We start from the raw sequence: 72,089 nt of genomic DNA on the forward strand, positions 1-72,089 counted from the left end.
AGGCTGGTTTTGAACTCCTGACCTTGAGCAATCCGCCCGCCTCGGCCTCCCAAGAGCTAGGATTACAGGCGTGAGCCACCGCGCCCGGCCTGTTGCAGAGGATTCTAAGGCTGTGTTGGTGAGTAGTGAAAAGTACTGTTTTTATCCATTAGCTCTGCCTGCCTCAGCTGTAGGAATGGGGGCGGGGTGCGCGTGCTTACCTTCTGTTTGTCATTCCTGGCTTAAACTAAGACATTAATTGGCACACCCAAATTGGAGTCCAAAATCTGTCACTTTCAGCTGTGACCCGTTAGGCAAGTCACTTTATCTCCTTAAGTCTCAGTTTCCTAGGTTGTAAAATAGGGATAATAGAAGGATTTAATCTTATGGGGTCTTTTTTTTAAAGGATTAATGGCTTAATGTTTGATGATCTTTAAAGCAGGGGTCTGGGACAGGGTAAGCGTCCTATAAATAAAAGCTACTACTACTATTAATATTATCCATGAATGTTTTAAAATCGTCAGTGGTTTAAAAAAGTTTTATTTTTTATTTTAAAGCACTGAACCCTGAAAGCATAACAAATAAGATAAAAGTGAAGCTGTTGTCGTTGAGGTTTGGCTGAAGGCCCGGGGCCCCCCTACTCTGCTCCAGCTAACCCCACACCCCACACCCCCACAGCCCAGAGAGGAATCTTCAAAGAACCCCTAGGATCCCAAGCACAATTTGAAAATCCCTGAAGAAGGTTATTTAGAAGTGAAAACAATGCTCTTCTTTTGAGGTCTGCTTTGCATTTGTTAGCCAGTTAGGCTTAAATAAGAGAGGTCAGAGTCCGGGCAAAATGGCCAAATTTAAGGCAGAGAAAAAACATACTATAAAAAACCTTTTCCTGGAAGTAAGGTATTCAAAAGCAGACAGTAAATTCACATGGTTAACAGTAGAGTTATTAAAAAATAAAGATGATTTTTGACAAATAAAACAGGATTAAAATTCATTTTAGATTAGCTGGAGGATACAGCAGGTCCTTAGCTTTTGTCTTTATATCTAAAACGTGGCTACATTGAGTTAGAAGAATTTAGCCAGAAAAATAACTCCCAAGAGGTAGCCAAAGATCAGAGGAAGGTAAGCAAGGGGCTAAAGTAGGATGATGAAGGCAAAGAATGTATGTAGTACTCATCAAGCACAAATGTAAAAAGGGAAAGTAAAATGTTCAAACAATGCGTTCGCTTTGAAAACTTATGTTATAAATAGCTAGATTATTTAGATCACAGTTTACTAAAGAAAAAACAAGGAGTTTCTAACAGAGCTAAAGAAATATATTTGATCTGAATGATAACAATAGTGATCTAATATGCCAAATGCTCTGGACACATTAAAGAAAAATGTTCTTTAATTATTCACCAAATTTACCTGCTCAAACAAGTACGGCCAGTTCATACGAAACTCTGTAGTTTATTCTGAAACCTTTCTAAATCACATCTACAAATCATGCAAACTTCTGCTCCAGGAGTCTTTTTCGCTCTATTGTGTTTCCTGTGACTTTCCTACGTTCCCTCTCCAGGGTCCATGAATGAGAGAGCCTCATTCAGGAACTGTAACTTGTAATTCTCAGCTGCCTTCAAAAACTTTCATCTCTGAAACTGAAATATAAAGGCCTTACATATATGCCGTATTCTAATTATTAATCCTACAATGAAAATACTTTAAACATACTTAAATTCTTTTGATGCAACTCAATTACATAGTACATTAATCTTTAGTTTCAGTTGCTTAAGATTTTTCTTTAATGGTATACATAAGTTTTGTTTTCCTGGAGTGCATGTGTTTAAAAAATAAAACCACCAGTCTCTTTTTTTTAGGATATATAAAATGCCAGATTCTGCCTTTGCCTTGTATTAATCATCTCCAAAAAACAATTATGTTAATAAAGGTGGCAATATTTTAAAAACAGATGCTATTAAAAAGCAGGACATTCATTACAGTATGACATGCTGTAATTATATTCACTCTCACTCTCAAATCTGATTTTTCAAGTTACTCCCATCATATATCCAGAAAATGAACTTTTACTGTGGCAAACCAGCTAATACATATTTATTCATTTTCTTCTTGCAAAAGATATGGCCTGTCTGCGTCATTTGCACTTGGTTTCCCAACAAGGGCCATCCTGAAGTCTAGATTAGTCATACTGATACAATTCTATAAAGAAACTGTTTACATTAAACATAAAAACTTATAACAAATTGGCATGATGCCAGTGAGTAATAAATGCTTAAGTAATAAAAAACATTCCCTCTTTTTCACTCATATCCATAAATTGCTATAGCGGCAATGATATTCATCATCTACACAGGCAAAATGTCCTGGGATTCTCAGCTCTCTCATATTCTTGGATTTTGTGCCAGGAAAACAATGTAGTCTGTGGTGGTAGCTTTCAAATAAAACAAAATAAACCTTATAAAATGCGTTTTGGGTGACTACTATTATAGAATTTCCTGACTCATATTTTTTTTAAGTTCAAACATTAAGAAAAACTATGCTAATGAGCATTCAATAATTTTTAGGATGTAAAGTGGCTATTCAGTTAGGACAATATTCCCCTTCTTACAAATTACTGACATAGTAATGTTTTTCGAAATAAGTACTGCATAAAAATAACAAAAGCAGCCATAATTATAAATCTAACCTGCTGCTTGAGAAGAGGAATGACTTGGGCCTGAGGGACTTTAAGTTTTACAAGAATTTAATCATAAAAATGAAAATACTTCTCATTTCCTTCGGCTATAGTGTTTGCTAGAATAAGAAAAAGAAAAAATACTTCTCATTTCTTCTAGAATATGATCTAAAATGCAGTTACAGAAAAAAATAACTATCAGCTTCTCTGTATTACACTTTCTAAAAGAAACTGAATCGTTAAATTTATAAATGTTAAAATTACATCACATTAAATCAATTGACTATGAAATTCTTGAAAGGCTGGGATTACGCAACAGTGACATTTTGATATCAAGCTGCAAACTTAACATAAGATTAAACTTGCTTCCCCAAGGTATCATACCAGTGCCAGCAAATTAATATTCTGGTTTATAAGAAATAATTCTAGATGCTTTTCTCTAAAATATTTTTGGGCATCAGTTTTTCATATTGAATTCTTAGCCTTAAAATGAAGAATAAAAACATTAAACCAAAAAAAGGTAAATAGCATGGGTTTCTCGTATTATTCTTACAGAACTGAAAACATAAAGTACTGTTTTCTAGGAAAGGAAAAAAAAATTTTTTTTTTTTTGAGACAGAGTCTCACTTTGTTGCCCAGGCTAGAGTGAGTGCCATGGCGTCAGCCTAGCTCACAGCAACCTCAAACTCCAGGGCTCAAGCGATCCTTCTGCCTCAGCCTCCCGAGTAGCTGGGACTACAGGCATGCACCACCATGCCCGGCTGATTTTTTCTATATATTAGTTGGCCAATTACTTTCTTTCTATTTATAGTAGAGATGGGGTCTCGCTCTTGCTCAGGCTGGTTTCGAACTCCTGACCTTGAGCAATCCGCCCGCCCACTTAGTGAGGCCCTAAGCACTCTGCAAATATGATGTGCCTTTCTCCATTCCAATTTTCACCATCATGTAAACCATTATGTAGAAGGCTCACACTTAAAGCTGTGTGGCTTCAGGAGATGGAATAAGGATTATTGAGTGGAAGTTATAAGAGGGCAGATCTCCACCTGACACGGCATAAGGAAGAACGAATAGGGCGCCAAGCTAATATGACCTGCTATAGGAAGTAATGAGTGGGAGGTAAACATCTGTAGAGTGAGTGCAAGCAGAGGCTGGATAAACACGAGTGAAGTAGTTGTTTCTAACACTCCTTTAGCACTTTTTATACTCCCAAGATTCTGTTAGTCTGGTATAGTTAGCAGAGACACATACGTGTTGATGTGACATGGTGAAGTCAGCTAGACACCATGTCATCGAGTAAAGTGTTAACATGAATGGCATGCATTAAATAGCTTCAGAAAAATCAAGGTTGTAATTTTTCTAAAGGTAACTTTGCTATGCTTCATCAGCCCATGGCAAGACTTCATACTGTAAAATGTAAACCTAAAGACCTTGAGGACATCCAACAAATTAGGATTGTGATTGAAAAATCCTTCATGCATCAAACTGCAATGCATGGTGTGACTTAAACAAACATTTATAAAATTCACCAGCGTTTAAGCCATTGTGATCACTGGAACTGAATAACACCAGGGGAAAGGACACTAGAAAAGGGCACCCAGTACAACCACAAGTAAGATGTGCAACATTTGGGGGGATGGACACGCTTGAAGCTCTTACTCAAGGAGGGAGGGAGGGCATGGGCAATATATGTAACCTTAACACTTGTACCCCCATAATACACTAAAATAATTAAAAAAAGAAAAGGGCACCCGGCAAAGAACTGAAGGAATATCAGTGCTTGCTGAGCCAAGTACAAGGAGTGTTACCTAAAGGAAATTAGTCATTAACAATGCCAAATACTGCAGAGTGGGGGGTGGATTTGGCAATTTGTCATTAGTGGCTTTTTCAAGAGTGGTTTCGGTCAACTACCAAAGACAGAATCTAGACTGTAGTGGGTTGGGCAGTGCATGGGGTCCCACACAGCAACCACATAATCTTAAATTTCCCTCAGACTGTGTCTTCCTCGGAGTTCCATTATATGTCCTTTCTGATTATATTTGACGCTCCTAATGGGATCATATCTCATTAGACAGGAAGAGCAACAAAACTTTGTCTAAATTCCCTGAGAATCAAACTATCGGTCCTGATTAATTTTAACTTGAATATTAATGGGCAAACTCTTGGAACAATTTTAGAGCAATGCCAAAATTGTGTTTTAAATAGAAAATTTCTGACTATAGTGAACTGTGCTCAGCACTGAATCTGAACATGGGACATGTACTGAGAGCCTACTATTGCAACAGACTGGGCATCACCAAGACTGCAAGAACACCCTCCACAGGGTTTACGATGGGAATCTGTGTGTCTGAAACAACGACAGAAAGATTTCTGGTTCTGTTTGATAGCCTTTAGCCTTGGGAATTGATTTCTTCATCAAAGAGCTTGATGGTAAGTGTTTTTCAAGTCCGATATTTTGGTTCACAGGTTTAGCATTTTCAAGCTATGCCCAAGATGACTGGCAAGTCTAGTTTACTGACACCTTTCATGAATGTAGATTTTAATGAAAGACTCCCAAATATTAATAGTTTACATTCTAAAGACTATGAAAAGTCAGTGTTATAGTACTCAAGAAGCCTGATCTAAAATAAAAGTATCTTTTAACCTAAGATTATGTGGCAACAAAAGGGTCTAAATTATAAAAGTATATATTTTTATTAGCAAGTCTCCTCTAATGTATTTCTGAATGGGATGCATTCTTTTTTTTTTTTTTTTTTTTTTTATTTATTTATTTTTTTCTGAACACGGTGGTGGAGAAGGGATGCATTCTTTATTTCTTTCTAGAAACCAGGGTGTCAGAGGGGAGAAACACTTTGGGTATCGGGATACAGTATAACTAAATTACTGTTAAGGTCTTATTTAGTCTGGGCCCTGTGGCTCCCGTCTGTAATCCTAGCACTCTGGGAGGCCAAGGCAGGAAGATCGCTCAAGATCAGGAGTTTGAAACCAGCCTGAGCAAGAGTGAGACCCCATCTCTACTAAAAATAGAAAGAAATTAATTGGCCAACTAAAAATATACAGAAAAAATTAGCCGGGCATGGTGGCGTGTGCCTATAGTCCCAGCTACCCGGGAGTCTGAGGCAGGAGGACTGCTTGAGCCCAGGCGTTTGAGGTTGCTGTGAGCTAGGCTGACACCACGGCATGCTAGCCCAGGCAACAGAGTAAGACTCTGTCTCAAAAAAAAAAACAACAAAAAAAGATCTTATTGTTTAATTAGAGCTGAGATGGTAAGGTTTTTATCCTTCTCAGCTAAAATGGTGCCACCAAAAGTGTAAGTCTCATTGCTACTCCAGATTTGCAACTCTGGAAAGGAAATAGAGACGTTAAGAAGGCATATTATTCAATGTATGTATTACAGGAACAAAGGGGGGTGAGGGGGAACTGCAGATTAGGGGTCAGCAAACTGTGGCCCACTGCCTAATTTTATAAATAAACAGCATAACACAGCCTCAATATTCACTTCCATATTGTCTGTGGCAGTTTTCATCCTACAATAGCAGAATTGAGCACTTCTGATGAAGACATTATGGTCTGCAAAGCCAAAAAGATTTGCCTAGCTCTTTACAGGTTTGATGATTCCTACATAGATCAGAAGCCTGACTATAAAAAGCAAAGCGAGTGTGCACACACGCAAGTGCACACACCCTAGGTAATAGGAATATATCCAAGCGATATATTCTAATCCAATGAGACAATTGGAATTCTGAACACTGATTAAATATTTGATATTAAGAGATTAATTGTGGGAGGTGTAAATATGCTGTTTTTTGGCCGGGCGTTGTAGCTAACACCTGTAATCCTAGCACTCTGGTAGGTCGAGGAGGGAGGATAGCTCGAGGTCAGGAGTTCAAGACCAGAGACCATGAGCCAAGAGGAGACCCCGTCTCTACTAAAAATAGAAAGAAATTAGCCAGACAACTAAAAATAGAAAAAATTAGCCACGTGTGGTGGCGCATGCCTGTAGTCCCAGCTACTCAGGAGGCTAAGGCAGGAGGAGGATCCATTGAGCCCAGGAGTTTGAGGTTGTTGTGAGCTAGGCTGATGCCACGGCACTCTAGCCCAGGCAACAGAGAGAGACTGTCTCCAAAAAAAAAAATGTTATTTTTTTTTAAAGCACATCAAAATTGGACAAAGATACTTAAGCTACCACTTTCCTTTCAAATAACTTAGGGAAAAGAAAACTACAGACAGAAGCTTGTGATTTCATCCTTTGAGAAAAGGTAATTTTTTTCCCCTACCAAAATAAAAAATGTGTGGAATGAACATTAATCCCAAGTACCTGCAATTTTACTGAACTGCTTTATTGCATAGGAAAACTCCTGTACATCAAACTCCATCATCTAGGCCCCTAAAACAGTAAGTAGACTTTATTAAGATGTCAGTCTCCCTGGGTACAAACAGACTCCTAAGAAGATTTTTCTAGTCCTACAGACTTGTCCAACACAGCTGATAAAGAAATAGGAAGCACCCAGAAAACATACTATCCCCAGAAAAAGATAAAACTAATATAAACATCTTTTAGTGCTTGTCAGTTAATATAAAAATATCAGGCCCACAAATAACAAATCTTTTTCCAAAAAGGCTGTAAGACATATTTTAAAGGTGAAAGTATTCTTTCCCCTTTTATTATGTTGAAGAGGGGAAATGTCAATTGCTGTCTGTACGCATTCCCTTAATGCGCACTATTTTATATTTATGCTGTCACCCCCCCCCACTCCTGCTTTTAACAGCCAAAATGAAGGGCTTTTTTGTTGAAGGAACTGCTGAGCTAAACCCAGGCCTGACTGGGCATTTTGATAAAGTTCCTTGTTTTGTCTAATTTTGCATCTGTTTCTACCCCAAATGGCTTTTATTACAATAACTGAGAACGGTATATAACCTACTCATTACCTGTTATCCATCAAAAGGCCTAACCATTTCCTCACAAATGGGTATTCAATATGCATATATCTGTTGAATACACATACGACCAGAGGAAAAGTCTGCAGACTGAAATAGGGGATCACATTTGAGTGTGGTATAAGCCACCGGCAGCAATGAAGGACCAGCAAATATAGATTAGGATGCCGAAGAGTCAGCTATCTTCAAAAGACAAGAATAGGATAAAAGTTTAGAATGATTACTGGTTCCAAAAAATTGCTTTCAGTCTAATGGAATATTTTAATAGAAAACATATTTAAGCCTATGACATAATAAAATAAATAGGGGACAAATTTGGGACTACCAATTAAAGAAAAATCATACCTCCATATATAAAATTCTAGACTTTAGGTAAAGTCCTAAAATAATTTCTTCACATTTTCTTTGCTATAAATAATAGGGCCCTAGACATGGCCCTAGACTAGTAAGTACTCTTGGGGGCTGATCAAATTTCTGCATTCTCTGCTCTTTAGCATCCCAGTTCAGGAATCCAGAGGTGCTACAAAAAATCCAAGGTGATAGCTCAACTAGGAGACAGGTAGACAGAGGTACTGAGCTCCACATAATCTTTCACATGAATATACATATCTTTTATATGGAAAAATACAGATGCCAATCTGCTTGTTCACAAATACAAAAATCATATTGGCAACTAAACATCAGATCTTAAATATATTTATTGCTGCACTGTTGCACTCTAGACTACATCACAACTCAAACAGGGCTTTTCTCCTTGTTTTTTTCTGCACAGACAGAATGTTAGGCATTTAGATGTTAGTGGTAGCTATGCCAGTCATTAATTTAAAACAAATACTCTGTAGTAAATGGTTGATACTTCTAAGTATCTTGAGTTATGGAGATGGTTTAAAGTAAAAAATGAAAGGTCACGAAAGGCTACTTTTGCATTGACATCTCTACAGCAATATTTGCTATAGAGGTTGGATTTGGTCATTAAGTCATCTTGCGGTACAGTCGCCTGTTAGGGTATGTTATCAGGGGAAAGGGTCCCAAAGGCTCAGTGTGGCTCCATATATCGGAGTGGTCAGCAACACAGAATACCCGTAAATGACAATTGGCTCGACAGCTACATGCCATATGACAGCAACAGACAAAATCCTTAAAGCTGCTAATGCCTTTACTTATTGAGCAAATATTTTTGAGCTCAAACTATATGCCAAACAATGCATTTGAGTGCACTTCTAATTAAAGTTTTCCCTAACCTCAAACACTGGTAACCAGTTTGATACAGGGAAATTAATACTGAAATGGCAGTTCAGAAGTCCACGGTCCTAAAATTGACTGTAATCATTGTAGTAGCCTCTCTGGGTATGCTTCATTAGTCTCTTAAGGGCTCTTTCAACCTAAGTAATTCTACAATTATCTTGAAACCATTTAATGTATTAATTACTCTCACCAAGTATTGGGATATGTGCCAAGAAGATTGTCTTGTGCTTAGCTTTCACTAAGATTCTGACACATACCTTACTACATTTGGAAGATTAGCATTTTCTTATTGCCAAACGTAAGATTGGTCATGGTGGGAAAAAATAAAATCTGGTTGACAACAGGGCAGTATTGATAGCAGGTATGGTAGATTTCCTGCAGTTTATTTCCTTAATTCAAATTTCAGAAAGTTATAGTACAGACTAAGTTCTGAAGTAGCTTTATTTTTCTTGTTTAATCATACATCCAATAATTCAATTTCCTACACCAACTCACAAACACTGGTCTGTGATGATTTGCAGTAAAAAAGAAAAAAGGCTCAAATAGCAATTTTTTCCATTAAGCTAAGCTTGATGTCTTTTCTAAATTTTGTCTTTTTAGTGTGAAAATATCCTTCAAGTATTTATTCATAATCTTATCGATTATCTTCTGTTTACCAAGCAAAAGAAGTTGATAACTATGATCCCAACATTTGGGGAAAAAAACCAACTCTGAAATAGGGAAGTTTGGTCAATATTCCCTCAGCCACAATGATTGTCAGATAATCTTCACTTTACGCAGAATATCTCCAGTGGTAGGAGATTCAGATTTTTTCCTGAAGCAACCCCATTTCATCTTTGGGTATTTTAAAACTGCTTTTTAATCTTGAGCCAAGTGGTCCCAATCATTACCTGTTAGAACTGCATAGAATGTCTTAATTCTTCTGCCACAGGACAGTTCTTTACATGTTTAGAGATAATGCTATGTGGGTACCCTCTTTACTTTGCCTTTCTTTAAAACCTCCCATTTCTTAATAAAACCTGAGTATGTGGCCATTTTATAATTTCCTTTGTTCTAAGTTTTTAAAAAAACCTAAAAAACTAGTTAACTATATTATCTATATTAATATAAAGGTTCAAAGAATATATTAGGTATTTACTTGTGATCAATAAATCCACAAATATACCGTAAACATGGGATGAAGCGGTTTACCTTTACTTTTCAACCCATTTCCCCAAGATTATGCACGAGGGTAAATTATATGGGAATTCAGAGGAATTGTTTTTTATAATGTTTCCTAAAACCTATAGGGAATCATAAAATTAAAGAAAGATGAAAGATACTTAGATTACAAATTATTATTTATTTTTTTTGTAAAGAGATACAATCTCGGTCTGCCACCCAGGTTGGAGTGCAGTGGTGCAACCATAACTCACTGCAGCCTTCAACTCCTGGGCTCAAGGGATCCTCCTGCTTCAGCCTCAGGAGTGACTGGGATTTCAGGCTGGAGCTACCTCGCCTGGCAACTGCTATTAATTAATCAAAGCAGGGTTACTAGGAGGTAGTTCATCATTTATGTACTTTCAAATAAAAACATACAAAAAAACCCTCATAATATTCTATTATTCAAGCTTGTAAACCTTAAGTACAAAGGTATCTGGATTTTACATAAGTTTACAAAGGTGTTCCCCCTACCCCAATTAGTCTTAATAAATTAGTGCAGTTGGCAAAGAAATCTGAATTGAATGTCAAGAGTCAATAAAATTCACAAAGCCAGAAGCAGTTTAGTGCTCACAAGTTTATATTTTTAGGTTTGATATTCTTGTGTATTTTCTAAATACACAGACAAAACAGTTTCGGAAGTTTACATACATGTCTTAGGACACTTATATTAGGTAGGTAATTTACATTAAAAAAAATTGGTCTTCGTAAAAGATCTTCCCAAAGAGCTTTTACAAACAGCAGGCAGAAGAAAGTGTTCTTTTATGTTTACAGTGTTTAAAATGCTGATTCTCCCATTTCATAATGGCCTCAACCATCCCTCTCTACAACCCAAAATATTGTTCTCAATAGCTAGTGTACTCCAAATTTAAGTACCCACTGTCATAAAATTCAGGGCTAGAAATGTCTTTTAAAGTGTGCTTATCCCTAACACATTTTAAACTACCTAGAATTAATTTCACTTGAAAGCAGGGATACAGCAGGAAAAAAACTTTCCATTTTAAATCCTAATGTGACTAAGAAAACACCTGTTTGTTAGTTCTAACGAGTATATCATGTACCATAGTTAAGTTTAAGGATCTGGGTGACTGAACGGCACAAAAACTGGGGTTTGTTTCTCAGATAAAAACCATCCTTTTAAAAATCAAAATGCCACAGCTGATTAATAATAGCATGTGCTACACTGAGGTTGTGTCTTCTTAAAGTCAAAGTGACAAGAGGAAAAGGTAGTAAGGACATTTGTTAGGGGAGGAAGGACCAAAATTCCTAACATAGCTGCTTTATAGGAAAAATATAAATCTCCACAGACAGACTCCTTTAAAGAGCTGAAATTCTACAAAAGAGTTGTTTAATGAGGCAGCAACGGAGCCTTCAAGAAAGAGCATGGGTTTCAGAATCAGACCTGGTCAAATCCCAGCTCTATCATGGCTGCATTAAATTAGCCAAGTTTCTGAATTTCACAGCCTTTCTTCATCTATAAAATGGAGATAATTAGCACCTACCTTATAGAGGATTAGATAAAATAATGTATATAGCACAGCGGCAAGTGTGGGCACACAAATAAAATTGGTAGCTTTTGGAATCATTCAGAAAAATGGATCTAAATCTGTCATGCTATGTTCAGAAAATCCTAGAAATATAAAACTTAAGTTTTAAAAATTTAAGATTTTTTAAAACCTATTTTCCCTCACACTTTTCCTCACATTATACTACTCCAGTAATCTCCAGGCTGTTTACACTATATTGTGTTAACACAAATTTCCAAGTCCTAATCCTTTTATTTCCTATTTTTCCCTCTTTTCCTCCTTTTCTCATTTCTTCTTGTCCTCTTGGTTCTTATCTATTATTAAACAATTAAGATGTATTATGCACCTATTATGTACCAGTGTTCTAAGCACTTTACATGAATTAACCCATTTAAGCTCACTCTTCTCCATCAGGATGGCTCTACCTAAACTAGCTAGTGTTTTTCCCCGGAATTTCAAAGCTACTCATTACTGTTCAGTTTCCCCTTCCTGAAATGTTTCTTTTTTTAAGCTCTCAATTGCGAGGGTGCTAAAATTTAGCAAAACATCTAGTAAATAAGAAAAGTGAGAGCCAAGAACTATGACAAAGAGGGGACCACATGGAAGTAGCTGTCTGAGAATTCTAAGAAATAATACATGATCTTGATTTGAGAGGGTCTGTTACTACAGAGTGAATAAGAAACAGTTTATACTCTTCCCCTTCATTAAAATTAGAAGCTCTAAAATATTTTTTCATTTAAAATATAAATTACAAGAGAAAACTTCACCAAATGTGTAACATAATTCTGCCAGAGTCCTACAGATAAAATCATGAGTAATTCCACTTTTACCTCTGAGACCAATCATTAAAAGTTCTTAGTATCTATCAACTTCCTGAAATTGTAAGTCAGAAAAAGAATACACTTAAAAAAATAGAAATGTCCAGTAGTATACCTTAGTACTAAAACTATTTTTTAAAAAGATCTACATGGGAAAAGGAAGTCCCTTGAGATCATGAAACAAAATAAGTTAGGCAGTCAGCAAGTAGAAAAATCTGTCAATTCTGTTTCTGGTAAAATGTTTACTTCAAAGAAATTTTTATATAGGCTGAGGCTAACATATTCAAGAGTATAAACATTTTTCCTTTGGATTACCTAAAAACAAACTTTCAAATTATTATATTTCAGTTGACTAAAAATATAGCCAAATCTGTCACAACACAACATAGAAGGTAATGGACAATTATAGAATATTTTAAATTAACAGTAACAAGCCATCTACATCATACCTTGTTTCCAACTAAAACCAAAACAAAAGCACAACATCCCGTAGTGTACCAAGTGTGTATTTCAATTTACTGTATGCAATCTAACAAAAATTTGGTCATAATTTACCAGATATACATAAATGATTTTAAGTAGTAAAAGAAAATTCAGTTTCAAGAGAATAAATTCATATCTTGAGGAAAAGGAAAAGTACATTAAGAATGTAAAGCCAAGTCCAGTTTCTATGCAATAAGTGAACTGTAGTCTAATAAAGCAGATTTAGGTGATTTTTTAGATATATATCTTTGCTCTTTAATATATATTTATATATAGACAGATCTACCAATTGTAAACTAGTTTTTATTTTAAAGGAAGGGAATAAATGGGATGAAAGAAATCTTTATACTATACTTACATATTCACAAAGAACATTTTACGATTAAAATACTTTTTCATTCATAGTATTTTTGCCCAACTAATTTCTACCTTGGACCTCACCAGAAATACATTTTTTTACTCATTTGTCTAGAACATTAAGATATACTCTTCAGTTTTAAACAAAAATCAAACCAAAACTATTCATCTTTGAGGTTTACAGTTATGTAGAAACTACAATAAAGTATAGGTGACAAAAGATGTATCTAACCATGTAACTGTAATTTATCTTTGATTTATCCAAGCAGAAACATCATTGTCTAACATTAAACCATTATTCTACTGAAATCAGAGACAATGATAACGCTTGCTCTGAAAAAAACATATCAACTTTTTAACTTTGATCAGATATACCAAAAGGAGTACATCTGTCAAAGCACCTTTGCAATTTTTTCCCACACAACTATAGCATAATTTAGTTACCTGACATAAAATAGGAAAATATACTCAATTTTTATTTAAAAGAAAGCTGAAAATATGTTCCTCAACCTCATAGAATATACAATATGCTCCTGATAAAATTCGATACATGTTTATAATATGTGAAATGTTGCTGAGTTCCACAATCAGCTAATTCATTTGTCACCAGGCTAAATAAATCTGACATTTCAACTTAAGGATCGCCATTTGTACCCTGAAGAATTTAGTTAATGGAATAAAGCCTCTCAATATTTTATTTGTAAGATTTTTGGAGACTGTTTAATCATGGTGACTACTAGAAAGACTGTACATAGGTGTAGTGACTTTAAAGAATGAAAAAATAAATTATCAATCATAATTTTTAAATTCAACATCCCAGTAAGTATGAAACAAAAGAGAATGCATATTTTGTGTTAATTTTAATGATAAAAAGGGCACAGGGATAAAAACCTGATATTTCACTTCTATTGCATAACACAAACTAACCAAACTGGACATGGGGGATAAATTATAAAACAAATCATTTTACTTATTATTTCTATGACTTTTCTTTCGATTAGGTCTTTCAAAATAGGACTGAGGTATAGTACACTGGCAAAAATAAAGAGGCAAACAAGAATAATGCCAAAGTAACAGATACCCAAAACCAAATACCATGTCAGAAAACATTATATATAACCATTTATCAGATTAGAGCAGCAAGAGAAAGTTACTTCTAAATCATAATCATTTTAGTGGTTTTTGTCAACTTTTCACCACGGTAACTCTGCAACATCATTCTTCATTTGTGTAGTAAAATTCATGTCAAAAAGGAAAGGGGAGATGGGGGAAGTCAGTTAGTTCATTCCAATAAATTATCTCTCCAGTTCTTATAAACATGCCCATCAGCACAAAATTGAGAAATAATACCTAAGACTAGAAGAGACTTGGTTTAAGTTACGAAGCAAATTAAAATGGAAAAATACAAGAAAATAGAACCAATGGGGTTGAAAAAGCCCCTCACTGAAAATCTGTATTAAAAAAAATAAAATTAATAAAAATAAAAATAGAAACAAAACTCTACTAGTACAAACTAGCCTGAGTGGTTTGATGGACAGAGTTATTGGGTCAACTGTCACTGTACTTGGATTTTCTTCATTCATGTTGAAGTAGCACATGAATGTAAGCTCTATAAGGACAGGCAATATATTTTCATAGGACCCAAATAGTTACTGTATATCCTATAAATAAAAAATATTTTACTTTGATAACTGACTGAATATGTGGGGACTCCATGTAATCCAACCACATGGTTGTTTGCTGTACAGTCCTGTGCAAATATAAAAAAAATTTTTGCTATAAGGCTTTGACCCTACAGTTTTCACAGCAACATAACTACCATCCAGCATGTACCATATTTTGCAAGCCTTCAAGTTCAACAATCCAAATTGTCGATTCATATTAAGTCCAAATGCAGCATTCTTGAGGAGTATAGTAGGTCAGTTAATCATCTAGAGACATACAAACATCTCCTGATTCATCCCATCGAGATGCTTCATTCTGATCTTCTCCATCATCAACCAGCTCTTCATCAGCTTCTCCTACTTCATTCTCCTCATATTCTTCATCCCGAGGGAATTCTGTATCCTGTCCCTGATCTACACCTTCTTGCCCTCCTGGCTGTGATTTATCTGCACAGTCTACACAAACACCATAGCGTCGAGATCCATGTCTGATTCCAACACTGGCTGCTAACATGAAGATCTTCTTACACACCATACATTTGTATTTTTTATCCTTTTTATGCACCTGATTGAAAGGGGGAAAAATTCAATAAGGATAGTATAGAAAACAGAATGCATTTGAACCACTCAAATTGAACCATTTTTTAATAGTGAGTGGATATACCATAGCTTTTCTGTATGAAATTCAGTTGAATTCACATTCTTTGCTTAAAGCAATTTACTTAATAATCAACCTTCCTTAAATTTGTAATTAACTGTTAAAATCCCATTAATCTTCACTGGCATACATATAGTTTAACTCAAAGATCAACTGTATTTAAAGTTACTTACCAGGGAATGTCTTTTTACATGTTCTCTTCGAGTAAACAGCTTTCCACAAATATCACAGCTAAATGATCTCACTCCTGTATGAATGAGCAAGTGCCTTTTTAGTGTTCGTCTGTATTTGGCTACATAGCTACAATGAGGGCATTTTAACTTGTTCATGATTAGAGATGATTCACCTGTGAGAATTAAAAAAAAAAAGGCAGCAAGTACTTACTATACGTTAAACACAAAGCTTGCTATCAAAACAACTTCCACCTGGATCCCTAGAAACAGCAATTGACATACGGCTGCTACTACATGATTTTTTAAAACTCAGAACATGGAAACTTTTAATTGTTAAAAAGTATTTGGTATTTCTGTATTTTTTTAGTTGATTAATACTTGCCATTTTCCCAAGTTTCTTGTTTTGGCCAAGATTCTGGCATTAATCCATACTTGAAATCGTTTGAAGCACCCGTTATCAATCCATACTTGAAGTCATTTGAAGTACTTGGTATCAACCCATACTTGAAATCACTTGAAGGGCCAGGCATCAAACCATACTTGAAATCATGTGAAGTACCTAACAAAAAGTGATTTGAAGGAATGGTAATAAAGATCGCTCTCTTATTAGTGTCAGAAAATAGAAAATATATTTATATCTTATGAGCATAACGGGACATCTTAAAGCTAGTCAACTCTACATTTTAGTTTAAAGTTGTCTCCATACTTTATTATCATAATTTTAAAAACTCAAATTTAAAATAAAATCAATATAGGAAAAATCAAATTTAAAAAAATCCATGAATATTATCTAATTGTGGAATGGCCACAAGAAATCACCCTTTTAAGGGTTTCAAACATATTCAAAACAGAATTCTTCGTGGTTGCTATTCCTAACTATTCTATCACTTGAGATAACTATATCACTTTGAAGCACAGCTGTCAACTGGGATATTCTCCTTATTGTATCCAAAACAATCACATAATCTTATTAAGTACAGAAAAATGGACCAAATCAGGTGGTTAAGGCAAGAGGATTGCTTGAGCCCAGGCGTTTGAGGCTACAGTGAGCTATCATCGTGTCAATGTGCTCTAATCTGGGCAGAGTGAGACTCTGTTGCTAAGAAAAAAATAGACTAAAGTTCTTTTGTTATTAGACTTGTTTTAGACATATTAGGGTAAGAGTAACCAAATACTCTTAAGGTTCATTGAAACTTCTCTTTCTAACTCCACTCTTACACAAAACAAAGTCCAGAAGGTAGAATTCAAAATAGAATAACAGATGTGCTTGAGGATCTTCAGATTAGCAAGGGCAGGAATTATCTCCTCTGGATTTAATTCCATTTGGACTTTGTAAGTAATTCCCTAGACCAGGAATCTTCTAGCAATAATATATCCAGAATCCTCCACAGCTATTGTCACCTTGATCCAATCAACTATCAACTCTAGTCCTTGGATAGTTTTCGGTAGCCACTAACTTGTCGCCCAGTTTCTGCTGCTGCCTTCTTAGAGTCTGTTCTTAGTATAGCAATCACAGATTCTTTTAAAAAGACTAACTCAGAGACAGGTCATCACTTTGATCATAAGGCTGCAGAGGCCACCTATCTCACTCACAGTAAAAGACAAAGACGTGCAATATCCTACACAAAGCCATACCTGGTGGAGCCTTGTTTCTGGTACAGACTGACCTCTGTGATAAGTAGGCTCCCAGTTCAAGGCATCTATGCTTTCCTGTGCCTGAATCATTTCTTTTAGGATATATGCATGGTTTATTCGTGTAGCAAATAATTTATTTTACTCCCATGGACACCATGGTTTTAATAAAAGAATGCTTATCAAAATGGATTTTCTAAGAATTAATTTTCCCAGATTTACCAGACATGTTGTCCCTCTTAAAAATTAAGAGAACTTAAAATTTCCTCTTTGGTGAAAGTATTAATACCCAATGAAGTTTAAAGGTCTCTAAAGTGTTTTAAAACTGCACATCCTTACTCCTAATGTAAACTGTTCTGTACTTTAATATAAAACCATTTTTTGGTATCAAGAAAGCCCTCTGAACCTATAACTATATATAATTTAACTATGATATATTACTGTTTGGGGCAAAGTTTTCAGAATCCTAAGTGAGACAAAATTTCTATCTGTATGAGATGGTGACTACGATGGGGGTGGTGGCCTGTGGAGGTGAATCTACTTTTAGTTTCACTTTTTTTTTTAAGACAAGGTCACACTCTGTTTCCTGGGTTAGAATATATTTTTGTCATCATAGCTCACAGCAACCTCAAACTCCTGGGCTCCAGTTATCCTCCTGCTTCAGCCTCCCGAATAGCTGGGACTACAGGTGTGTGGCACCATGCCCAGCTAATTTTTCAATTTTTTGTAGAGCAATCTTGCTCTTGCTCAGGCTGGTCTAGAACTCCTGACTTCAATTCTTCTAGTTCGGCCTTCCAACTGCTAGGATTACAGGCATGAGCCACTGAACCCGGTATTTGTAATGTCTAAAATATACACCCTCCAATTATTTGCTCAATAAATGTATCTAGCAAATGCTAATGTATCTGATAGTTGACTTGCTCAAAATACTTGAAAAATTAATGTCATAAAACATGTTAGATGTGGTAATATAGTCAGTTAAATATTATTCATTATAAATAAAAATGAGGAGATACAAAAATTTCCTTAAAACAGTTTATGAACAGATGATCCAAGATTCAGAATTAGAGATTTTCTTTGTATCTGATATTCTATGTTCCTCTAGATAGTTTACTATCTAGATATAATAAAATGCATCCACAGTGGCAGGCAAGAAACACTATCTGGAATACAAAACAATTCAAATTAAGAAAGCCTTCCATGGATTAACACAAATTAACATTAGTGTCATTGAAGTTGGTATACAACTCCCCCACTGCTAAATTTGGCAAATAAAGCCAGCAAGCAAGCTTTCCTCTGAATTTCTTACATCTCCATCTCTCCTAATTCTTAGAATTAGCAGAGATTACTTATACGAATTGTAACAGTGGTCTCAATAAAGTTATTGTCATTGTAATTCAATACACTTAAGTATCATTAAGGATCTACTTCAAAATTGTGCTTACTGTTCAATAATATGCTTCTGGGTACACTGTTCCACAACAGCAAACTAAGGAAAAACTTTAAGTTTTTGACGTCAAAGTCATGTGACAAAGGCTGATCTCAGCTCTAGAAATACTAATGGATCAAAATGTACCGTTTGAAGGAAATGACTCTAAATCAAAGGCTTACTCTTCTGAGAATGAAATGAATGATATGGATCATTCTCCACTGAAAGTGTGTATGTGCCTAAATTTAACATTTTATATATAAATTCACACAGCCCTACTAAACAGATTCTTGCACCAGATTTGTAAACAAAGAAAGTGCAAAATTCTCTTGCACTATTAGTGATTTTCTATAAAAGCAAAATATCTTCAAAATTCAACACATCTGACCGGCAAACTATTAATCTCAAACTTTTTTAGTAAATTCTTGTCAATAGTCAGGGGAAACCACCTTAAGGCAGATTCAGAACTGTGGCTTAATTGTGGTCAGTGCATACTATATTGACAAGCCCTGGCTGCTTTGTGTAAGGAGTGCCTCTAGTGGACCCCCAATCCATCAACTTTTGAAAAGAATTCCAAAGCTAAATTTAAAATTGGTTGAATAACTGCAAACTGGATGGTGTCACAGCGACAAGAAGAATAAAGAAAAATAAGTAAAAATTTAATTAATTTAAAAAACATTGGTTGGATAACACAAATGACATATTCAAATTTCCAGTAATTCCCAAAATGCCCTGTTGAATAATTTTTTTTAACCTAATAACATCCATGCTTGGCCGGGCGTGGTGGCTCACGCCTGTAATCCTAGCTCTTGGGAGGCCGAGGCGGGCGGATTGCTCAAGGTCAGGAGTTCAAAACCAGCCTGAGCAAGAGCGAGACCCCGTCTCTACTATAAATAGAAAGAAATTAATTGGCCAACTGATATATATATAAAAAAAATTAGCCGGGCATGGTGGCGCATGCCTGTAGTCCCAGCTACTCGGGAGGCTGAGGCAGAAGGATCGCTTGAGCCCAGGAGTTTGAGGTTGCTGTGAGCTAGGCTGACGCCACGGCACTCACTCTAGCCTGGACAACAAAGCGAGACTCTGTCTCAAAAAAAAAAAAAAAAAAATCCATGCTACATTTCAGTTTATCTCCTTAGGCCTTTCAATCTAATGGTTCCCCCACTTGTCTTTAATGATATTAACATTTTAGAGTTTGGAGCACCGGTCATGTAACTGGATTTATGTAGATCTCATTTTTCCTCCATGATTAGAATCATTCTAAGTATTTTTAGGAATGCTACATAGGTAATGTGTGCTGGCAAGAGTGGATCACATCAGCTGGTACTTAATTTCAGTTTGTTCTATTATTGATGATATTAAGTTTAATTACTTGGTTATGATAATGTTCCTCATAGCTCCAAGATACCATTTCCCCCTTGTTAATGGGAAATAATCTGTGGGATGATACTGAGTCCATGTGGATATGCTATTCCTTTTACCCAATCATAGTGGGACAAGTCCATTAACACTGGCTTAATATCCACTGATGATCTTATTTCCTGTGGGGGATTAAAAATACGTATTTTTCCAATTCTTTCATTCTTCTACTACTCTGGCATTCTTCTGTAAAGAAGCGGTTTTCCCTTTTACTCATACTCATTGGATTCTTATGTATCAAGCTTCTCCCAAAATACAGCTAATATTACATAGAACTGGTCAACATTTTCTATAGCCATCAACAACCACACCATTATTTTGCAAAGCTAATTAAAATACACTTGTCAACCATTCTGATAATTACCATTCCCCATTCCATATCTATTTACCAGCAGGATGCCATAAGCTCTATTAATTACCTTTGATATTTAAAAGTTTTAAAACTCTAAGTAAATGACTCCTTCAAACATACAAAACCAAAAACATCTATCAATTCACATTTACCAAGTTTCCAAAATCATCATAAACATAGCTACCATAGATTCAAAGTATTTACAGACAATATTTCCCCCTAAGGGAGAGAAGCTATAGTAGGCTGCAGTAAACACATAACACATCAACAGTTAAATCCTCTTAGATGCCTGTACTCTTACTAAAAATCATACTGTACCTACCAGCATCACCTCCGTCTTGATTAGAGCCAGCTTCAGCTGGTAAATTTGCATTCACATTCCTATCACCATCAGGCCCTGAGAGTAGAGCACCATCCAAATCTGAAAAAGAGACAGAATGATTTATTTACAAACCATACCACAGCTACCACCCAAAACACTAATCTTCCTGGGATTGCTTCTTATACAGAATAAAAGGATTATCTGTAAATACTGAATTATCCATGTGCTCAACACCACAAGGCACAAGACACGGTTTTCAACTGTAAGAATAGGTACGCATGGAAAACACAAAGTACAATATACTGATCTGGAATGGGTTGTGGAGCAAGGGTGACTTAAATGCCAATCCTAGTACTGTTACTGGCTATGTAACCATGTGCCTTAGCTTCCTCATTTATATCCATCTACATCATAGATTTGATGTAGTAATCTAATTAGATAATGTAAAAACCAAGTGTTATAATGATGGTGCCTGACACCCAAACAATAACCTGCTACTTCCAACTCATAAGTACAAGATGTATAAAAAAGACTGATGCTTTTGTAGAGAAGACCAAGTAAAGCTATAACAGTAAGGGAAGACCTTGGAAAAGAGGCAATTCTTAAGAGCTAATCTTAAAATATGGAACAGATATGGAGAGGCTAATCAGATGAGTACTTTGGGTTTCAACCTGTTAGTTTCCTATAAATCTGTTCGATCCCAGTGCCTTAATTCAGATACTTATCACTATTCTCCTGGATTAGTGAACTAGTGAAATGGCTTCCTGGTCTCCTGGTTTCTAAAATAGTGTTCACAGCTCTTACTCATTTCCCACAATGTTGTCAGAAAGATCTTCCTAAAACAAAAATCTTTGTTTAAAATTTTCAATACTTCACCACAACTTTCAGGATAAACTTTGAACTCTCTTTAGGACTCATTCTGCTTAGTATCTCACTGGTAATGTCACAACCCTCTTGTACTCTCAAATGGCTTATGTTCTGGAAGATTACCTACCTATTTATTTATTTGAGATAGAGTCTCACTCTGTTGCACCGGCTAGAGTGCTATGGTGTCAGCCTAGCTCACAGCAACCTCAAACTTCTGGGCTCAAACAATCCTCCTGCCTCAGAGGAGAAAGAAACTGGGACTACAGGTGCACGCCACCATGCCTGGCTAACTTTTTCTATTTTTAGTAGAGATGGAGTCTCACTCTCACTCAGCCTGGTCTCCAATTCCTGATCTCAAGTGTCCTCAAGCCTGGGCTTCCCAGAATGCTTCGGAAGACAATTTTAAAATGCCATTGATGAACTATCTTCCCTCTATCTCCCATTCAAGACTTATCATTGGTATTACCATCCTTCACTGCTATGGCACCTCAAAACCCAAGATTAAAAACAAAAACCTTTTAGCACATAAGTTAATTCAAAAATATTTACAATGGGCAAATAAACTGTGGTATATTCATACAATGGAATAGTAAATATCAATGGTTCTAGTGTGCAGTTATAAAATCCAAAATCAATAAAGCTGGTACTGAAATACTGACAGGCCAGTGGGACTGCACAATTATATGATGATTGAAATAATAATATGACAGTCAAGTAAGCATATAGGTCATACAGACCCCATAGTCCATGGTAAGAATTTTGGCCTTCATTTTAAAGGGGACAGAAGGATTTTAAATACAGATTTCATTTGACTTATAAAAATTATCCCTGCTATTGTACAAATGAATTAAAGAACAGCAAGAAGAGGTACAGGCAGTGGTCCTCAATTTTTGGCATGAGGGACTGGTTTCATGGAAGACAGTTTTTCCACAGACTCAAGGTAGGGTGCTGGGGTGCCATGGGTTGCAGGGAAGTGGTGTAGAGCTCAGGTGGTGATACTCAGCTCATTTCCTAATAGGTTACAGACCAATACTGGGCCTTGGCCCGGGAGTTAGGGACCGCAGATGTACAGAGACCAGTTAGGAAGCTATTTTAGTAATCCAGGCAAGGGCTGAGGAAGCCTTGATTTGGTTGATGGCAGTGGCAAAGGGAGAAAAGTGGATAAATTTCAGAAAGTTTGTGGGGGTAGAAAAAGTGATAGGACTTAGTAGCACACTGAATATTGGTGGGGAGGGGGATATTAGTATAGGGCAGGAGCAAGGGAAGTTTCTACCCTATACTAATGACAGCTAGGGAACCCTACAGGAGGAGGGGTGGGGCAATAGGAAGGTTAGTAATAAACAATGACATACCCAGGAGAGAAGTATGATATGTTTGTGGTGAGGGTGGTGGTAAGCTCAGGTCTGCCTGGGATCAAATCCCAGCTCTGCCACTTTCCAGCTGTGAAGCAGGTTATTTTGCTTTTCTAATGTGATGGTTCTCAAAGTGTAATCCCGATGTACTAGGTATCATCAGGGATAGAAATAAAAATTCTAAAAATGAAAATTCTCAGGCCTTAACCCAGGCCCAACAATCTGAACTTTCAAATAGCTCTCTAGGTGATTCTAATACTCAATGTTGAGGACTGTTTTACTGTAAAAATGGTGGGGGTGGGCTTAAAAATCAAATGAGAAATGTGAAATGCTTAGCTCTTTGCCTAGTACATAGAAAGTACGCAAAAGTTTACCTAACCATGATTTTTAATTTAAGCTTCCAAGTGGAGAAATTTAGTACCAAGGTATTTGAGCTGGAAATAAAAATGTTGAGTTGTCAGAATATAGATGGTAAATAAAACCATAAAGACAAAACCATAAGGAAAAACTCTGAACAAGTATATTAAAGAATCCCAGCATTTAATGAGTTAGAAAATGATATAAAAATTTAAGGAAAAGGCAGTATGCTTTTTCCATTCTGACTAAGATTCAAGATAAAGACCGAAAACGTACATCACTTTCATTTTATTCCATAGGCACCTACAAAATCACTAGTAGTCTTACTGAGAGTGATATTGGTAAGCTGTGGTCGGGCAAGTAGAAAAGAGTAAAAGTGGCCTGTGTTGTGAATAGAAGATGATTAAGAAAAAATATAGACAATGTTTTGGGAAATGCAGCTCTACAACTGCTTCTTTTTAGAAGGTAAAATGACAGGAAGGAGTCATTAAGAATGGAAGAAGTTAAAGATACTGAAGATATACCAGCAAAGAGAAGGAATTATCATTTGTGTAGGATTCCTAGGCAGTCTGGAATCTGGGAGCACAGGTTGGGTATTTAAGAGACAGCACAATCTGTGTATATAAGGAGAAGATTAAAGCCAGAAACTTAAGGACATTCTAGGTTGTTAGCTTTTACTTCTCTGTAAAGCAGAATTAGAAGAATGTGAGATTATTACCTAGAACAAACCTGTTCTGAGTCAGGAGAATAACCAAGTAGTTTATGTGAAAGGAACAGTATATAGACTCCTTTGTACATTCTCTGAAAGCAGGGATACTGTTTCTTTTCTCAATGTTTATCACACTGCATGGTAAACAAAGGCTTTAAAAATATTAAATGTTGACAGAAATACTATGCCCTTTGCAACCTGTATTACTAAATAAGGTTTAGTTTTAATTAAAAGTTATTTGAATAATTTGTGTTTTATTCTACAATTAAACTAAAACATATAAATTAAAAATATTTAACTGAAATTTAGTGGCTTGTTTTCCTTAGAAAAGTTAAATGTATTTCAATAATCAAAAAATGACATTTAAATTATTCAATTTTACTAATTTTCTTTAAAAAATCCATTACTCTGAAGTGTAGTCTGTTCAAAAGATATTTCTTACGACAATTCTGCCAAATGAATTTCTAAAATACAGGTTTCTTTTTATGTAAAATTCTATAGTGATTTGAAGAAAGCACTTTCCTCAGCTACTTCTTAATAGAGGTATTTCCTACCTTCTACTCTTTCTTTTGCAAAGCACCAACTGCTTGGTTCTTGATATAAAAAACCTCAGCATAGGTTTGCTCTCCCAGGTTGACAATAAGCTTTCATCAATAGTGTGCTTAACTTAGGAACTGACAGATCAAATAACTGCTGTATCTTATCCAAAGTCAGCCAAACCATCTAGCAATTTATTATTAGTTATGTAGATGTGAATGAGACAGAAACCCGGCAATCAACCAGGCATTCACTTCAGGAATGCATTTTGCTTCATTAGGAAGCTTAATAACAACTCTTGGTCATCTTTTTCTCTAAACTATAGGATTACAAAACAAACTTTAATATACTTGCTATTGTAATTATTCAAGACCTTCCTATGGAAATCTTTCACTTCACTTAAACATAGCAAAAAGGGGCTAAGATTTCTTTGTAAACAGCAAGAGATCTTTTTGAAGACCTATTAAAACATTAGTTTCACAAGATGATAGTTATTTTTCTGATTGGTAAGCAGGTACATATCTGGTATGGAATATTCAAATAACCAGAGGTAAAGAATAAGCCACATAATGATTTCTTCTATTTTTACAAATGCCCTTCCCCAGTGAATAGCAGTCTCCCAAAATGAAACCAGATTTTATGCATCTAGCAGTAAGTCCTATCACATATTATCTCATTTAAGTTTCACTACATCCCTATGTAGTAGTAAGATATTCTTATCCTTAACTTTATCAATGAAGGCTGGGCAAGGTTAAATAAAACAAGCTAGGGGCAGAGGTCTGTACTGTTTAACTGTATTACACTGCCTCCTGATAATGTATTTAGAGCACCAAGCCTCAGGGCCTAGCACATATCAGGCAATCAAAAAACAGCACAATCTGGGAATGAGTGGAGAAGCATACTCAAACTTATTTTGCAAGTGATAACTGATATGCTTCTTTTGAAAATGAACAAAAATGAACCATAACTCCACTCTGTGCTAAATGAGCATTCATTTCATTATCCTCCCTTTATTTAATTAATACAACTACCTCCAAAATCTTAAGAGTACCAAGGTATTTTTATTAGCTATGATTGTTCTTCACGGCAATACATTTTTGTCTATCTTCAAGCAACTCCTCTTTAGAATTCATTTTATATTTCTCTGATTAACCATGTATTATAATTTGAAAAATATCTTATCCATGGATTGAAAAATCTGATTAACAAGAATGAAAAGAGAATGAGATTAAAAGACTTCTTCATATGGAGAATAGTAGCAATACTTAGCCACTTCAAAGTTGCAGCAACACTTAGCCACTTCGAAGTTGCAGCGACAAGTGATATAAGTAAATGAAAATAACTGAGTAAATTAGAGTACAATATAATATAAAACGACGTATCATTATTAAGTGAGGTTAATTTTGGTCACTTGAAACACAGGGGGATAGCAACCCTTCCAAATCATCTGGGGAGAAGTATAGCACCTGCCTGTCAATGCTAAATTAAACAAGACTGCAAATGGATAAAGAAAATGTGGTACATATACATCATGTTATGCTATACTAAGCCATAAAAAAGGATGAAATAATGTCTTTTGCAGCAACGTGGATGGAACTACAGGCTGTTATCCTAAGTGAAGTAATGCAGGAACGGAAAACAAGATACTTCATGTTCTCACTGAAAAGTGGCACACAGGACTATAGGTACACAGGGCCATACCTCTGGACACTGGAAACTCAAGAAGGGGAGGGAGGAAGGGAATGAGGAGGAGGGAAGAAAAACTACCTACTGGGACAATGTATACTATTTGGGTGACAGGTACACTAAAACCCCAGACATCACCATATATTCATCCATGTAACCAAAAAAAAACACAAAATAAAAATTAAAACAACTAAGTATTAAAAAGAAGATGGGGTTGGGATGTTCTGTGTGACCATTTGCTTCTGGTTTTCAATATTCCATGCATGAGGCAGATACAGAATAATCTATATATTCTTAGAACAAATACTCTTGAAAAGAATGAAATGAGAAAAGACATCAGAAATGGAAGTTCTAGAAATAGCTAAACTCGGTTGTACAAAAACTTTAGGGACCCAGTAAGATCTGTCCAACTTTCATTTTCATAAATATATACCAGCATCAAGTTTCTCTTCTTGGAAGACAGTTTCAGGTGTAATTTTTCTTCTCTTCAGTTTTCCCTTTTCAGTGGGGAGTAAATTCAGTTGCAAATGTATTATATAAAGAACCCCTGACAGTTCCTGTAGCGGCCCAGAAACTCAACTGTTTTCCCTTCACTTCCAAATTTACCTACTATGTGACCCTGACTAAACTAGGCTCCACTGTTCTTGGCACTATTCAAAAAGGCTATTTGTGCCACAAATAGTCCCTAACAGACCTCCCCCGTTCATTTCCCACTCCAAAACCATGAACAATGCTCTCCAAATTTTTAGTCTTAAATGCAAATATAAACAGATCAAATCTCTAGTTAAAAACCTCACTGCCCCAGAGTCTGCATTATTAGCATGGCACAGAGTTAAAATACAGCCCTAACCTATGGACAAGGTTGTAAGAAACTGGAATAAGAATATAAAAGAACATCACATGCCTATAATCCTAGCACTCTGGGAGGCTGAGGAAGGCGGCTTGCTCAAGGCCAGGCCAGGAGTTCGTAACCAGCCTGAGCAAGAGTGAGACCTGTCTCTACTATAAATACAAAGAAATTAATTAGCCAACTAATGTATATATATAGAAAAAATTAGCCGGGCATGGTGGCGCATGCCTGTAGTCCCAGCTACTCGGGAGGCCGAGGCAGCAGGATTGCTTGAGCCCAGGAGTTTGAGGTTGCTGTGAGGTAGGCTGATGCCATGGCACTCACTCTAGCCTGGGCAAGAAAGTGAGACCCTGTCTCAAAAAAAACAAAAAAAAAAAAAAAAGAAGATAAAGAACAGAAAGGTTAAGTGTACTCATCTCTCGATTACACTCCCATTCCTGTCTGTTCTTTTACCTGCTTATTTCAATTTCTTGCCACATTGCAGTTAGTGAATGCTCTTCTTCCTCTCCTGGCAAACTCCTATGTAAGATCCAACTCTTCTGAACAGTTAGGAGCCTCCCCCTTGCCGTGCTGCTTAAATAATCTTATTTTAACACTTATCACATTACACTGGGTATGTTTTTACCCCACAGCCATTCTACTATTCCTAAGTTCTAGATAAGGGAATCCCTCAATCTTGACACTATTTGGCTTACATCTTAGTGTCTTTCTTGGGTTTTAAATAAAAATTTTGCTTTCAACATTTCCTCTTATAATGTAAAAAGCTATTTTGGAGTTCCAGAAAAGTGATATTTGGTTACAACATAACTTTTCTGAAGAGTAAGCTTTAAATGAAAATTCAATACTATCTGGTCACCACACTATATATTAAGATATGTCAGAAACGAAAATTTCAGTTTTACAAAAACTCTCAGGGGTTGACATTTACAAAGTTTAGACAACTTAATATCATCAGTAGTCAGAGGTCACAAAAATGCTTTTCTAACTGATCCACTTAAGGCTTCTTCGGCTCCTACTTTTAGTCTGGCCAAATAGCCTTTATTCCTTAGGGGTTTCTAACTTACAGGTAATAATCACTTGTGTAGCCGTCTTTGGGCCAAATATGGCAGACAGGCAAGAAAAGCAACAATAAGCAGAGCAAAAGTAAAAGAGAAGGGGGGACAAGAGATGACAAACTATTTCTCTTATAACTCATCCTTCATATATATTCCATACCAAAAGGAGGCCTGGAAGGTTTAGCAGAACCTCTGGAATCCCCTAAGAAATAGAAAACTAATCTAGTTCTATAAATCTATTATATGAAACCTTTGAGATAAGATGTAGAATGCAGAAGTTCTCAGATTTTAGAAAATAACTACAACACCCCAGTGGGACCTGGGGTAGCACCCTATCATCAAAACATAAGTATTTCTGGAAAAAACATGAATATACACATTGAAGGAAGTAAAAAAATATAAATAGTTGGTTTTATTGCAAAAATGAGTAAAAAAAATTGGAGTTTTTAAAAGCCATTAAGATTTCAGAATGGAGGTAATAGTTTTACTTCTTTCCCACAAGTGATGTTACTGGGATATATTCAAGGCTAATTAAGTGGCAGAACTGAGTCTACACCCCCAAGTCCTGTTACCAAAGTAAAGTTCCACAGTTCTTTAAATATATGGCATAGTCAAACAATGGGAGGTCTGAAATCAGATGGCCTAATTTCAAACCACAAAAATGTTTACCTTTTAAAATTAAAAATCATTTAGAGCCAGGCACGGTGGCTCACACCTGTGATCCTAGCACTCTGGGAGGCCAAGGTGGGAGGATAGCCCAAGGTCAGGAGTTTGAAACCAGCCCATCTCTACTATAAATAGAAAAAATTGGCCAACTAAAAATATATAGAAAAAATTAGCCAGGCATGGTGTCACATGCCTGTAGTCCCAGCTACTCAGGAGGCTGAGGCAGAAGGATTGCTTGAGCCCAGGAGTGTGAGGTTGCTGTGAGCTAGGCTTACGCCACAGCACTCTCGCCCGGGGAACAGAGTGAGACTCTGCTTCAAAAACAAACAATAAAACAAAAAACCAAAAATCATTTAGAAAGCATTTCAAGATTCTGCAGTGCCCAAAAGTAATATTGAACACCAGTTATCACCCAAAACATAAAAGAACAGAAATGCTGGTTAGTAGATAACTCTAATTATAGAGTTTATCTGTAATTAGAATAATTCATTACTTCAAATACATTTCTTTAGGATTCCTTAAAGCTATCTAGTTTGAACATTCTTTTCTAAAAACCAATATATATGCTTTTAATCAAAAGGCAATTACACAAATCAAAAATGTAAAGCTTAAGCCCAAGTTCAACTAAGTTCTGCAGCATTTGTAAATTTGTATTAATCCTATTTTCCCATCAGAAGTCTAGAAGACAGAAAAACTTTTAGGTTATTTAAAAGAACTCTAGGCCGTGCGTGGTGGCTCACGCCTGTAACCCTAGAACTCTGGGAGGATGAGGCGGGTGGATTGCTCAAGGTCAGGAGTTCGAGACCAGCCTCAGCAAGAGTGAGACCCTGTCTCTACTATAAATACAAAGAAATTAATTGGCCAACTGATATATATATATACATAAAATTAGCTGGGCATGGTGGCGCATGCCCGTAGTCCCAGCTATTCGGGAGGCTGAGGCAGGAGGATTGCTTGAGCCCAGGAGTTTGAGGTTGCTGTGAGCTAGGCTGACGCCAACGGCACTCTCTATAGCCTGGGCAACAAGTGAGACTCTGTCTCATAAATAAATACATAAATAAATAAAACAAAAGAACTCTAAATTTTATCTTTTAGTCAACTAAAGTCACCTCACATCTAAATACTTATATGGCATTAAGAAAAAAAGGCAGCTTTTGTCAATGATAAAAAATAAATAATCTATAGCTGCATTGACTAGAAAATACTTAAGGAAAATGTCCATTATACTATTTGTTGTCAACTATATAAAAGCCCATTGGAAAAAGTCCTTTCAGAAGTCAGTGCCAGGAAAAGTTTGTCATCCTGTAGAATTGGTCTGTTTTTCCCTTTTGAGTAAGGCTGCTTAGCATATTAGAGCCAATTAAAAACTTAATTAAGGGAACCATACTTAACTCCACAATTTATTACTTGTACTTGGCTAATTTGTTTTATCACATTTTATCACTTCCAAATCTTTGTTCAAAATGAATTATGTATGCATACAACTCAGGGTACAATTATTTACAACAGGTAAAACCTGAAAGTAGGACTGGTATAAACAAAAATCTAGGTTCAGAAAAACTATATTCCATCAGCCTACAGTATTAAGAGATCAAAAAATAGGATAATCCTTAACTTCTAATTAAATGCAACATGTGTGAATGTATTTTGTAAAACAATTTAGGCACTGGTTATTTGTATTTCTACAATTTAATTTCTAATCTCATTTTTATCTGCTTTATTTGGATAAAATGTCATGTTTTCTAATCGTAAATCAGCAAGACAAGAATTTGAAATTTTTACATTAGAGTAACCCATTAATGACACCATTTTTTCTTCTATTTGTTTATCCAGACTTCTATTTTTGCTGTCAGTTTTAACTATTTTACAACCCCAATAATAAAACAAGACAGAATTTTCTGACTTTTCTGAGTTTTGACTTCAAGTATTCTCATGAGAAATGATCTGAAGTGAATCCCAGCAGTAAGTCAAATTAACAGATGTTAGATAAAAGATCTAAATAAAATCCCTGACAGCGAGGGGTGTATCTCCCTCTTTCAATCTTTCTGAGGCATCTGAACACTAGCATTAATATTATGCTGCATTATTAGAACTGTGGTTTACTGTGGGGTGAAGACCCCAGAGAAGTCATAGTTCCTACAAGGGATCCACAAATCCAGATATGCCAAACATTGTAGACTGAACAATTCACTATGATTTTTCAGATGTTTGCTACAGAACTTCAAGAGCATTTATTTCACTGAAATTTTTTTCATTATTTTCTCAATGAAAATTATAGTCAATGATGTAGGTGTTCATAAAAATGTTTTAAAGTTAAAAGGGACTAATTTTTTAAAAGATAGGGACCTAATAGTTTACAAGTTAATTGCAAGGTTTTAACATAGGACAGTCCTAAATATGAAACCTGCCTCTCTTCAGTTTACCCACCTTGGGAAAAGCCTTAACCTTGGTAAATAAAGGCCCACTGTATTCTATATTGGTCAGAACTTGTAGAGTTAGAGTCAATTCTGTGTATTTATCACAAAGTGGAAAGAACAGCATTTAGCCTAGAAAAACAGGATTTTGTGGGAACTTTTAAATTTTTTAATATTTGAAGGGTTATCAAGTAGACTAGAGGTTAGGTTTAGATTACACTACTCAACATGGCAGAATTAAGAAATTACAGGCCTGATGAGGTGGCTCGTGTCTGTAACCCTAACATTTTGGGAGGCCGAGGTGGAAGGACCACTTGAGGTCAAGTGTTCAAGAAGTTACAGAGAAGCAAATTTTGGTTCAACATAAAATTACTACCTAATAATCATAGTCACCATACACTGGAATATAGTCTGCTGAAGAAAGTCTTTATACGTATTCAAACAACAACAACAAATTCTAGCTGAGACTAAAAAGACCATCTATCTTTTGGTACAAAGTATAGCACTGGAAAACTAATATAAAAATAACTTCGATAGTCTTTCAGAATTTTAAATGGGATTGAGATGACCATAAGAGTTCTTGTGCTTTTATGTTTGTCATTTAATTTTCATAACAATCCTATAAAATAAACACCATATTTTAATGAGGAAACTGAGGATAAGGGGTTAACTTTATTTGATCATGGATCAGTGTGGTTAAGTAGTAGCACACTGATTTTCAAATCTATTATGTCTGACTCACTTTAGGCTCATTTCACTATCTCCTTGGATCTCAACCTTGATTCATAGAATTACCTGTAGAACCTTTAAAAATTTCAACATTCAAACCAAACTGTATACCAACTACATTGCATTCTCTGAAAAAAGAAATCCAAGCATTATGGTTTGCAATTCTTCCAAGGGATCCCAACTTGCAGCCATGATTAAGAAACACTGCTACATATGAAGTACTGGCAATAAAGTTTTTTGGTTTTTTTTTTTTTTGAGACAGAGTCTCTCTTTGTTGCCCAGGCTAGAGTGAGTGCTGTGGCATCAGCCTAGCTCACAGCAACCTCAAACTACTAAGCTCAAGCAATCCTGCCTCAGCCTCCCAAGTAGCTGGGACTACAAGCATGTGCCACCATGCCCGGCTAATTTTTGCTATATATATCAGTTGACCAATTAATTTCTTTGTATTTATAGTAGAGATGGGGTCTCGCTCTTGCTCAGGCTGGTTTTGAACTCCCGACCTTGAGCGACCCTTCCGCCTCGGCTTCTCAGAGTGTTAGGATTACAGGCGTGAGCCACCTCGCCCAGCCAATAAAGTTTTATTTTAACATAGCCTCGGTTATTTATTTACATATTGCCTATGACTGCTTTCAAACTACAAATGGCAGAATTGATTAGCTGACCTTATGATCAACAAAGCTGAGAAATATTTACTGTTTTACATAGCCCTTTACAGGAAAAATTTGGCAGGCCCTGCCTCTATGACACCCTAACAATAATGCTCTTATATATAACACCCATTTCCTGCCACCAAATAAAGCTGGATTTAGAGGCTCTAAAAAGTTGGAACACAGGACTTCACTGATCAACCAAATTTGTAAGTTAAGTGAAGTTCAGATACCAAAATGGCATCTATGACATAAAAATAAAATTATGTTTTATAAGATGTGAAAGATACTTGCTAACAATTGCTACTAATGTTATTTTTGGAAGTATGCATTGTGGTTCAATATTAATGTTTTGTTTTTTTTAAAAAAAACTCAAGTTATACGTGGCATCAATTTTCAAAGTCTTCTAATTATTAATAAGTAAGCAAATACAAAATGCTAGCTAAGGAGTCTGTCTACCCATAATACTTTATTTAACTTCCTCAAGGGTTTAATAGCTAAAACTTGATGTAAAGAACAAGAAAAAAGATCAGCAAACAGTATTCATTATACATACATGCATATTTTTACACAAGTTAAAATTTCTACCACTGAAAACTAAGTCAAATCTAAAGAGACAGATGAACCATTTCACAGAATTACTATGGCACATTTTGCCCTCTGGGAACCAGTGATTCTTCTTAACAAAATGTATTCCATTCTCAGATGACCAGCATAATGTAAATCAGACACTGAAAAGTTATAGTGCTTTGAAGCAAAACAAACATTAAATCACGTATGACAGTGGTGGACAAGCTTAGGGTATGCATAGGAAACCTCAAAACCCACTGAGCTGCTGTTTCAAATAAAGACAGGCCCAGCCAGATGAAACTAAAGGTAAAGAAAAGTTTCAAATCTATTTACATTCTTTAACAATGATACTCCCCCCAACTCCACTTTTTAAAAATTCTCCACCCATCAATGTGATATGCTGAGATTCTTGCATACATGTTTGGGGGAATATATTAAAAAGAAAGATCTTATAGGTCTCTCTCTTAAATAAGCAAAGGTGATTGAAAATTAGAAAGTGACAATGGACAAATTATTCCAGCTTCTGTAAAATTTGTGGTGAGAATAGTAGCTCTAATTAGAATACTCTAATCTTATAATTTTGCAAAATTCTATGAAAAACTTAAATGTTTAAATACCAAAAAAAGATCATTAAGTGTAAGCAGAGACGAAAGATCAAGAAAGTCAAAGAGGCCGGGCGTGGTGGCTCACACCTGTAATCCTAGCACTCTGGGAGGCCAAGGCAGGGGGATTGCTAGAGCTCAGGAGTTCGAAACCAGCCTGAGCAAGTGCGAGACCCCATCTCTACTATAAAATAGAAATAAATTAATTGGCCAACTAATATATATATACAAAAAATTAACCAGGCATGGTGGCACATGCCTGTAGTCCCAGCTACTCAGGAGGCCGAGGCAGCAGGATTGCTTGAGCCCAGGAGTTTGAGGTTGCTGTTGAGCTAGGCTGACAGCGAAGGCACTCATGCTAGCCTGGGCAACAAAGTGAGACTCTGTCTCAAAAAAAAAAAAAGTCAAAGAACTACACATTCAGGGAAGTCCATATTCCTTAACAATATATGTGATGCCTGGTTATTAATAAAACTGAAGAAACCTAAACATACAGGCCTAGAGAAAAGACAAATAAAATATACCAAATGTTACGTGATTCCCCTCTTTTGTAAACATTCAAATTGAGTATTACTTTTATAATAAAAATTTCATTAAAATATATTTTAAAAATATACTTTGAGATTGCATCCCACTAGAATTAGAATAAAAACAGATAAAACTGAAACATCTTTGTATATACAATATTTACCTGGTTCTTCTTTGATGAGCAGCGTATTTTCTTCTGCATAGGCAACAGGTGGCTGGATCACTGAGCAATCTTCTAAATTTGTTTCATTATTAGGTGGTATATTATAAATAAATCTCTTTGTAGTTTGGTTTTTCCTCCTTGTTTTGCCAGTTTCTTGAATCCCCTGGGATCCCATATTATTCCAAATAAACACTTTTGTTTGACCTTCAGATTCATTTTCAGCCATTTCAGGAGATCCATCCTGGACCCAACTACCATCATTCATTTGGTAGTTTTCTATTTGGCTCTCCTCGACATTACAACCATCATTTTCCATTTTTACATTACTTGCCAAATTGGTAAGATTCCGCGTTGCCCAAAAACTGGCAATTTTTTGATCCCGTGATGAAGACAGACCATCTCTATTAACTGGTTTTCTATTATTGTAGTCCACAACTACAGATTCTGGAGCTTCTGATTTCGGGCTTATATTTAAGGCATCTCTAATGAAATTTCGGCAAGCTTGGACAACTTCACTCATTTGAAGATAGCTGGCCACTGCCATCACTTCAATGGCATTTTGGCTTGTGAGCACCAGGTTACCAGAATACAAGAAGTCCAAGATAACTGAAAAACCTTGAACTGCAGCAATATCTAAATGGGTAGTATTGTTTTGGTTAGGGATTTCTTTGTTTGAAAAGCAATATAAAGTCTTAAAGAAACGGCTGCCTGCAACCAGGATGTTCTTATGAGCTTTAAAGATTTTTCCGCTTACCACGATGCTGACATCACAAAGAATACCTTTCTTTCTCTGTTCATTTAGTTGTCGCAGAAGTTGATAGCAATAAGAGTTCTCATTTGGCCTACTATTAATGTCACAGTACCCCTCCTCTGATGTTATTTCTGACTCCTGTAATTAGATGAAAAACATTAACATTATATTTTATTTACTTTTTTAAAGCCCCCAAACTAAGGAAAACAAGTATCAACGTCAAATTTTTAAAAAGCACTAATCACATAAACTAATTTGTGAGTAATCATGTATTTTGATGTTGATGTATGCATGATCCCAAATATTGAAAGAAATGGAGTGAATAGCATGGCACAACTCATGGCTACAGTAAGAAAAATCAAACATATCTGATTGAGAATCAGCAGTATCTCATTTAAAGAATAATATGCATCATATTATTTTCAAAAATAAGCTAAGGACATGAGTTAAAAATTATTTAAAATTAAAATAAGAGGCAATTATTTTCTTAAGAAAAGAAACTTTCATTTAATAGGAATCTAATTAGCTTGCTTTATCTCTGATAGGAAAGCAGCAGTCTCCTCTGATTGAACTTAAAATATCCAAGTTATAATACACTAAGCATTATCACCCTAACTGACATTAATAAAAAAGTAAATTTTAAGTCTTGGCAAACACTGAAATCAAATAGCTTAGGTCAATGAAGTTAATTAAATCTGGCCAGAGATAAAGTTAAGACCCTAAGAGGAAAATCTGCTTCAACTATAAGGATATCCAGTTATGTAAATTTACCAACTTTCAAAATGCCTTATATCTTTTTAAGGTCATAAATACTATACAATGAATAAAATTCCTGAATTCTAAATTCTTAAATGTTTATAAATTTTGCCTCTTATCAATCATACTAGCATTCATTATAGTTATAGTAATTTCCTATAAAACAACTGTGTGATAAAACAATAAAAAATAAGAGTATGATCTAGATTTCAGGCTGCTGCCTATACCACTTATTAACTATAGGTCCTTGGGCAAGTTACTATCCCTGAGTATTTTTCCTAATCCATAATAGTATTATGTTATTACTTATAATTAACAACTTTAGGCTGAGGCAAGGTGGCTCGAGCCTGTAATCCTAGCACTCTGGGAGGCCGAAGCAGGATTGCTCAAGGTCAGGAGTTCAAACCAGCCTAAGCAAGACAGAGACTCCGTCTCTACTAAAAATAGAAATTAATTGGACAACTAAAAAAAAAAAAAAATATATATATATATAGAAAAAATTAGCCGGGCATGGTGGCTCATGCCTGGAGTCCCAGCTACTCGGGAGGCTGAGGCAGCAGAATTGCTTGAGCCCAAGGAGTTTGAGGTTGCTGTGAGCTAGGTAGGCACTCTAGCCCTGGGCTACAGAGTGAGACTCTGTCTCAAAAAAACAACGGCAGGGCGTGGTGGCTCACGCCTGTAATCCTAGCACTTTGGGAGGCCCAGGCGGGCGGATTGCTCAAGGTCAGGAGTTCGAAACCAGCCTGAGCGCGACACCGTCTCTACCAAAAATAGAAATAAATTAATTGACCAACTAAAAATATATATACAAAAAATTAGCTGGGCATGGTGGCACATGCCTGTAGTCCCTGCTACTCTGGAGGCTGAGGCAGTAGGATCGCTGAGCCCCGGAAATTGAGGTTAAGTTTTAAAATTTTTCATATTCTGGAGAACATTCATTGTACTTTACAGAATAAGGTACTCCCCAATTAATAAAATAATTTTTTAAAATTTTTTCATTGGCATAAAACATTAAGTTAAGCATAGGCCATCTTTATAAAATAATGAAATATATACCTACACATGGATCTATGATTTTATAAGCATGGAGAAAAACATGGAAAGATGTGTACTAGAGTGCAAACACATGCTGAGAGGATTGATATGCTTAGAGAGAAGAGAGGAAGGGGTATAGGGAAGACAGGACTGCAAAAGAATTCTCAGAGAAACAATATTCCAAGTGATGGACTTCTCAACAACCACAAAATTCAATTTAATCCAATCATGAGTATGGCTAAACCTTTTATTAGCTTTACTTCTGAGTCCTAGTCTGGAGGCCATACGCACAATAAATCCCAATTCTCTGAAACTACACCACAGTACATCTAGGAAGTTTTGTATGGCTTTTAGGTATGAGAAGTCAATTGCAAGAACCAAAATATTTTCATGTGTTTCACTGGGATAATGTAACAGTATAGACAGCCCTGCAAATCTGGAATATATGATCACTAGAGAATGAAGCATGTGAAATAGAGAATTTCCTTTCATTTTTGACTGACTCTTAGTAGCCCTGCCCCAGCCCTTCCTAGTGCCTCAAGTGCATAATGCTCTTACACCACACCCTCTCGTGCCCACCATACCATACTAAAATGTTCCATGCTCTAAATTAGCTAGTTTCTCCTACCAAAACACCCAAACCTCAGCAAAAACTAGTAATAGTCAAGGAAGGAGTAAAATAATCAAACTCCTTCCTGAGTAACTCCCATATTTTTGTTTTGGGGGGGGAATGAGGGAAAAGGAAGTGAAGTAATAAAGAGTTTGTTTTATATAACCTAAAAACTTATATACAAACCAACTTAAAACGCATTTAGGACTTTTAGGAATATATCAAAAACTAAAATAATACTTAAATATATAATTACCGCTACAGTATAACTTTCTATAAAAGCATCAACATTGTTCACTTGGACTCCCTTTGAGACTATTTGAATAAAATTCATTAATTTGCCCATGCTCTACAGAAATTCCAAACATGAGCAACGAATCTTGTTTTAGTGTACAGGCCTTACACTAAGCTTTGTTATGCATGCTGTACCTGACCAAGTTAATTTGGTTCAAACTTCTAATAGGTACTGCAGTGGACATATGAATACTGACAAGAAGCAAAACTTTCAACACCGAATAAAATTTAGCACCACATCCATGAAGTGTTTGTAGAAGCAGTGAGTTAGTATTTACGGAGTCAACAACTGCCTCAAGTTTGTATATCAAGCAGTCAAAAACACTTTAAGAGGTAGAAACGTCTAACTGTAGCAGTGATCCTAGGCTATGGTCACTGTACTTAATTTGTTGGTCCAGTCCCAATTTGTAAGATTCTACACTTTTATCATATCAAATGCCCTAATTTTTAAAAATAACTCATGCATCTAATCCAAGTAATTGTGTATAAAAAAAAGAAAAAAAATAACTCATACAAAAGACTATCCACTAAAACATTTGCCCATCCTATTTTGACACAAACTATACAAATCAAACATTATTCAACCACTATCTATTCTCATTACTATTGTACAAGAACATAAACATCCCCTGCTTTTACAACCAAAAGCACCAATTTCTTTTTCACTACTGATTAAAGCACTATGCTGTGTTTGTAGTAGCTATTAAATATGTCCTTCAAAAATGAGGGGTTTCTAAGTCAAAAGTATATGTACTCTCCAAGGAGATTATTATTTGATGGTTTGGGTAAAACAGCTAAATAAGCACAGAGCGTTAAAATAAAATGCCAATATTATTTGTTGAACCAAATAAATTAAATTCTTAGTACTAGACACAAAAATCTTAAAGTAGGTTCCTAATAACTCCTGAGATGTCTGCCTCTTTGATTTCCTTCTTTAATGTTCTATGTCCACTTTTAGTATACTGATAACATTAGGTATCACTAATAAGAAAAAAATACTGGTAAAGAGGCTGAAATATTTCCACAACTAGTCTTTTCAAATGTGAAGGACTTTTTCTATCCCCTTTCCCAAAAAGGAAAACATACTTATCCTAGACATTAATCTAAACTGGCTAAGTAGGATTTTAAGGAATTTTACTTCAAACCTAAATAGGAAGTGAATTTTTTCATTTGTGGAGATGCCCTTGCCCTTAAGTAAAATCATAATTTAGTTTGAATGAAACCTTAGTAACAAGTCTTCCAAAATTTAGATACTATAGAAAGTGTCTATTTAGCTAAAATCCTCATAACCTATGTCTCTTCATATTCAATTCTAGATGTAGGCTACAAAATAGCCAACAGTTTACTCATAGGAAGATGCTCTCAAAAGTTTGAAGAATCCTTATTACCACTGAAGTTTAAGCCAAAGTGGGGGGAAGCTTGAAAAATCCCAACTCTACTCATTAATAAGCATTAATTGAATGCCTACTTTAGCCTGGGTCTACACTGAGAACCAAAATGATTTGCTTCCTCATTTGAAGTTACTGCTTGTGGGAAAGACTCTTAAGGTACTCAAGAGTATAAAACAAGGGTGTCAGAAGAGAGGTGTGTATAATCTAGTTTTTTTGTAGGTGTGAGGATGCCTTTTGAAATAAAGGAGACCTGAGCAGAGCTTTAAAGGATACAAAAGTGGGATGGAAGGATGAGCACTCTAAACAAATGAGACAGCATAGGAAAAAAAACCTAAGATGATCCAGCATCTTCAGAATTTCAGATTTATGAAAGAACTGATTTTAAAAAACCATGAAATGCAAATATGCACTTAACCACACTTTTCAGAGGTAAATGTCCATCATTTTCAGATTATAAAAGTGATAAGAATGCCCCAAATGATTAAGTACCACTTCTACAAGCACCTTAGAGCTTTCAGAAGCAGAGCAGCTAGACTGGATTATCAGAGAGCAGAGGTGACTGCAGCAGCAATGTAGGGCTAGGACTAGTATCAGAGGACTAAGTCTGCAGATATTGTGACCAGTTGGGAAGCTACTGTTAATAGTGCAACGCTTTTGTAAAAAAAAAACAAAAACAAAAAAACAAGGACCTTAATTAGAGAAGATGGATATCAATGGCCAAGTGAGACAGAGCCTAGAAAAATCATCTCAAATGTAAAACTGGCAGAAATTCAGTGATGAAACAGACATAAAACAGGGAGAAATCAGAGTTTTCAGCATTCTAGCTTAAATAACTAGATAATGCTACCTACTTGTAGAGAATACAAGACCACCAAGTCTCCCACTCTTCTGTGGGGGAAAGGGAGAGAAGCTAATAGTTTTCAGTAATATAAACTTCAAACAGCACACCTATAGTCAATCTACTAATGATAGAAAAACGCCCTTTAGCTAAAAATCAACACGTAATTAATATTTACTTCCCTACTCAGAATTACAGTCCTTTTTTGATTAATAGATTAGCATAAAAGCCATTTCCAACACAAACAAAGTGTAAACTAAAAGCATTAAAAACATTAAAATAAGGCGACTTCTGGGCTCCCCCCTCTTGGGGCCCCAGAACCTCGTCCAGAAGAAAAAAACCATCAAAATCATTACATTTGTAGCAGCAACCCACTGGAACAACTGTACTGGAAGAACATAAACATTTATTTACATTTCCAAACCCAAATTTTAGAAAAAAAAGTCATTTCCTAGGATATGAGGACAAACAAGGACACAGCAAACATGTCAAATAAACACCTGCTAGTGGTACTAATGAATTGTAATAGTTGGGAGAGAAAGACGGGAAGGTCTCCTTTTCAGTTTTCTGGTCACTTCTACGTCCTTGAGTAATGGCATCCTCTCTGGTGGTTTAAGTACTATCTCCAGAAATTCTAATTCTGTAAGTGTGAGGGGGAGGAGAATGGAAGGGGAGGACTTCAGGTGACAACATCCAGCCAACCAGTTCTCTCCTCAAATTCGAAACCCACACATACACTATGCAGATGCCTCTAAATAACATACACATTTGATTATGATTCTCCCCTGCTTAACAACTGCCATTGTTGCCCATTTGTATAAAATGCAATCTTTTTTAGCACAAGAGATCCTCCAGGATCTGGAGTCTACCTATTCAAACTTGATTTTTCGTCTTAATCAGCAACCAAATTATCCACTGTCTCAGATACATCAAGATACCATTTTTGGCCAAGCGCGTGGCTCATGCCTATAATCCGAGCACTTTAGAGGCTGAGGTGCAAAGAATGTTTGAGGCCAGGAGTTCTTAACCAGTCTGAACAACGTATCTTGTAGACTTCGTCTCTACAAAAATAAAAGTTTAAATTAAGCTGGGCATGGTGGTCCCAACTATCCGGGAGGATCACCTGAGCCCACATTCTGCGAGCTATGATCACACCAATGCAATCTGGCCTTACAGATCAAGACCGTAAAAGATAAAAAAATAAAAAGACACCATTTTCCATTTCCCTCATGCTGCTTCCAACTGCACTGCCTGAATGCCCTTCCCTCCATGGTCAACACGTATTCATTTAACACAATTAAATTCAAGAGCCAGTTACAAGCTTCCTCTTTGCAGGAGAACTGATCACTCCCTTTACAGTCTTCACCCTGAACATATTGCTAACATGCTATCTGCATCATTTTATTGTCAAGACTGTCGTTCCCAAGGCGGGCAGATTGCTCCAGGTCAGGAGTTTGAAACCAGCCTGAGCAAGAGCAAGACCCTGTCTCTACTATAAATAGAAAGAAATTAACTGGCCAACTAATATATATAGAAAAAATTAGCCTGGCATGGTGGCATGCCTCTCTAGTCCCAGCTACTTGGGAGGCTGAGGCAGTAGGACCACTTGAGCCTAGGAGTTTGAGGGTGCTGTGAGCTAGGCTGATGCCATGGCACTCACTCTAGCCTGGGCAACAGAGTGAGATTCTATTTCACCAAAAAAAAAAAAAGAAGACTGTCGTTCCAAACTAGACTACAAGTTCCTTGAGGACACAGAGAATGTCTTATTTATGATTTTATCTCCAGTTCCTTGCATCAACCTAATATACCATAATTTAAGAGAAAGAAGCCAATGTCATATATACAATAAGATTTAGTTGGACACACTACTAAAAATTTGAAAAACACAAGCTCTTACTGAATCAAACACAATGAATAACAAATATGAGTCTGTAGGCCCAGTAAATAAATTAATAATATCTATTTCTCCTAAGCGAAAGGTCTTTTAGATTTTTTTTTCTAAATTGTTAAAAAAAATCAGCCAGCCAGTCAACCAATATACCTTTGGGATTTTTTCTTTTTTGAGACAGTCTTACCCTGTCGCTCTGGGTAGAGTACAGTGGCAACATCCTAGCTCACTGCAACCTCAAACTCCTAGGCTCAAGTGATCCTCCTGCCTCAGCCTCCAGAGCAGCTGGGACTATAGGTGGCCACTACCACACCAGGCTAATTTTTCTATTTTTGGTAGAGATGAGGTCTGGCTCTTGCTCAGGCTGGTCTCAAACTCCTGATCTCAAGCAACTCTCCCACCTCTACTTCCCAGAGTGCTAGGATTACAGGCACGAGCCACCCCACCTGGCCAGGGACTTACTTTTGCCAAAAGCAAAGGCTAGTAGATCTGCCTGACCTTCTGTTTGCTCCAGCTGCTGATATCAACATATGCCAATGAGTAATATCAATCAGATCACTGGTCTGAATTCACGATTTAATTTCTGGAAAGGTTAACTAAATTTACAACAATACAATTGGGTGCATGTTTTAGGTTTAGTAAAATAGAAGGAGTTGACACAATGTGTGATTTAAGGTATGAAAATTTTAAAACTGGGTAGAGAGTGGTCTAAATGAAGACACAACGGTAATTACTGTTATTAAGGCAATTTTCAAGGCCTCTGGGCCAAATGGTCAAAGCCTGAATCAGCAAATCATTGAACTTGACTGTGCAGATAGTCAGTTGTTACTCAAAACTCTAAACTGTCCCTCACATCCTTATAAATACAGGGATAACTCTGAAATAGAACGCTCTGAACACAGCTTCAGAAAATGTGTTTTTAAAGTCTCTCCTATGAACAGTCCTTAATAACCAAGGTCCAATTAACAAAAATAAACTTTTTGGTCACCACCAAGGAATTAACAAAAATTACTTTTCTGATTCTTTTCTGATATACAGAAAGCTTAAGAAAGGCCCGGGCATGGGGGCTCACGCCTGTAATCCTAGCACTCCCAGAGGCCAAGGTGGGTAGATCATTTGATCTCAGGAGTTCAAGACCAGCCTGAGCAAGAGTTAGACCCCTCTACTAAAAATAGAAATTAGTTGGACAACTAAAAATATATAGAAAAAATTAGCCAGGCATGGTAGCGCATGCCTGCAGTCCTAGCTACTAAGGAGGCTGGGGCAAAAGGACTGCTTGAGCCCAGGAGTGTGAGGTTGCTGTGAGCTAGGCTGATGCCAGGGCACTCTAGCCCAGGCAACAAAGTGAGACTGTTTGCAAAAAAAAAAAAAAGCTTAAGAAACCCTTAGTGACATAATAGTCATGCACTGCTTAACATGGATTCCCACCTGAGAAATGTGTCAATTTCATTGTTGTGCAAACATAGAGTGAGTGTACTTGCACAAACCTAGATGGTATAGCCTTATAGCCTACCACATACCTAGGCTACATAGGATAGCCTATTACTGCTCCTAGGCTACAAACCTGCACAGCTCACCTCTATACTGAAGACTGTTGACAATTATAACACAATAAGTATCTGTATATCTAAACATATCAAAATGTTAAAAAAAAAGGTGCACTAAAATATGTTATAAAAAAATGGCATGCCTGTACAGAGCACTTACCATGAATGGAGCCTGTACGACTGGAAGTTGCTCTGGATGAGTGAGTGCTGACTGAATGTGAAGGCCTAAAGACATTACTGTATACTACTATAAATTTAAGCTACACGGGGCGGGCGTGGTGGCTCACGCCTGTAATCCTAGCACTCTGGGAGGCTGAGGCGGGAGGATCACTCAAGGTCAGGAGTTCCAAACCAAGCTGGGCGTGGTGGCTCATGCCTGTAATCCTAGCACTCTGGGAGGCTGAGGCGGGAGGATTGCTCGAGGTCAGGAGTTCGAAACCACCCTGAGCGAGACACCCCCCCACCCCGTCTCTACTAAAAAATAGAAAGAAATTAATTGACCAACTAAAAATATATATATACAAAAAATTAGCCGGGCATGGTGGCGCATGCCTGTAGTCCCAGCTACTTGGGAGGCAGAGGCAGGAGGATCACTTGAGCCCAGGAGTTTGAGGTTGCTGTGAGCTAGGCTGGCTGACGCCACGGCACTCTAGCCTGGGCAACAAAGTGAGACGCTGTCTCAAAAAAAAAAAAAAAAAAAAAAGAGTTCCAAACCAGCCTGAAACCCCGTCTCTACCAAAAACGGAGAGAAATCAATTGACCAACTAAAAATATATATACAAAAAACTAGCTGGGCATGGTGGTGCATGCCTGTAGTCCCAGCTACTTGGGAGGCTGAGGCAGTAGGATCGTTTGAGCCCAGGAGATTGAGGTTGCTGTGAGCTAGGCTGACACCATGGCACTCACTCTAGCCTGAGCATAAAAGTGAGACTCTGTCTCAAAAAAAAAAAAAAAATTTTTAAGCTACAAGAAATATTTTTCTATGACTTTATGATATCACTGGGCAATAGTTTTCAGCTCCATTATAATCTTATGGCACCATCATAGTATGTTGCAGTCCATCGTTGATGTAAACATTATGCAGTACACAACTGTACTGAGACTTGGCCAAACTCCTCAAAAAACAGGCCTCTTTAAATGAAAAATAAAAATAATGGGGAAAATAAAGGGAATAAAGTTCTCCTAGCCACGAACTGAATTCTTGCCTCAAGAATTCCAGAATTCTCATTTCCATGTTTTTAAGACAAGAGAAAGCTAATGCAATATATACTTTGTGAAGCTGAGAATGATGAAAAATAGGCTCAGAATGTTCAAAGAATCTGACAGCCAAAGTCTCTGGAGATATTTTTTTAATAATTGATTTGCTTTCTAGAATCGAGTGTTTCCGTAAAGGTGGCCACAGGAAACATCTTGTTACAAATACTTATCTACAATAAAAATAAATAATAATGATAATAAATAATGGCAATTATTTTCTAAGTGGTTATGTGCTGGCACATATACTTTGCATACATGAGGAAACTAGAAGTTAACTAACTTGCCTGCCAAGACAGTAGAGTATTAGGACCCAAGTCCCCCTGACCTTAAGCCTAAGAATGCTCTTACAGGCTGTGTTATACTGCCTCCTACAGGTAATCAGAAGCTGCAGGGCAACAAAAAAATTGAACTCTCCCCAAAGGAATAAAATAGACCAGGAATCTGTCACTCATTAAGACAAAGGGATATGTAGGTGGTACCTGAGGTTGATAGCAAGATATAGCCCCAAACTAGTTAAAGTTATTATAAGGAAACTAAAATGATTAGGATCAATTCAAAGTGGAAACACCCCAAATCCAATCAAGGTCACCAATACAAAACAATTGAGTAAGTGATGGTAGACAAACGTGACTTACTAAATTGTACTGTCCTCAATCTAATGAGAATGTTCTAAAGGAGATGGCCTGAAAATTATATTCAAAGGGAATTTTGGGCCAAGTGCACACACCCTAGGTAATAGGAATATAACCAAGCGATATATTCTAATCCAATGAGACAATGGAATTTTTAACACCGATTAAATATGTGATATTAAGAGATTAATTTGGGGAGGTGTAAAGATGCTATTTTTTGGCCAGGCGTGGTGGCTCACGCTTGTAATCCTAGCACTCTGGGAGGCCAAGGTGGGAGGATCACTCAAGGTCAGGAGTTCAAAACCAGCCTGAGCAAGAGCTAGATCCCGTCTCTACTAAAAATATAAAGAAACTGGCCAACTAAAAATATATATAAAAAATTAGCCGGGCAAGGTGGTACATGCCTGTAGTCCCAGCTACTCGGGAGGCTAAGACAGAAGCATTGCTTGAGCCCAGGAGTTTGAGGTTGCTGTGAGCTAGGCTGATGCCACAATACTGTAGCTGGGCCGACAGAGTGAGACTCTGTCTCAAAAAAAAAAAAAAAAAAAAAAAAAAAAAAAAAAGAAAGGGAATTTCAAGAGGGAAAAGAGGAACAAAGGCACAGTTCAGAGGTCAAGTTTGGAAAAGGTTTTACCTAGCAATTCCATGATCCAGATATATGCCTAGGGGGAAGGATACACCTCAGCTAAGTCTACCTTAAGGTTATCCAACTAATTCCCCTTCCTCTGATTTCAGGTTCACTAAGCAGCTAACTATAATTTGCATTCTCACTCAAATTTGCCTACAGGGAGAGAGTATGCTGATAAGGAGTAACTGGTCCACAGTAGATTAAGAAAATTCATTCCAATTCTTTTTTAAAAATTTTCTAAATAACCAACCTACTATTATTTGAAAAATTAAACTCATTTTCACAAGTCCCCCACACCTCCATCATCTTTATAAATAACTCCAGGAATATTACCTAACCGTTTAAAGCCTTAGATTCCTCTTCTGTAAAATGGGAACAAAAATATTTTCCAGAGTAAATCAAATGTGTGTTTGGCACAGAGAAAACAAGGAAATGTTAGTTCTATCTCACTCCACTGTCCAAGCTCACAAAGCTAGTAATTGCAGAAAGCTGAGATCTGAACCCAGATTTACTACAAACCCATTCCTTTTCCATTACGACATTCCTTATAGGCGCTTAGTCTCAGTAGTCACCCTGACTTTTAAGAGTTAGGACAACTTACTAAACTTTTCTGGGCTTTAAAGATATATAAGTGACCTTCCTTGTAGGACTTAGGCAACTAAAATTTATGCAAAACAAAACAAAAAACTACTGCATTGTCCACTGGGAAAAAAATAACCCTGTGCTTTAAAGTTAAAGCCCTGACTTCTGAGAAACATGGGTGCTTTATTGGGTTACTGGTGTGCTTAATTAACTCTAGTATAAGTGTGCTGAACAGCAGGATCACTCCAATAAACTAATATTTGAGTTAACTTTCTAAAACCAGTGACTGGCTACCGATACAAAAGAATGAATTCCATCTACCACCACAGGTAGTCTAAGTCGTAAAAAAAGACTGATCAACATCTGTTTGGTTTGAAAAGATATCAAAATAGTAAGGCTACTTACTATCTTTAGTCTAGATAGGTTAAAACAAGGACTAAGGAACTAAAGTACAGCTTACTTGTTTTGTAAGAAAGGACGTGGGATTTTCAAAGAGTTTGGTAAATAAATTGCCTATCAGTCCAAATCAACTACTTGATGCAAATGAAGTTCGCATCAAGCATTTCTAATGCTAAGTTTAAAGTACTTAATGTAAGCTGCATTTATAAGAAACTGAAAAGGAACGATATGAAAAAAATCTCAGCACAGAAATCTGGGTAGAAGTGAAACAAGCAAAACGACAATAATTTAGCAAAAAGCCCTGGTAATAAAGTTCAACACTTATGAATTTAGAAAAATTATTCACAAGAGAAAGGAGTTCCAAATAGCTTCCTCCTCATTTACATATTGCTCTCATATCTCACATTATCTTGACCGGACATAAAGAATTTTTTCGGCTGTTTTCCTGAAAGGGTTAGCGTTAAAGGTTAAGGAAATTGTTTAATCCATTCTTCAAAGAGTTGCCAGATTTGACTTCCACCAGCACATTAAACATCTATTAACATAAAGCAGCTTCTCCAAAATCACAGCTAATAAAATGACCGCAAGTCAACCTTTTAGGTTAAAAACTTCAACCTCTCTTTCTGATTCAATCTGATAAGCAAGGAAATCTGAGTCATAAAACATACTTCAGCGCTACGATTAGAAAATTGTCAGTCCACCCCCTTTCCCCCAACACACACACAACTTTTGAAAACTTGTGTCTCAGGGTTTCTAAATCCCCATGCTTATGCTCCCTGCACCTCTCAACTGGAACGATGCCTTCACCTAGAAAAATGGTTTTTTCCTTCTTTTTGCTGCTAAACCTTTCCAAAAGATCTCAAGAAGTAGGAGCAGGATATACTGTACCTGGGCGTTGGCTTCGTGGAGTTTGTGCTCGGTGGAGACGTGGTGCCTCAGCAAAAGGGTTTTCTTGTAGTTGCGGGTCCCTCGCGAAAGCTCATCATGCCCCAGTTGGGGAAGATCCACGGTCCCCCCATCCGCAGGGGTCTTTTGGCACCAGCCGCAAGACATAAGGCCAGTATCCTTGGAATAACGCAGCCAGGGAAAGTCCTTGAGCCAGGAGCTCTGGAAGGAGCACTGTAGCTTCTGCATTAAAGACTTGGGCCGCGCGAGCGGGAAGTGCTGGACAGTCTCTCCTTCGCCAGCTCCCACCCCGCTGCCCTCCACTTCGTCCCCGCCATCGCCGCCCGACCGCCTGCTGCTGCTGCAGCTGCCGCCTTCCGCCCCGCTGCCGTCGCCCAAGCTCGCCCCCTCCTCCTCGTCTTCGGTGCTGTCGCTCAGGGACGCGCCGTCCTGCATCAACTCCTTCCCCTCCAGCGCGTCCAACTCCAGATCCACAGCCGCCGGCCCTCGCCCATTGAAATGCCTCAGGCGCCACGCCGAGGTCTCCGGGCGGCCGCGGCTACTGCCATTGTTGCCGAGACCCCCGCCGCCGCCGCCTCCTCGGAAGGCCAGAGTCCGACGGTTCCTTTCCGCTAACAGGGGGCCCCCCGCGCCACCGCCGCCGAGCGAGGTGGGGCCGCCCGCGTCTTGGGGGAGCAGCAACTCCTTGGCTTCCTCGGCGGCCGCCCCAGCGGAGGCCTCCAGGTCTTGGGGCTCCAGGCCCTCCAATTCCACTTCCTCGTCGGCCCCCCGCCCATTGGGCTGCTGAAGCGCTGGCGGCGCTGCCGGCGGGGGCTGTCTGGGCTGCGGCTGCTGAGCCCAAGCTGAGGCCTCCCCGCCAGCGTTATTGTTCGTGGAGCCGCCGCCGCCGGAGGTGACCAACCCGCCTCCTCGGAACGCCAGCGTCCTGCGGTTCATCTCACTGAACGACATGGCGCGCGCCGCCGCCCGCTGCCCCGGCTCGCGCGCGGCCTCGGGCCGTGTCCCGCGCGCTCCCCGCGGCTCCCCCTGCGTCTCGATCCCGCCCCCGCCCCCGGCGTTCCGGTCTCGCGGGGCTGGGGCTCGGCCTCGCCCTCCTGCCCCGCCGCCGGCTCGCGCTCGCTCCCGGGACTGCCGCACGCGTCCGCCGCCGCCGCCGCTGCGGCCGGGCCGCCGCCGCCTCCGACCGCTCTCGGCGTCCTCCACCCCCGCCCCGCTACGCTCCGAGCAGCGTCCCGCGCGGAGAAGGGGGCGGGCGGCGGAGAGGTGAGGAGCGAGCCCGGGTCGCGTGGGGCCTTCGAAGTTGAGAGGCGGAGTGCGGGGGTCCCTCCGCTGCCCCCTCTTTAAAGCCGCGCGCACACACCGACCCTCCAAACAGATATCCTTCCTCCGGCGCGCCGACGAGTCCCGACGCCACCGCGGGCTTCCGAGGCGCTGCGGACGAGAGGCACGTTAAACTGCTGGGCTCCGCCACATAACGAACCGACAATAAAGCCGGCGGAGCGTTTCCGTCCGACCAGGCCCTGGCGGAGGTCGAATGGCAAATGAACAACGGACCGTGCGCCCACAATGCACCGGGGTAGCAGTAACCGCTGGAGGGGGAAAGGGTGGGGGCCGGGCTGGGGGAGGGGGGCTGGGCTTGGGGCTGGGCTGGGGTGGGGTGGGGTGGGGGCGCCTGGGGACCGGGAAAGGGGCTGGGCCGCGCCTCCGGCCTGGGGGCGGGGGTGCGGCCGCGGGGAAGGAAGTCGGCGGAGGGGCGGGGGACAAAAGGCCGGGCGGCTGGCCGGGGGTCTCGGGGAGGGGCGGGCGTGTGCGGCCGGGGCCGGGCTGCGCGGAGCACGAACAGCTGGCGAGTGTCAGGCTCTGGCCGCCTCCCCGCTGCCCACACGCACCTACCCGTGCCCGGGACGCACATTTTCCTTCTCTCGCCACGAGTTCACCTGGGACTTTGCGAACACTGTGCGGTGGGAGCTGCGCTCCAGCCCTGTCATTCGCCGGGGGTGGGCGGCGGTGCCCGAGGAAGTGAACTTATTTTGTTCCTTCACAAAGGCTGGACCAGGCGCTGCCTCTCACGCGAGGCGGCGACCACCGCCGGCACCTCCTGCGGTGCGCCGCGCGAGGCAGCGCCTCAGGTCCACGGCGATCATCTTTTCGCAGAAAACGCACCGCCCCGAGTGTCTTATTGCTGTGATGAAATGGAAATTTAAATAAAAGGTCGAACACGTGCGTTCACTGGGAAGTATTGACATGGGTGTTACATCACCAGCAGCCAATCAGATAACTCCAGTCGTGTTTATACTTCTACAACCACCTTGTGAGTATTACAGTATGTCATAACGTTATAAATATTAGGCAGGGTTTTCCCCAGAAGCGGGAGGAGTCTGCCTGCACGGAGGTTGTGTGCGGCTCCGACGATCAGGGCTTTAAAGACAGGGATTAATTTTTTGAGACTTTTTAAAACTGTTTACATTGCACGTGCAGTTTTAGATTGATTAAGAACAGAATGAGCTGGAAATGGAACTCCCATGATTATAATCTCAGTCGATGTTTTTCAGAAAAGGCAGGGTCGTATTTAAATACATCAGAAAGTTCTACCTTATAGAACTCTTCGTTTTAAAATTTTTCATGTTCTAAATTTAGCAAATACTAATATGTTTAGACTCATTCACAGATTCACACTGTAAGGTGAATTTTATGTTACTTTTGTTCGAGCCTATTTCAGGTAAAAAAAAAAAGATGTCAAACTATGGAGTGGCTTTTTACCCTTTTAAGAGATATATTTATCAGAATATATTCTAATCACAAACTAATATAAAGTATGTTCAAAGTAATTGTTGAATTAAAAAAGTAGGGTAGGGTAGTTTTTTTTACATTAATGCATTTGTGCATAGAAAAAGTAAGAAATATATTAATACAGGAACTCATTACAGTTATAGATTATCTAATGGGAAGAGTTATATTAGAGGCTTGAATCTCCTACATAATATATTAATGTAGGATTATATGTTTTATGAAGAGCACACCATACAATTTTTAGGCCCTATCATTTTATAATTTTTATTCTCCAGAAATATTTTCCTATTTTAAAAATAAGAGTAAAATTAAAACTTTGTATAATATTGTATGTTTTTCAAGATTAACTTAAAAACAAATTTTTTTTTTTGAGACAGAATCTGGTTTTGTTGCCCAGGCTAGAGTGACTGCTGTGGTGTCAGCCTAGCTCCCAGCAACTTCAAATTCCTGGGCTCAAGCAATCCTGCTGCCTCAGCCTCCTGAGTAGCTGGGACTACAGGCATGTGCCACCATGGCCAGCTAATTTTTTCTATATATATTAGTTGGCCAATTAATTTCTTTTTATTTATAGTAGAGATGGGGTCTTGCTCTTGCTCAGGCTGGTTTCGAACTCCTGACCTCGAGCAATCCACCTGCCTCGGCCTCCCAGAGTGCTAGGATTACAGGAGTGAGCTACCAGGCCTGGCCTGTCTTAGCATTTTTTAATGGTCTAAATACATGAATGCACATCCAGACTCAAATATATTGATTGCATAGATTTATTCAAAACAACTTTCATTTAATTCACTATAATTTTAGTACCCGTGTAAATGAGCAGTGTTGTATCTCAAACAAAAATATTAGTTCTACTTTATAGATAGAATTTTTATGTAAAGAATGATAAAACTACCCTGCCACAAAAAGATTTGGGCTTTGAGTTATTTTTCCAGTAATAAGTGTATGGTTACCTATCTGTATTGTCACCCAGCCACCAGTGATCAACAGCTTGAAATTCTGCTATAGGTCCTCAGGATGGTACAGTTGTAGATATTTTCCTTTTTGTACTGCTTTGTGTTAATTGTTGGAAAATTGAAGAGTCTGTGATCTTGACCTAATTTGTACCCTAGAGAAATGAGAGAATTCTGACTACTGTGGCTGTGTATAACATGTACCACAAATGGAAGAATATGTTAGTATAATAGTAATAACACCATGCTTTGTCCTCAGTGCATTCCTTTAAAAATTCTAGGCATTTTGAAAATAAGTACCTTTATTATATTCTAACCACTACAGGCTTCTCCCCATTAAAAAAAAAAAAAAAGGAAGAGTTACTGAGTTAATTACTTATTTAGTATTAAGGTGATGGGAAGTGAAAATGGACTTAAGAATTTTTATTTCTATTTCAAAGCCTGTTTTCATTCCACAACTGTTAAATTCAAATCTTTGCTTCTTCTCATCTGGTGTCCTTATTACATAATAGGCATTATATAAATTCGTACTAATGTTATTATTTTTCTTTCTAGTGGTGCCAGAATTGACTGAAGACATTTGGATCCATAGTGGTGTTAATTGTGTCAGAACTGCGTTTTGACACAATTCTCAGACATATATCCTACCTTATGTTTTGTAAAATCCATATTGTATTCTATCTGGAATTTTGTTTGAATATGGACTGATTAGGCATGAATGACACTAGATTCAAGTAATACAAATAAATGACTTAAATTCTAGGACCACTGAACTAATGGCCAAACAGTATCAGTAAATGGTGTGGTCTGTGTGTGTGTGTATGTGCATGCCTATTTATGCACTATTTATGTATTTATCATTATATATACATATGTGTATCCAGTTGTCTTCCACTATACCCCAAAGGGAGATAGAGTCAGAAACAAAGCTCAAGGTGATAGTAATCACAAATCTCTCAGAATAGTCGGTAACAAGGGAACTTTGAGTAATAGAAGGGGATCTCCTATTCTATAAATGGAGTTTTTAGGGATTCCCCAACCCCTTCCAGTCTCCTACTAGCAAGCAGGGATGTGTTCTCCCCGATAACCCCTATCTTTACTGTTAGGGTTCTACCATATTCAAGGGAATTCCCCCTTATGCTTACCAGGGGAACCCCTCAAGAATGGGGCATCCCCAACCTATTTGTCCCCTAATTTCACTTTAGCCGATGTAAAACTGATGTAGGTTACATTTGGTAGTGTCTCACCATAACTCTGTGAGGGGGCTTAGCTCCCATACCTGGCTTAGCTGATCACTGATGGTCAAACCTAACTGTTTACTGCCTTGGTAGACATACTTTGCCTCCGTCAGTGTTTTGCCTCTTGGGTTTCTAGGGACAATGGCCTATGATCCTGTCTGTGGGATTGACATGGATCATCCACCAGAAGTACATGAGATAGAGACTGTCTTACACTTTCCACCCACTTCCCACCCCAGGCCCAGCTTGGCATATAGTAGGCAATTAGTAAATGTTTGTTGAATAATTTACTATATCTTCCCTTGCAATGTCTTGGCAAGCAACCTTTTCTTCTTTTTTTTCCTTGGGCAAGTAAAAAATATTCTTTTTAAAGGTATCATTAATGTTTCCATTGCATTTATATTCAAAGCAATAATAATCATGGTTAAATGTAAATAATATTATGTTGTAAGTGCTATTTTCTGTGTAGCTTACAGTGAATTTAATTTGTACAACCTCCCTGTGATTTAAATCAAGGTAGATACTATTATCCTTACCAGATGAGGAAACTCAGGTATAAAAAAGATAACCAATTTGCTTGACTTTTATTGAATGAAGCAAAAGTTTGTAAGGTTGCAGATAATAAACTATGCGTGATACACTGTAACGATGTTATATCTGTGTAATTATAATTATAAGCTATGCTAAATTTTAAACGTTCCTTTTCAAATATGTTCATAGGAGAAAAGAAGGAAGATCAACATTTATTCCCAGTACCCAGAATTAACCACTTTTGTGTAAATATAATCTTTTTCTGTGCCTAGCTAAAATAGGTTTTTGGTGTTTATAAGTTGGAGCCTAGCATTATTTGTGCTTTTAGTTATTAGTATGTTTTAATATCACTCAATATTTTCAGTATTGTTATTTTTTTAATTTCTATTTATTTCTTTTGAGATAGAGTCTCACTCTTTGCCCAGGGTAGAGTGCCATGGCGTCAGCCCAGCTCACAGCAACTTCAATCTCCTGGGCTCAAGCGATCCTGCTGCCTCAGCCTCCCAAGTAGCTGGGACTACAGGCATGCGCCACCATGCCTGGCTAATTTTTTCTATATATACTTAGTTGGCCAATTAATTCCTTTCTATTTTTAGTAGAGATGGAGTCTTGCTCTTGCTCAGGCGGGTTTTGAACTGTTGACCTTGAGTGATCCTCCCGCCTGGGCCTCCCAGAGTGCTAGGATTACAGGCGTGAGCCACCACGCCTGGCCTCAGTATCATTTTAATTACTATGTATTTAACATAATTTGATTTAACCAGTCGTCCATTGTTGAACTTTTGTTTACAGGTGATTTTTTTTGCCACTATACATAATACTTTAGTGAATATCCTTGAAAGTAAAGTCTTCTATATGTTTTTTCTTTTTCTTTTTTTCTTTTTCTTTTTTTTAAGAAATGAGGTCTCTGTATATTGCCAGGCTAATCTTGAACTCCTAGCCTCAAGCAATCCTCCTGCCTCAGCCTCTCAAAGTACTAGGATTATAGGTATGAGCCACTGTGCCTGGCATTGTATATTTTTAGGATAAATTCTCCAAAGGGGAATTTCTGGGAAAATGAGTGAACATCTTATAAGCAAAGGGTTTTTTGTTGTTGTTGTTGTTGTTTAAGTGAACTACAAAAAAGAAATCTGGGATATGTATAACAGACTTAATATCAGTGATATACACAGGGCTTTTATCAATTAAAAAACCCACAGACTCACGCCTGTAATCCTAGTACTCTGGAAGGCTGAGGCAGGCGCATTGCTCGAGGTCAGGAGTTCAAAACCAGCCTGAGCAAGAGCGAGACCCTGTCTCTACTATAAATAGAAAGAAATTAATTGGCCAACCAATATATACAGAAGAAATTATCCGGGCTCGATGGTGCATGCCTGTAGTCCCAGCTACTCAGGAGGCTGAGGCAGCAGGATTGCTTGAGCCCAGGAGTTTGAGGTTGCTGCAAGCTAGGCTGACACCACGGCACTCACTCTAGCCTGGGCAACAAAGTGAGTCTCTGTCTCAAAAAAACCACAGATATAGTAGAAGAAAAAACGTGCAAAGAACATGTATTAGAAAATCACATAAAAAGAAATACAAATGCTATGGTCTAAATATTTGTGCCTCCCCACACCTCAAATTCATATGTTGAAACCTACCACCCAAGATGATAGTATTAAGAAGTAAGACCCTTGGGAAGTGATTAGATCATGAGGACAGAGCCCTCACAAATGGGATTAGGGCCTTTACAAAAGAGGCCCCTGGGAGAGCTTGTTTGCCCCTTATACTATGTGCAGCAACCAGGCGTGGTCTATAAGGAACAGGTCCTTAGCAGACACTGATTCTCCCTTTGCCTTGATCTTGGACTTCTCAGTTTCCACAACTGAGAAATTTCTGTGGGTTTTTGTTTTTGTTTTTGTTTTTTTTTGAGACAGAGTCTTGCTTGTTGACCAGGCTAGAGTGAGTGCCGTGGCATCAGCCTAGCTCACAGCAACCTCAAACTCCTGGGCTTAAGCAATCCTCCTGCCTCAGCCTCCTGAGTAGCTGGGACTACAGGCATGCGCCACCATGCCCGGCTAATTTTCTATATATATTAGTTGGCCAATTAATTTCTTTCTATTTATAGTAGAGACGAGGTCTCGCTCTTGCTCAGGCTGGTTTCGAACTCCTGACCTCGAGCAATCCGCTCGCCTCAGCCTCCCAGAGTGCTAGGATTACAGGCGTGAGCCACCGCGCCCGGCTCAGTGATAAGTTTTTAACCCATCAGGGTATAGGAAAATGAGTATAGCTGGAATATAGATAGTTTTCTGGTAGACTGCTTGGCCTTATGTATCAATATATAAAATGTTTGGCCAGGCGTGGTCACTCACACCTATAATCCTAGCACTCTGGGAGGCTGAGGGAGGATTGCTTGAGCTCAGGAGTTTGAGACCAGCCTGAATATGAGTGACACCCCGTCTCTACTAAAAATAGAAAAATTAGCTGGGCCTTGTGGTGAGAGAAGGAGGCTGAGGCAGAAGGATTGCTTGAGCCCAGGAATTTGAGGTTGCAGTGAGCAATGATGATGCTATGGCAGTCTAGCCTGGAAAACAGAGTGAAACTGTCTCAAAAGAACAAAATAGGGCTGGGTGGGTGTGGTGGCTCACGCCTGTAATCCTAGCACTCTGGGAGGCCGAGGCAGGAGGATCACTCAAGGTCAGGAGTGTGAAACCAGCCTGAGCAAGAGCGAGACCCTGTCTCTACTAAAAAAATAGAAATTAATTGGCCAACTAAAAATATATAGAAAAAATTAGCCGGGCATGGTGATGCATGCCTGTAGTCCCAGCTACCCAGGAGGCTGAGGCAGGAGGATCGCTTGAGCCCAGGAGTTTGAGGTTGCTGTGAGCTAGGCTGACACCATGGCATGGCACTCTAGCTCAGGCAACAGAGTGAAACTGTCTCAAAAAAAAAAAAAAAAAAATATATATATATATATATAATGTTGATAAAATCTTTTTACCCAGCAATTTCAGTACTAGGGATTTATCCAGACAGGTGTATTAAGATATCTGTGCAAAGATGGTTTTTGCAGCACTGTTGTTAAACCTAAAAAACTGGGAGGATAAAACCTTGAGCTTCTATCAATATGGAATTATTTATATACATTGTGTTACATTCCCATAATGAATTATTTACCAGCCATTAAAAGAATCAGTGTGCCATTATGTAAGTCCAAAGCTTATTGTTGAGTGAAAAAAACAACATATTAACATAGAGGAATAATTATTCATTTAAATAATATTTATTGAGCACCTGCTTTGTTAAGCACTGGGCATGTATAGGTTGCTGAACAAAACAGCTCTGGTCCCTAGAACTATACATAAATCTGTATGTGAATACAAGCATTAAGAGGAGTGTAAAAGGATGTTCACCAAAATGGAAGCAATAGTTACCTCAGTAATAAGATTCCAGGTTTTAAAAAACTTTCTTAATACATTTTCTATTGTCTTGTGTTAAAAATATAATTTATATTGAACATAATTTATATTGAATATACAATCAAAAATCAATAAAGCTATTTTCATAGTCGAGGGAGAAGTTAACAACTTCTGTAATCAATGACATGGTTTTTCTCAGGACTTTTGGGGAAAAGTACTGTTCATTCTTTTTTCCCACTTATGAGCCAATTTTGGCCTGTCCCCCAAAAATAAACACAAAATATTTAAAAGAGAAAAACCATGGTGTTTCTTTTTTTTTTCCCAGCATATTGTGGGGGTACAAATGTTAAGGTTACATATATTACTCTTCCCACCCCCTCCCTCTAGTTAGACTTTCAAGCATGTCCATCCCCCATCATGGTGTTTCTTTTCTTTAACAATTCCAATCTTTTTAAAACATTTATTTTACAAAAGCTAAATTTACATGCATGATTTCAGGGAGGCATCTATCACAATAAACCATACATTCTGGCCAGGCGCGGTGGCTCACGCCTGTAATCCTAGCACTCTGGGAGGCCGAGGTGGGCGGATTGCTCCAGGTCAGGAATTTGAAACCAGCCTGAGCAAGAGTGAGACCCCGTCTCTACTATAAATTGAAAAGATAGAAAAAAATTACACTGTACAAGGTACTGCAAAAAAAAAAAAAGACAAAAAATTAGCTGGACATGGTGGCACATGCCTGTAGTCCCAGCTACTCAGGAGGCTGAGACAGAAGGATCACCTGAGCCCAGGAGCTTGAGGTTGCTGTGAGCTAGGCTGATGCCACGGCACTCTAGCCAGTACAACAGAGTGAGACTCTGTCTCAAAAAAAAACACAAAACAAAACATGAAAACACTTTAAAAATGCCTACAGAGCCTAGCAAGGTCTGCCTGCCCTCCCGCCTCATCTCCCCTAACTCTCTCCTCCAGAAGCTGGCTTCCTTCTGTCCCTCACATTTGCTTTCATCCATGTCTGGCCTTTGCACAAACCATTCTCCATCTGTAAAGCTCTCTTCTCTCCCTTCTAATTAACCCACATTCATCTTTAGGTACTTCCGTAGTACAGCTTTCTCTGACCACTCACACCCCCAGAATATTCAAATATCCTATTACAGATTCTCGTAGCATTCTTTAATTCTCCTTCATAGCCCTTGTCACAATTGCAGTTTTTAAACTTGTATAATTATGTGATTATTGCATATTCCCCCATTAAACTGAAAGTTCTGTGAGGGGAGGAACTATTGCTGGTTTTGCTCAATATTGTGTGGAAACAGTGTGATGTAGTGAACAATCATTAGTAAGGGTTTGTTGAATAATTAAATATATGAATATGCAAATTTTTTAGCACTCTAGGTACAAAGAACCTTGGAATAAAAAACTAAAACAGATTAGTTCCAGTAAGACTGATAAAAAAAAAAGAGAGAAAGATAAAACATAGACTAGAATTTTGCTGAGTGAGCCTGTAGAATAGAAATATGGCAGGTTTTAAATGCTGATGACATTTGCATTTTATATAATTTACTTCAATAAAATATGCCATTATAGAGAGATGGTTTTGAAGGTTTTTAAAACTAAAGTTACCGAATAAAAACAATTCCAGTCAAAACTTACTAGGTCTTTAAAATTGCATACAAATAAGACATTGCTTTATCTGTGAACTCGTGCTTTTAGTTGAAAACTTTTGAAATTGTGAATTTAGTGTTAGCTAACTGTTTTTATGATTTCGGTTAATTTTTTATTTTCATTTTTTTATATTTTTGAGTCAGAGTCTCACTCTGTTGCTGGAGTTAGAGTGCCATGGCATCAGCCTAGCTCACAGCAACTTAAAACTCCTGGGCTCAAGCGATCCTTCTGTATCAGCCTCCCAAGTAGCTGGGACTACAGGCATGCACCACCATGCCTGGCTAATTTTTTCTATATATTTTTAGTTGGCCAATTAATTTCTTCTTATTTTTAGTAGAGACAGGGTTTCACTCTTGCTCAGGCTGGTTTTGAACTCCTGACTTTGAGCGGTCCTCCTGCCTCGGCCTCCCAGAGTGCTAGGATTACAGGTGTGAGCCACCACACCTGGCCTATTTTTTTATTTTTAATTATTATTGGTACCCAATATTTGTATATATTTGTAGAGTACATGCAGTGTTTCAATACAGGCATGCAATGTGTAATAATCAAATCAGGGTAACTGAGGTATCTATCACCTCTAGCATATATCATTTATTTATGTTGGGAACATTCCAATTCTACTCTTTTAGTTTTTAAAAAATACACAATAACTTATTATTGACTGTAGTCACCCTGTTGTACTATCAAATATTAGATCTTATTCATTCTAACTATATTTTTGCACCCATTAACCATCCCCACTGTATTCCCCACTCCCTGCTACCCTTCCCAGCCTCTAATAACCGTTATTCTATTCTCTATCTCCATGAGATCAATTGTTTTCAGTTTTAGCTCCCACATAAGAGTAGGGGTGAAATTTGCCATTCTGTGCTTGGCTTATTTCACTTGACACAATGTTCTCCTTTTCCATCTATGTTTTTGCAATTGACAGTATTTTATTCTTTTTATGGCTGAATAATATTCCACTGTGTAGATGTACCACATTTTCTTTATTCATTCACCCATTGATGGACACTTAGGTTGATTCCATATCTTAGCTATTGTGAGTTGTGCTGCAATAAACACGGCAGTGCAGATATCTTTTCAGTATATTGACTTCCTTTCTTTTAAATATGAACCTAGCAGTGGGACTGTCATGTGGTAAATCTAGTTTTATTTTTTGAAGAGCCTCCGTGCTGTTCTCCGAAGTGGTACTAATGTACATTTCCACTAACGATGTACGAGGGTTCCCCTTTTTCCACATCCTCACCAGCATTCATTATTGCCTGTCTTTTTAAGCCATTTTAGCTGAGGTGAAATGACGTCTCTCTGTAGTTTTGATTTGCATTTCTCTGATGACTTCTGATGTTGAACATTTTTCCATATACCTGTTGGCCATTTGTAGGTCTTCTTCTGAGAAATGTCTGTTTAGATCTTTTTCCCATTTTAAATTGCATTACTTGATTTTATTTCCTATTGAATTGTTTGAGCTCCTTATATTAATATATCCTAGTTATTAATCCCTTGTCAGATGGGTAGTCTGCAAATATTTTCTCTCATTCTGTGGGTTGTCTCTTCTCTTTGTTGATTGTTTCCTTTGCTGTGCAAAACCTTTTTAGCTTGATGTGATCCCATTTGCTCATTTTTGCTTTGGCTGCCTGAGTTTTTGAGGTATTACTCAAAAAATCTTTGCCCAGACCAACATCCTGGAGTGTTTCCCCAGTATTTTTTTTTTTTAATAGTTTCAGGTCTTAGATTTAAATCTTTCATCTACTTTGATTTGATTTTTATGTATGGTAGGAGATAAGGGTCTAGTTTCATTCTTCTGCATATAGAAATACAGTTTTCCCAGCACTATTAGTTGAAGAGACTGTTCTTTCCCCAATGTATGTTTTTGCCACCTTTGTGAAAATGAGTTCACTATAAATATGTGGATTTATTTCTCAGTTCTATATTCTGTTCTATAGGTCTGTGTCTGTTTTTATGCCAGTCACATCCGTTTTGATTATTATAGCTCTGTAGTATAATTTGAAGTCAGGTAATGATTCCTCCAGTTTTATTCTTTTTGTTCAGGATGGCTTTGGCTATTCCAGATCTTTTGTGGTTCTATATAAATTTTAGGATTTTTTTTTTTTTTTTTTTTTGCTATTTCTGTGAAGAATATCATTGGTATTTTGATAGGAATTGCATTGAAGCTATAAATTGCTGTAGTATGGACATTTTAACAATACTGATTGATCCCATCCATAAGCATGGAGTATCTTTCCATTTTCTTTTTCTTTTGTGTCCTCTTCAATTTCTTTCATCAATGTTTTACAGTTTTCATTGTAGAGATCTCTCACTTACTTGGTTAAGTTTATTCCACAGTATTTTGTTTTATTTGTAGCTATTGTAAGTGGGATTACTTTCTTGGTTTCTTTTTCAGTTTCTGTATTTTAATTAATCACAAATAGGAGTTAGCTCATGGTATCATTCTCAGAGAGATGAAGTAAAAGGGTAAATTGCCTCTTTTTATGTGTGAATTGTATAAAAATAGATTCTTTTTACAATATGGATTTTGATATAGACTACAAAGAATGGTAGCAATGGAGTAGGGAGGTAGAAGTTGATATTTATTTGTATTGAAAAAAATTTTGAAAACCATATTACAGGCTGGGCCTGGGGGCCTAGCACTCTGGGAGGCTGAGGTGGGCAGATCGCTCAAGGTCAGGAGTTCAAAACCAGCCTGCGCAAGACCCTGTCTCTACTAAAAAAAGAAATTAATTGGCCAACTAATATATATAGAACAAATTAGCCGGGCATGGCGGTGCTTATAGTCCCAGCTACTCGGGAGGCTGAGGCAGCAGGATCACTTGAGCCCACGAGATTGAGGTTGCTGTGAGCTAGGCTGATGCCACAGCACTCACTCTAGCCTGGGCAACAAAGTGAGACTCTGTTTCAAAAAAAAAAAACAAAACATTACATTACTGATTTCTGTTAATTAGGAGACCCATCCCAAATATTGACTTTACAGATACTGTTTGATTTACAGATTCATTTCTCTGGTAGACCAGTTAACTTGGCTCTGTTCAGTAGCCACAAATTTCAGCTTATCCACCTCTCTCTCAAATTTACAGATGCAATCCTGTTACCTTCAAAAAGATCAGGTGAAAAAATGTATAAGAGAGAAAGATACCAAGGTCATAATGGTACAGTGCTATGAAGAAATACTATAAAGCAGGGCATTCTATACAACTTTATGCAATAACTTTATAAGACACTTTAAGGTTCCAAATAGGGTAATTTCTATCTCCCAGAATTTGAAGATAACGTCAAGGTCAGAAGATATCACACTTTGAAAACTAAAGCTAGTAGGAGCATCATAAATCATGGTATCAGTCTTTACAGAAGAAACCTGCCATGCCAAAGATGTGATTGGATGACTCTGCCATCTCTTCAAGATTGAGGGTACATCCTAGGATTGGAATGGAACTACTTCAAAGAAAGTTATAATACTTTCAGGCCTAGTCCAGTGTTCTTCAAACTGGGGTATGTTTAGCCTGGAGGTATGCAACCAATTTCCAAAAAGTATATGAATAGCATATGAACTGTTTTTAAGAGAATTGCTTCTCAGGCTTTCCACTTCCAAATGGACTTTTTTCCCAAAAACAAAAATGGTGAAGAATGCCCCTCTCATGCTGTTTTTCCTTTTCTGACTCTCCTTTCACAATTGCCCTTCTCCCACTTCATCAGAAAAGTCGTACCTTTCGCCCATCCCAAATCTCAAACTGCTTTACATTGTTCCCAGATGGAAAAGGGGCACCAGAGACAAATAGAGAAAGTAAGTGTTCCCAATCACTGGTAGCAACATTTTTGCAACTCTGATGGTTTCCAGCTTTTGCTTTCAACAGAACTGAAGAAGGACCTAATTGAGATGGCAGTTGATCATTAAAAATAATTTTGAATGATAGATCACTAAGGGGTTTTTGCACAGAGCTTGGAAGGAGTTTAAAGAATGTTGTGACATAGCTAAAACAAAACCCCTTCTATTCTTGTCATACATAATTTTTTGTGAACAAATGTTCTCAGCACATATGCAAAAAAAAGAAGGAAAAAGGGAATAAAATGTATGACAAATCCTGTCTCACTTTAGCAAACATATCCTTGGCACCTTAATTAGTTGGAAAAAACTGAACTAATTAAGAAATACATTTCTAATAAATGTTTGTGTCTTATGTTTAATATTGATATTTATGTTGCTTTGATCAAATGTGTACTTACAATGATAATTCAGGATATTTTTTTAACAGTCACAGAAATTTTTAAAATTAAATTTGATAATGGTCTTCTGAGGATAAATGTATTATAAAATTCTGTGGGGAAATAGAATGAAAATAAAGGAAAAATGTTAATTTTCCAACTGTTCATGTATTTTTAAATTAATGGCGGTGGGTATCAAATAATTATGGTATATACATTCCATTAAATGGATTTTCTAAGGTGATAAAATTTCATTTTGTAGTGTTGGTATTTACAATCTGCTGGAAATGACATTATAACAATTTACAATGAAATATCTCACATGCTAAATTAAGGATTTACAAAAGGGTATATAGTTTTTCAGAATTATTCTAGGGAGGACATTAGTCTAGTTCAGTGTTTTCCAAATGCCATCTTTCACCAATTGGTGGTGAAATTAAAAATAAAGACAATCTAGAGAATTTTTTATGGAGTTAAATTTGTTTAACTTAAAAGATTGCCCATGTTCTGAAATTATATCCTTCCTGATGGCTTTAGACTTAAGATATATTTTTTGAAGTTATTATGTTAATGGATGATAAGTTTTTTTTAAAAGTTCTTTATTGCTCTCAAAAAATATTTTCTTTTTTTTTTTTTGAGACAGAGTCTTACTTTGTTGCCCAGGCTAGAGTGAGTGCCATGGCATCAGCCTAGCTCACAGCAACCTCAAACTCCTGGGCTCAAGCAATCCTGCTGCCTCAGCCTCCTGAGTACCTGGGACTACAGGCATGCACTACCATGCCTGGCTAATTTTTTCTATATATATTAGTTAGCCAATTAATTTCTTTCTATTTATACTAGAGACGGGGTCTCGCTCTTGCTCAGTTGGGTTTTGAACTCCTGATCTCGAGCAATCTGCCCGCCTCGGCCTCCCAGAGTGCTAAGGTTAAAGGTGTGAGCCACCTTGCCCGGCCTCAAAAAATGTTTAAAAATTCTTTTTGCTAAATTACAAAATTCAGAACCCTGGGAAAAAACCACTGGTCTAATGGAATATAAAGGGGAATATTTTATAAAAAGAATTGTCTGGAATTATTGAAGAATGGAGATAGCCAATTTACTACCTAGTTTAATGGACATAGTTACCAAGCAGGTTAAAGGCATTTTTTGAGTTTCTACTGTGTGCCAAACATTAGAATTTAATAGATAAATAAGATTGTCCTAACTTTCAAGAAACTCGCATTTCACTGAGGGAAGAGAACTTTTAAATTAGTAATTATAATGGTTAAGTGTTAATAGAGATATGTACAAATTGCTATGGAAACATGGAGAATAGAATGACTATTGTTTGTTTGAAAATTGAATTGGTAGGGAGGATAGATCTTTGAGTAGGATTTTGAGATGCAAATATAAATTTTGTCAAAATAAAAGGAAATTTATTTCCAAAGTAAGGAAATATTAAGTAGTTCAGTGTGTTGGGACTATAGGAGAAACGCTTGAGGTAAAGTTTTTAAAAGAAAGGAGGGGCTGGACATGGTGACTCATGCCTGTAATCCCAGCACTTTGGGAGGATGAAGGGGGAGAATCACTTGAGGCTAGGAGTTTGTGACCAGCCTGGGCAATGTAGGGAGACATCATCTCTACCCAAAAAAAAAATAAATAAATTATCCTTCAAAAATGGAGAAAGAACAAAAAAAGATCAATGAGTTTGAACTTAATGCTGAAAGCCACGGGGAGACTGGAATGTTTTTTTTTTTTTTTTTTTCTTTTAGTTCTTAATGAAGTCTTCATGGAATGTTTTTAAGCAAGGAAATAAATAAATGGAGGGGGGGTGCTTTAGAATGAATAACTCACTTTGTGATTTTTTTTTTTTTTTTTTTTTTTGAGACAGAGTCTCACTTTGTTGCCCAGGCTAGAGTGAGTGCCATGGCGTCAGCCTAGCTCACAGCAACCTCAAACTCCTGGCTCAAGCAATACTCCTGCCTCAGCCTCCCAAGTAGCTGGGACTACAGGCATTCGCCACCATGCCCGGCTAATTTTTTGTATATATATATTAGTTGGGCAATTAATTTCTTTCTATTTATAGTAGAGACGGGGTCTCGCTCTTGCTCAGGCTGGTTTTGAACTCCTGACCTTGAGCAATCCGCCCGCCTCGGCCTCCCAGAGAGCTAGGATTACAGGCGTGAGCCACCGCGCCCGGCCGTCACTTTGTGATTTTTACATTTTTATTTTAATAAAGCCAATCAATTTCTACAACCTTATCACATGTAAAAAAAGAAAAATAACTAAATTGGATACTTCTTCACAACATCAGTTTTCTTCATTTTAGTCATATGCACATCAAACAAAATCTGATATTTAATTTTGCCTTCTATGTAGATTCATCCACTAGGAAGAAATTCCCTTCATAAACAAGGTAGGTTACCTTGCCAGATAAATGTTCTATTGAGGCCGGGCGCGGTGGCTCACGCCTGTAATCCTAGCTCTCTGGGAGGCCGAGGCGGGCGGATTGCTCGAGGTCAGGAGTTCGAAACCAGCCTGAGCAAGAGCGAGACCCCGTCTCTACTATAAATAGAAAGAAATTAATTGGCCAACTAATATATACAAAAAATTAGCCGGGCATGGTGGCAAATGCCTGTAGTCCCAGCTACTTGGGAGGCTGAGGCAGGAGGATTGCTTGAGCCAGGAGTTTGAGGTTGCTGTGAGCTAGGCTGACGCCACGGCACTCACTCTAGCCTGGGCAACAGAGTGAGACTCTGTCTCAAAAAAAAAAAAAAAAAAAAAAAAAAAAAAAAAAAAAAAAATGTTCTATTGAAAAATAATGAATTGTCAGTCCCTACTGAATTTGAGTGATATGAGGGTAGTGTCCAAAAATCTAATATATTTCAGATATAGTGATCTAGCCTGGTTTTGGTATGCTCATACTTGGTTATAGATCTGAGATTTAGGGAGATGCAACAGTTATTTCTACCTTGTGAAGTCCTGCTTTAAGAACTTCTAGTACATCAGGAAACTAGTAGAACAACTTCTAATGACTTTCTCTGTAGTACCCACTAGTTACATATCCATCAACAATCTCAGGCACACTGAGAATTCCATAGTTGTGAGAGTGATGATTTCAGAAAAGATGGCAATGATACTTTAAAAATCCTTAACACAAACTTCTAGAAATGAAGATGAAGCTCTTCTAAACTTTAATGATCAACCAAAATAAAATTTCCCTTAGACTCTCAGGAGATAATTACTCTTGCAGCAAGAGCCATAAAGAATGACTATGAAGTCATACCTCTGTTCGCAAAAGGGGTGGGCCAGGTAGCATGGGTGGAGAAGGAAAAATTTGTAAGTACCTTTGGACACACTGCTCAAAGTAGTTACACTACTTACCATAGGTCAGTAGTACTGTCTGCATGTATTACTATAAAGAGGGTCAACAGAAGTGAGGGAGGCAGTTGTTTTCCTGTTGGTGAAATGAGAATCAAGTCATTATTTTGGGTTGGTAAATTTTTTGACTGAGTTGTATTTCCCCAGGCTAGTCACAGTCAGTGTTGTACTTTGCAAAGTTATTATGCCTCACTGGTCAGTGGAACAATTAGGCTCATTGAACAAGTACAATTCAGGTACAGCCTACTTTTTTCTTCTGTTTAACTAACCTGACCTAACAACCATGGGACTCTGTTGTTGACTTTTAAATATTTCAGGATTTTCAGGTTTGCTCAAGAGACATACATGATCAGTTCATGATTCAGAGCTATCTTCCTTCTCACATGCTCCATGCTACTTTAGTGAATACATTTACATCTACACAGATATCCACAAATGATGGGCACCAGTCACGTAGTCCTATATAGAGGACTTCAGTATTATTGTGAGGCCTTGGGCAATTTACTTAATATCTCTAGACTTCGGTTTTCTCATTTGCAAAGTGGAGCTAATAATAGAATGGTAGTAATGATTTAATAGGTTGATTAAATGATTTGTGACGATTTAATGAGATAATCTATGTGAAGCATTTAGTGACAGGTAAATATAAACCAACAAATTAACTTATACAACATATTTAAATACTCTCTATTTGCCAGATGTCGTGTTAGGTGCAAGAGACAAATGGTAAGGAAGAATAGACACAGTCCCTACATTCATGAAGCTTACAATCTGATGGAGGAGGTTGACAATCTAATAATCACAAAAACTGCTGATCGTGGTGGCCCAAGCCTATAATCCTAGCACTCTGGGAGACTGAGGCAGGTGGATCGCTCAAGGTCAGGAGCTCAAAACCAGCCTAAGCAAGAGAGAGACCCCATCTCTACGAAAGAAAGAAAGAAAGAAAGAAAGAAAGAAAGAAAGAAAGAAAGAAAGAAAGAAGGAAGGAAGGAAGGAAGGAAGGAAGGAAGGAAGGAAGGAAGGAAGGAAGGAAGGAAGGAAGGAAGGAAGAAAGAAAGAAAGAAAGAAAGAAAGAAAGAAAGAAAGAAAGAAAGAAAGAAAGAAAGAAGAAAGAAAGAAAGAAATAGGCTGGGCGAGGTGACTCACGCTTGTAATCCTAGCACTCTGGGAGGCCGAGGCAGGAGGATTGCTCGAGGTCAGGGTTTCAAAACCAGCCTGAGCAAGAGCGAGACCCGTCTCTGCTATAAATAGAAAGAAATTATTGGCCAACAAATATAGATATCGAAAAAATTAACTGGGCATGGTGGCGCATGCCTGTAGTCCCAGCTACTTGGGAGGCTTGAGGCAGGAGGATTGCTTGAGCCCAGGAGTTTGAGGTTGCTGTGAGCTAGGCTGATGCCACAGCACTCTAGCATGGGCAACAGAGTGAGACTGTCTGGTTTCTGTCCAACAGACATTTAGAGAGTAGTCTGGCTTGGAGATATTTAGATATTTATTTGGAAATTATTAGCTTATACGGGATAGGTAAAATCAGAGTAAGTAAACTAAACTAAGGAGAACATGTAAAGTGAGAAAAGAGAACTTAAAAATAAAGAACCCCATGAGACAGCATCATTTAAGGAACACGTGCAAAAAGAGGATCCTGATAAAATCTCACATCCAATAATCCTCAGTTGCAAAAGTTCTTTTTTGTATCTAACTTAGGTCTTCCATGGTTTAATCAAAGTCCATTTCTTCTGCTCACTCTACAGCAGAGATAGAAAGCAGCTGTTCATCATCTTGTATATAACAACCCTTCCTATGCTTGAATACTGTTATTAACAAACCTAGTAGTCTTCTCTAAATTGGGCTAAATAATTTCTAGCTCCTGTTTTTCAAACCCTTTAATCATCTCTGTGACTGTCTGTTGAATCCCTTCCACTTTCTCCACATCTCTGTCTAAGTTGTGGAATCTGTTGGTGGACGTTTACTTTCAAGATTTACTATGAAGATCATTGGAGAATTTTCTTAGATTTCTTCTATTAATATAATAACGTATCCCAGAGCTATGTTTGGATTTGTTACATGTTAAATATAGGATTTTTAGTAAACCAGTTTATTTTGGTTATTTATGTCTAACTGGCTAAAGTAAGTTACTATATTTATTGTTAACATTAAATCCCTGTTGTGACATTTCAAGGAGGTAATTGTCAATACCCTTATTTGATTGAATGAAATAAGTTGATCTGCTCCTGTTCTCATGGATGTCGGTTTGGGTAGGAGGTAAGAGTTTTGTAAGTACTCCATGTATCTGCAAAGATTGACAGTATGTTCTTTTTCTTCTCCCGTGTCTTTATTTATTGATTTATTAATTTGAGACAGAGTCCCACTCTGTCGCCCGGGCTAGAGTGCCGTGGTGTCAGCCTAGCTCACAGCAACCTCAAACTCCTGGGCTCAGGCAATCCTCCTGCCTCAGCCTCCCAAGTAGCTGGGACTACAGGCATACCCCATCATGCCCGGCTAATTTTTTCCATATATTTTTAGTTGGCCAATTAATTTCTTTCTATTTTTTTTTAGTAGAGACGGGGTCTCACTCTTGCTGAGGCTGGCTTCCAACTCCTGACCTTGAGCGATCCACAGCGCCCGGCCCCATGTCTTGTTTAAACTGTAAAATCAGATTAAACTGTAAATGCGAAGTGGCCTCCCTTTATTTGGCATACCTCGCTGTGTTGCTCATCAACTGCGCTCATGTCTGTCACCCTTATTCCCCTGTGAGCTTCTTGAAGGATCATGATCCTAGTTATCTTTATAGTCCCTGTCCTCTTTATATCTCAAGGAGAATCACCTTGGGTGCCTACTCTAAATCAAGTGTGAAAAACGAAGGTCTTGACCAGCAATGGCACTAGAATTTCATCTTGCTTGTCAGCTCCAATGGAGCTTCGTTACTGCTGCGCAACGTGACGTTAAGAATTCTGAAGCAGAGTCCTGGCTTATTACAAAATGCTATGGCACATCGGAATTGTTAGGAATTAGAATTGTGAATTATTGTGGGAAGTTTTTTCCCCAGAGACATGGGACATAGTAGAGAAAGTACAAGTAGCCCATATTTGCCATTGAAAACAGAAATGACAGAAATATCTTTATTCCTATAAGATATTTGGTCCCAGACTAGTTATGGACTACCCCCATGAGAAAGAAAACAGCACTTTTTTTTCAGATTATAGACCATAGCAAGGACAACAGAAAATCTTTGAGGTCACAGCCCTACTAAAAAACCCACGCACCCACTCATTTGCCCAATTACACTAGGTCTGTTTTGAGTAGCTCTTGGAAATTGGGTAAGTGTTAATGGGCATGGGTTTCCACACATGGTTCTGAAATGTCATTCAAACAGTTTTGTTCATGGTTCTTTCCTCGAAGCTGCTCAGAAAATAGGTTCGATTTTATTTAAAACTCAACAAAAATCATAGAGTTTTTTGTTTGTTTGGGGTTTCGTGGGGTTTTTTTTAGAAGTTGAAGAATTCAGCTGCCACTTTAAAAGTTCCACAAGAGATCGGGTACTATTGCTAAATTGTTACCTTGACAGCATATTGTTAAATGATGTAGTAGGAAACAAAGAACTAGAACACTAAAAATATAGCGACATCTTTGCTAAACAGGTACAGTTTAGTATAAAAGCTGAACTAAGAGGTAGTATGTTGGGGGTGTTGTTAAAACCTCTGGAACATAAGAAATACTGCTGAAAAACTGTCAATATATTCCATTTTAAGATCACACATGGTAGTTCACGCCTGTGAGCTCAGCACTTTGGGAGGCCAAGGTGAAAGGATCACTTGAGGCCAGGAGTTGCAGACCAGCCTGGATAATATTGCAAGACCCCTATCTCCACAAAAAAATAAGAAAAAAACTAGTGAGACATGTGGTGCATGCCTACAGTCCCAGATACTCAGGCCGCTGAGCCAGGAATATCACTTGAGCCCAAGAGTTGGAGGTTGCTGTGAGCTAGGCTGATGCCATGGCACTAACATGAGCAACAGAGTGAGACTGTCTAAAAAAAATAGAAAAATAAACACTTTAAGCTTGGAGGCCCAAGGAAGAGTCGTGTTTTCCTGCCTTTATCTAAGGTAACCACAGAGGGGATGAGGGAGAAATGCCAGAGCCTGGGCTAGCGCACCCTGGAAGCCTTTCCTTGGCTTCCTCAGTCACCTGCACCAATCAGCCATGCTGCCTCTTTGCACTGAAGATTCTTATGTTTCACTTTTCGGACTCTCCCATGGGACTTCCTGCTCCTTGAAAAAGAAGCCTAGGCTGGGCAAGGTGGCTCACACCTATAATCCTAGCACTCTGGAAGACCCAGGTGGCCAAGGCAGCAGGATCGCTCAAGGTCAGGAGTTCGAAACCAGCCTGAGCAAGAGCGAGACCCCGTCTCTACTATAAATAGAAATTAATTGGCCAACTAATATATATAGAAAAAATTAGCTGGGCATGGTGGCGCATGCCTGTAGTCCCAGCTACTCAGGAGGCTGAGGCAGAAGGATTGCTTGAGCCCAGGAGTTTGAGGTTGCTGTGAGCTAGGCTGATGCCACAGCACTCTAGCCCAGGCAAAAAAGTGAGAGTCTTTCTCAAAAAAAAAAAAAAGAAGCCTAGTCTTATTTGACTTTTATCAGTGCCTAACACTGCATCAGGAAGGCATATAATGGGCGATCAATAAAAGAGTTGGGTAAATGAACAAATATATATGCCATTGCATTTCAAGTTCATTTTGGGGGGAGAAAATACTGGATTTTTAGTAAATGAGTTTGCTTCCACTTTATTTTGGGTGTCTTTAAAGTCAGGTATAGAAAGGTTGTGCAAGGCCTACTTTGGTATTTGGTGGCCCAGAGGGGTTCTCAGGGAGCCAGGAGGAGCTGGGTGGGGGCTGAGGACACAGGAGCAGAGTCAGAGCCCCAGGGGCCACCAGCGCCCTCATTGCAAGAGAAGGGGATCAAGGGAGGCAGGTATGTGCTCAGGGTCACCTTGGATTTCCCTGAAGGGGCTGGGAGGGTCGCCCCACCCTGCTCCCCGCCTTTGTCCTGAGTATCAGTAACAATACTTACCTCACAGGTCGTTGTTCAGGATCTTACCCTTGAACACCTACAAAGTGATCCGACTAGGGCCTGGTACATTGTAAGCTTTCTCTTAGTTTATCTTGAAACCAATTAACTAAAAGTATCTCTCCAGCCTTCCTTACTCCCTGCAATGTTGTTGCCATGGGGACAAAAGCCATGGCCCTTGTCACTACCAGGCCTGGCGTGGGCTGACCCTCCAGTCTGCAGCTTCATTCCCTCCACTGCGGCTCCCCCAGGACCCGGTGCTACCAGGCACTGGTCTTCCTCCGTCCCTTAAGCATCCAAGTTCACTCCCATCTTCAGGCCTTACTGTAGCCTGTTTTTATCAGCCTGACACTCTCTTCCCAGATCTTTGCACATGAGACTTTAAAAAAAAAATTATTTTTGCATGGAAAAGAGGTTTTTCATTTTCTCAAAAATTGCACCAAGAGGCCGGGCGCGGTGGCTCAGGCCTGTAATCCTAGCACTCTGGGAGGCCTAGGCGGGAGGATGGCTTGAGGTCAGGAGTTTGAGACCAGCCTGAGCAAGAGTGAGAGCCCGTCTCTACTAAAAATAGGAAGAAATTACCTGGACAACTAAAAACATATAGAAAAAATTAGCCGAGCATGGTGGAACATGCCTGTAGTCCCAGCTACTTGGGAAGCTTGAGGCAGGAGGATTGCTTGAGCCCAGGAGTTTGAGGTTGCTGTGAGTGAGGCTGACACCATGGCACTCTAGCTCAGGTGACAGTGCAAGACTCTGTCTCAAAAAAAAAAAAA

The 72,089-nt window shown here is 38.1% G+C and overlaps 1 protein-coding gene and 1 long non-coding RNA gene across 2 annotated transcripts; one reads left to right on the top strand and one right to left on the bottom strand.

The window, feature by feature from the left end:
* Positions 1-10,592: 10,592 nt before the first annotated feature.
* On the bottom strand, positions 10,593-49,187 carry ZBTB10 (zinc finger and BTB domain containing 10). Its single transcript, XM_012740021.3, has 6 exons — positions 48,092-49,187; positions 34,596-35,484; positions 20,864-20,962; positions 16,092-16,268; positions 15,710-15,882; positions 10,593-15,443 (listed from the first exon to the last, which is right to left on the bottom strand). The coding sequence occupies exons 1-6, from the start codon at positions 49,058-49,060 to the stop codon at positions 15,138-15,140; spliced, it is 2,613 nt and encodes an 870-aa protein (XP_012595475.1). The 5' UTR covers positions 49,061-49,187; the 3' UTR covers positions 10,593-15,137.
* A 34-nt stretch (positions 49,188-49,221) lies between these two features.
* LOC105857583 (uncharacterized) lies at positions 49,222-53,730 on the top strand. Its single transcript, XR_001147749.2, has 4 exons — positions 49,222-49,372; positions 49,485-49,685; positions 50,264-50,420; positions 52,402-53,730. It is a non-coding gene; the product is annotated as an uncharacterized LOC105857583 (long non-coding RNA).
* Positions 53,731-72,089: the final 18,359 nt, after the last annotated feature.

This window comes from Microcebus murinus, chromosome 7 (genome assembly GCF_040939455.1).
Source record: "Microcebus murinus isolate Inina chromosome 7, M.murinus_Inina_mat1.0, whole genome shotgun sequence".
In the NCBI taxonomy this organism is placed as follows: Eukaryota; Metazoa; Chordata; class Mammalia; order Primates; family Cheirogaleidae; genus Microcebus; species Microcebus murinus.

Excerpts from the sequence above, each read along its gene's own strand:
- ZBTB10 (XM_012740021.3), bottom strand. The coding sequence starts at position 49,060 with ATGTCGTTCAGTGAGATGAACCGCAGGACGCTGGCGTTCCGAGGAGGC. Across the intron at positions 20,963-34,595 it reads GCTCATCAAAGAAGAACCAG|ATTTGGATGGTGCTCTACTC; the intron begins GTAAATATTGTA and ends TCTCTTTTTCAG. Across the intron at positions 16,269-20,863 it reads TCAAGACGGAGGTGATGCTG|GTACTTCACATGATTTCAAG; the intron begins GTAGGTACAGTA and ends ACTTTTTGTTAG.